This window comes from Populus nigra, chromosome 4 (assembly GCF_951802175.1).
Source record: "Populus nigra chromosome 4, ddPopNigr1.1, whole genome shotgun sequence".
NCBI lineage: Eukaryota > Viridiplantae > Streptophyta > Magnoliopsida > Malpighiales > Salicaceae > Populus > Populus nigra.
In genome coordinates, this window is record NC_084855.1 from 12,225,307 (window position 1) to 12,286,798 (window position 61,492).

Here is a 61,492-nt window from a genome sequence, read left to right on the forward strand (position 1 = left end):
TTTTTTTTTTCGCTCTATGGGTTTCTTGAATGCATTTGTTAGCTCAAGAAGTTCTTACATCAAAGCTATCTCTATTCTCTCTCTGTTTGTTTACTTCCTTTGTCATTTAGTTTGGGCTGCCACAACTTATATACTCATAACATTGTTCTTTTTCTTCAAAAGCTCTCCATTTGTATGGAGAGCTGTTATTTAGTTATGTTGTCAGGACTTCGACCTGCCATCTTAATTAGGTTTCTTTTACACTAGTGGTTAGAAAGACTTGAATTATGTTATTTGTTCACCTCAATATCCTCGTACCAGTTTTATTTTCATGTGAATACTATCTGCTGCTTTATATTTAATATTTTACAATTCTCATTGAAAACGAAATGCATCTTATGCAGGAGTTGCTACTGCTTTTGCTGCCAAAGATGTCCTTGGGAATGTTCTCAGTGGGTTGTCTATGCAATTTTCAAAGCCCTTTTCACTTGGAGATACAATAAAGGTGAGAACATGTCATTTGTCTATAGTTGATTCAAGTTTTTGGCTTTCGATAGTGAAAAGTATTCATAAGGAAATAGTCTATGAGTTATGATCAGATTATGGTTTTCTCCAAAATGTTCTTTGAAGGTTCTTTTCACAATGTACAAAAGCATTGTTTCATTAGACATCCATTGCTTAGTTTATGCTTTTATTTGTTATTACTTTCCTGCTGTTGGTCTTGTGATAAATTACACTACCAAGCACGCCATGAGCATGATAGTTGTTTAGATAGTATCCCATCCAATAATCACTGTCATTATAAAAATGAGTATCCTATCCATTCTAGTTTTATTTGTCAATGCACGTGAAAAATGGAAAAGAAGCTATTCTTCCTGTGCTTTTGTTATGATTTCAACAAGTTTACGCAAGCTTGTGAAACTGAATGTAACGTATATACAATATATGCATTTGCTATTATTTTGTCTTGTCTCATTTTTCTTTAAAGAGACATTGAAATTCTCTGATTGCAGGCTGGGTCTATAGAAGGTCAAGTGGTTGAAATGGGACTTACAACCACTTCCTTACTGAATGTTGAGCAATTCCCTGTCCTCGTTCCAAATTCATTGTTTTCCAGTCAGGTAGGCTGTTTTCTTTGCAAGTCATATTGTGTATTTTTAGGGAACCATGGTCGAAAGTTGTGTTACCATAGATTTCTATCTCTCTTTGTGCAAGGGTTATTGACATCACATGCTTAATTGGTGTTTTATTTTTTATATATGTATTCACTCAAATACCTTACTTTACCCGCAAGAAGCTGCAGAAGCTTACCATCTCTATCTCTGTGCCCACATGTATGTGCCTGTCATATGTGCACTGCACACGCGCGCTTGTGCACACAGACTATAGTTGTGTCTAATAATGAGCTGGCATCTTGGTAATGTATTTCAGTTTGCACCATCTGCTCTCTTGCTTTGCCATGTATCTACTAATGCTGTTGACCGACTAACCTTTGATGCCTGCATGTAAAATTATAGGTAATTGTGAACAAGTCTCGTGCCCAATGGCGTGCAGTTGTCTCCAAAATTCCTGTGATAGTTGATGACGTGGAGAAGATACCCCAGATATCAAATGACATCAAGAGCATGCTAAATTCAAACCCAAACGTTTTCTTGGGAAAGGAGGCTCCTTACTGTTACTTATCTAGAATAGAAAGTTCATTTGCCGAACTGACTCTTGGTTGCAATCTCAAGCAAATGGTAAGATCCAATCTCCCCCCCTCAATTTTTACTTTTGATGCAGGACAGAAAATCAACCATTTTGTTTGCAGATTAGCTGTGTTTTCACTAAATGATTTTCATCTGTACCAAGCATTTATTCTTTGAAATTTAAACATTAAATATCTAGCTTGCTGTTAATTGGAACTGTCTTTTGTGCTTGACTCCAGTTTGGAAATAAAGACAAGACAATACTATATTCTTATAGCTCTCTCTATTTGCTAATAAATGCGACTATAGTCATGCATAATCTACAATGATATCAGTCTAAATAAGAATTATGGCATCAAATTCAGTTAAGCTTTGTAGTCAAGAATTGTATTTCTAAAATGCCAAACAATTTCAAAATCTTGCCAGGAAAATGTAAGGCAATTGCAGAGAACAGTTTTCATCATAGATTTTTTTTTTTTTTCTCATGAAGCTTTGTTTTGAATCTCAATACTGGGATACTTCGTCCTATCATAAAGTCCATTATAAATCAGCACAAAAGGATCAATATAGCCGACCACAACTAGTTTGGGACCAAGGCTTGGTTGCTATTCTCGTTGTTCTTACTAATATTTGTTGTATTGCCATGTGAGTGCAGAGCAAAGATGAATTATACACTACGGAGGAAGACATTCTTCTGCAGTCAGTCAGGATAATAAAGGAGCGTGGTGTTAAATTAAGCAGCACATGGCAGGACAGTACCGGTCAGTGATACAGTGACAATGCTGATAAATGAGGTTCCGTATGATGGAGCTCGGACCCTTCTCTTCATATACTGAACTTCAACATCATACTGCGCATAAATGTGAAGTGAAAATGGGTCTGTCCACAGTATCAGTTTCATCATGATTTTGATTCCTGTGTTGTTTTGGTCCATATGTAAAGAAGAAAAGAAAAGCTATCATTTGTAAAGGTTGACAGGATGCTAACTCAAGTTGACAGAAAAACAGGTTTTTAACTTTCTTGACCAACAGGAGTTAGTTTCGAATCCATTTATGCAGTCGAAAAGGAGCCATTCCCTATTTTTTTTTCCTCATGGAAAAAACCAAAAGGTGAAAACAGGTTTCATGCGAATTATTCTCATTTTGTGTAGCCATGGACTATTACAGCGTTTTTAAAGAGCAGCGACTTCAGATGCAGCTTATTGAACTGAAATAATGCATGATGATAGTGTACCATGCTTATTGAAGACAACATGGAATGCTTAACTAGCACACCTTAAAATAGGACGAGGGTGTTAGATCACGCAATTTGGGAATGTTTACACTGTTTCAACCAGCTCTTGGGTTATCCAAAATATATATATATATAGACTCATGGAAATGATAAATTTAAAATTTTTCAAGAGCTTTAATATTTTATTAGACAAATCTAGAATTGTTTAAATTTTATATAAAAATTACCTGAAAATTAGATGTTTTTTCGCTTTTGAATAATTGCTTTAAGGTTGGGTTGTTGTAAAGTACAAGTTATCTAAATGTTTAACATTTAATGGTAATTCACATGAACCACTAGTGAGAAATATTTTAAATTTTTTTAGGGGAGAGAGATTGTTATGCCTTTAAGTGTTAACTTTTTGTGTGTGTTTTTCAGGTATTTTGTATTGTGTATTACTACGTACTTCATAGAAAATAAAAAGGAAAACCTGAAAACCATATAAATAGTAAAATATCAATTTTTCTCCTTAATAATATCTCATATATTATTTTACGATAATTCTAGAAATTTATTCAATTAAGTCCTAGATTGATTTTTCTAGGTCTAGAATTGTAATTTCCTATATAAATTACTTTCTAGTCCTTAATTTCTAAAACTTATTTACAATTAAGTCACACTTGATTAATCATCTCCTTTTAAATTATAACCAATAGTTATTATGTGTGTGACATATTAGGTTCCCTAATAAGTTGATCCAAATATAAATCATAATCCTAAATAAAATATGATTACATAAATTAAACAAATTAATTTATTATCAATTCAACAATTAAATGATTTATATTTGAAGATCAAATAAATGTATGTTTAGTAACCTTTCATAATCCCTAAAATATTAGAGAAATTATAAGTGGTTTGAATTAACCTTTTAGCGACTAATTTCTCAATGTAATTATTATTCCTTCATCAACAATGTTCTGATTTAGATATCATAGCATGAAGTGTGTCTACTCCATCAAATCATGTTTGATCTCAACACCATAGTCATTGATTATTTGAAACTCTTTTCAAATCTCATTCCAACTTGCGCATGGATTTATAATTAATACTATTTGAGAATAGATGTAATATTTTATCTAATTTATCTAGGGTGATGAATCATCTCTTGATTACTCAAATACTTTCATATAGTTCATGTTATACCCAATATCTATTTATTTGTGACCCTTGACTAGGACAATATGTATTAGGATCAAAACATAACTTTCCTTATATAAGATAACTTAGTGATCTCAAGTTTAAGGATAACTTACACGACCATCATATGATTCTTTCTATATACACACATGGTCTCTCCATATAAAATTCTTATGCAGGTCAGTTCAGTGTATATATCATCTGACAAGCACCTTATATTAATTTTAAGTATCCCTTATACCTTAGTTTATGAGGAAATTTGTTTCCTTTCATAAAGAAAAGAACATAATATGTATTAGTCTCAATTTCTCTAATTAATGTCCAGTCCTAATAGATCATTGATCATGAACATTTAGGAATAGTGTTTCGATGCAATAAAAATCTCATAATTATAATAATTTTATAATTTTCTTTACAAAATATTTTTGTCCTAATAACTTTATCTTTACTCTAGATTCATTAATCAAATATTATATTTTATAATCAAATATTTGATGAATAATAAAGATAAATAAGCCTTTATTAAAAAAATAAATATGTTTACATGAATAAAGTCAATGCTATGTGTAATCAACTGATTGACTACAATTCATATACAATAACACTCCACCCTTCAAATATCTGACAAACCTATCGATTTAATCTCTATGTAACTTTTTATCATCGAATAAGTGAGAGACTTGTTTGTTCAAGCCATTAATTGATTTTATTCCTCTAAAAGCATAGATATTCTTTATATCATCGAATAAGGTGTGAGGGATATATAAAACTAATATGTAGGTGCTTGTCGGATGACATGTATACTGAACTAACCCTTATAAGAATTTCATATGGAGAGATTACTTTTATATATATGAAAAGACTCAAGTGACAGTTGTGTAAGTGATCCTTAAACTTGATATCACTAAGTTATCTTATATAAAGAGTGTTATGCTTTGATCCTAACTATATATTATCGTAATCAGGGTAATAAATAAATAAATATTGGGTATACCATAAATTATATGAAAATATTTGAGTAATCAAAAGAGGATTAAACAACCATAGATCAATTAGAAAAAATGCTCCATCTTTTCTCAAATATTATTAATTGTGAAATTCTTGGCTAAGATGGAATGAGATTTGAAAAGAGTTTCAGATCTTATTCAAAGAAACAAAGATTGTAGTGTTGAGAACAAAAATGATTTAATAAAAAAGACATACTTCATGCTATAATGTCTAAATCAAAACATTCTTAGTGAATGAATAATAATTACAATGAGAAACTGGTCATTGAAAGATTAAGTCAAACCACTTATGAGTTTTCTAATATTTAAAAGATCACATTGTACTTCATCTTCAAATATAAATTAATTAGTTATTGAATTGATAATAAATTAAATTGTTTAATTTATTTAATCTTATTTTATTTAAAATTATGATTTATATTTGGGCTAACTTGTTAGGGAACTTAATGGGTTACACACATAAGAACTATTGGTTAGAAATTAAAATGAGATGATTAATCAAGTATAACTTGATTGTGAATAAGTTTTAAAAATTGAAGACTATAATGTAATTAATACAAGGGATTACAATTATAGACCTATAAAAAAAATCAAATAGGGATTTGATTGAATGAATTTATAAAATTATTATGAAATGATATATGTAATATCATTTAAGGAGTAAATTGATATTTTATTATTTATAAGATTTTCAGGTTTCTCTATAATTAGAATGTTATGCCTCTTATTTTTTTGTATTTTACATAGAAAACTATGTTAGTTATAGAAACACCTGAAACACAAAAGAAAAGAGATAACACTCAAAATTCTAGTAGTCCCTATTTTCTAAAAGAGTTTAGGATATTTTTTATTTATGGTTTGTATGAATTACAGTTAAAGGTTGGATACTTGAATGACTTGTGATAACCCAGTCTTGAAATAATTATTTAAAACCGAAATGAATATATAGTCTTCAGATAATCTTTGTATAAATCTTAAACGATTCTATATTTGATTAAGAGAATCCTTGTAACTCTTAAAAAAATTTAAATTTATTACTTTCATTATGTATATATCTTGTAAACCCAACATGCACCCCGTAAGCTATCTCATAGACGTGATCTTTGTTCAATCTATTCTCACTACCAAACACCACAAATGCCATTGATTTGTGTTCTTGATTGTCAAGCCATTTGAAGATCTTGTTCCATGCCCCATTAGTTATTTCTTTTCTCTTTTTTTTTTTTTTTTGAAGAATAACTATTGGAATCACTTGCTTGCCAAACATTTTCTGTTATATTTTCAAGTGTGAAGCCAGCCACCACCAGCCACCAAGATTGAATTAGAGAATGTGAAACCAGCCACCTAAGGAGTCAACAATGGTGGGAGTCAACAATGGTGGTGAAGCCATCCTTCCTTAGTCATAAATTGTAGGCACCAAACTTGTGCCACTTGCCTTGCCCCTTGTATTTACATGGATGCTTGCCTATAAATAGGCAATGCATCCAAGCATTGTAAACACACCACAAGAGAGAAACAAGAGAGGAAGAGAAGAGTGAGAGAGGGAAAGAAATCCCACAAAATTGTGAGGTATTTGTGAGAGAGTAAGTGAGGTGTTTTCTCCTATTAATAGAGAGATTTCAGTTGTTCTCCTATTAGTAGAGAGAGGTTGTAATTCCCACATTACTTAGTAAAATCCTTCTATACTTGCCCGTGGACGTAGCCAAATTGGGTGAACCACGTAAATTCTTGTGTGTCTGATTTCTCGTTTTATCCTATTCTTTGCCTTTTATCTTGTCGGGTTTGCATGCCAGTATCCTAACAGTGGTATCAGAGCCTTCTGGTTGGTGTTGTTAATACACAAAAGTTATTCGTGTATACGGTACTATTCACGTCTACGACACTATTCACCTATACGGCACTATTCATCCATACGGTACTGTTCACATACGCTATTGTTGGCGTATATAGAAAGTCAGTGCGGTGATTAAATACAGTCTAGGAAGTTCTGTCTAAGGAGATTGGGTTTTAAGCGGGACCGTTTGTGACCCCTCCAATCTTTCCTGGGAACTTACTTAGTGAAGTATTATTCACACGATACTATTTCTATATACGTTACAGATCTGTGAAACGGTGATAGCTGAATAGATCTCGGTGAATACAATGGCAGCAAAGTACGAGATAGAGAGGTTCAAGGGGAGCAATTTCTCACTGTGGAAAATGAGAATCAAGGCAATCTTAAGGAAAGACAATTGCTTGGCAGCAATTGGGGATCGGCCCGCGGAGATCACTGATAATGCAAAATGGAATGAAATGGATGGCAATGCTATTGCTAACATACATTTAGCATTAGCCGATGAAGTGTTATCAAGTGTGGCAGAGAAGAAAACAGCTAAGGAGATATGGGAGACTCTAACAAAGCTATATGAGTCCAAGTCTTTGCACAATAAGATTTTCTTAAAGCGGAGACTTTATACCCTTCGAATGGCAGAAACCACGGCGGTGACTGACCACATCAACACAATAAGAACTCTATTTTCACAACTCACTACCTTGGGTCAACAAATAGAGGAAAGTGAACGAGCAGAGCTTCTACTTCAAAGTCTTCCAGATTCGTATGATCAGCTCATTATCAACTTGACCAATAATATCCTCACAGACTATTTAGTCTTTGATGATGTTGCAGCCGCCATCTTGGAAGAAGAAAATAGGCGCAAAAATAAAGGAGACAGAAATAGTTCAAACCAAGCAGAGGCATTGTTGGTGTCAAGAGGGAGATCAACGGAGCGTGGCTCCAGTGGGAGTCAAAGGCAGGGGAGGTCCAAATCAAGAAGTAAGAAGACTGTGAAATGCTACAACTGTGGCAGAAAAGGGCACTTCAAAAGGGATTGTTGGTTTAAAAAGGGTATAGAGAACACTGCAGAGTCATCAAAACCTCAAGGATGTGTTGCGAGCACCTCAGAAGATGGGGAGGTTTTATATAGTGAAGCAGCGACAATCTCTACAGATAGAGAAGAGCTTACTGAGGTCTGGCTAATGGATTCAGGAGCAACATGGCATATGACTCCTAATCGAGATTGGTTCCAAACATATGAACCCATCTCTGGAGGCAAAGTGTTCATGGGTGATAATCATGCTGTAAAGATTGCTGGCATTGGCACCATTAAATTGAAGATGTATGATGGCTTAATTCGTACTATTTCAGGAGTGCGACATGTGAAAGACTTAAAGAAGAATCTTTTGTCCGTGGGACAATTTGATAGTCTTGGCTGTAAGATCCGAACAGACAATGGAATAATGAAAATTGTCAAGGGAGCGCTGGTGGTTTTAAAGGCGAGAAAGACAGTTGCAAACATGTTTGTATTAATGGGAGAAACACATCATGGGGCAGAAGCGTCAATTGCATCAGCCAGTCCTGCAGAAGAGAAGACGATGATGTGGCATCAAAAACTAGGCCACATGTCAGAGAAAGGTTTGAAAGTTCTCTCTGATCAGAAGTTACTCCCTGGGCTTACAAAGGTTACTTTACCCTTTTGTGAGCATTGTGTTACAAGCAAACAGCACAGGTTGAAGTTTGGCACATCAACAACTAAGAGCAAATGCATCTTAGACCTGATTCACTCTGATGTTTGGCAAGCACCGGTTGTATCCTTGGGAGGAGCAAGATACTTTGTATCATTCATAGATGACTTCTCCAGGAGATGTTGGGTGTATCCAATTAGAAGGAAGGCAGATGTGTTCGCAGTCTTTAAAATTTTCAAAGCGCGGGTGGAACTTGAATCTGAAAAGAAGATCAAGTGTTTGAGGACTGATAATGGAGGAGAATATACCAGTGATGAATTTGATAACTTCTGTCAACATGAAGGTATCAAAAGGCAGTTCACAACGGCATACACTCCACAACAAAATGGAGTGGCAGAGCGGATGAACAGAACCCTATTAGAAAGAACAAGAGCAATGTTGAAGACTGCAGGTCTAGGAAAGTCATTCTGGGCAGAAGCAGTCAATACCGCCTGTTATGTGATAAATCGATCTCCATCAACTGCAATTGAGCTGAAGACACCGATGGAGATGTGGACTGGAAAGCCAACTGATTATTCTCGATTGCATATATTTGGAAGTCCTATGTACGTGATGTACAATACTCAAGAAGTCAGCAAGCTGGATTCAAAATCCAGAAAATGTATATTCTTGGGATATGCTGATGGAGTGAAGGGGTATCGCTTGTGGGATCCCACTGCCCACAAGGTAGTCATCAGCAGAGATGTTATATTTGCAGAAGATAAAATGCAAATGGAAGAAAATAATAGCATTTTAAAGGAGACTACAGAAGTCCAGATGGAAAATACTCAGAATCGTACTTCTTCTGAAGCTGCACCAGAGCATGAAGAGCAAGAACAAATAGAGTCTGAAACTCCTGAAGTTCGACGGTCGACTCGTGAAAGAAGACCACCGGCTTGGCACTCAGAATATGTTACTGAGAGCAATATTGCATACTGTCTTCTAACAGAGGATGGAGAGCCATCAACTTTCCATGAGGCTATCAAAAGCACAGATGTATCTATGTGGATGACAGCAATGCAAGAGGAGATTGAAGCTTTGCACAAGAATAACACTTGGGATCTTGTTCCGCTACCACAAGGAAGAAATGCCATTGGCAACAAATGGGTTTACAAGATAAAGCGTGATGGCAATGATCAAGTGGAGCGGTATCGTGCAAGATTGGTGGTGAAAGGGTATGCTCAGAAAGAAGGGATAGACTTCAATGAGATATTTTCTCCGGTGGTACGACTTACTACAATCAGAGTAGTCTTGGCGATGTGTGCTATATTTGATCTTCACTTAGAGCAGTTAGATGTGAAAACTGCATTTCTTCATGGAGAACTTGAAGAAAAAATTTATATGCTCCAACCAGAGGGTTTTGCTGAAACAGGCAAAGAGAACTTGGTTTGCATGTTGAACAAATCTCTATACGGTCTCAAACAGGCGCCGAGGTGTTGGTACAAGAGATTTGATTCCTTCATAATTAGCCTTGGGTACAACAGACTCAGTTCAGACCATTGTACGTATTACAAGAGGTTTGAAGAAGATGATGTTTTCATCATTTTGTTGTTGTACGTGGATGACATGTTGGTAATAGGCCCCAACAAAGATCGAGTCCAAGAATTGAAGGCACAGTTGGCTAGGGAGTTTGATATGAAGGACTTGGGACCAGCAAACAAGATTCTAGGGATGCAAATTCACCGAGATAGAAGTAAGAGGAAGATTTGGCTTTCTCAGAAGAATTATTTGAAGAAGATCTTGCGACGCTTCAACATGCAAGATTGTAAGCCAATTTCCACCCCACTTCCTGTTAACTTCAAATTATCCTCAAGTATGTCTCCTAGCAATGAAGCAGAGAGGATGGAGATGTCTCGAGTACCGTATGCATCAGCAGTGGGAAGTTTAATGTTTGCCATGATATGTACAAGACCAGACATTGCACAAGCAGTGGGAGCAGTTAGTCGATACATGGCAAATCCTGGTAGAGAGCATTGGAATACTATTAAGAGGATCTTGAGATACATCAAGGGTACCTCAGATGCTGCCTTATGTTATGGAGGATCAGAATTTACTGTCAAGGGTTATGTTGATTCAGATTTTGCTGGCGACCTTGAGAAAAGAAAATCCACGACAGGCTATGTGTTCATAATTGCAGGAGGAGCTGTGAGCTGGGTCTCTAAACTTCAGACTGTTGTAGCGTTATCCACAACAGAAGCTGAGTACATGGCAGCTACACAAGCTTGTAAAGAAGCAATATGGATAAAGAAACTTATGGAGGAGCTCGGGCACAAACAAGAGAACATTCTTTTGTATTGTGATAGTCAGAGTGCCTTGCATATTGCAAGGAATCCAGCGTTTCATTCAAGAACAAAACACATAGATGTTCAGTATCACTTTGTTCGCGAAGTGGTGGAAGATGGAAGTGTAGATTTTCAAAAGGTTCACACAAAGGAAAACCCAGCAGATGCTTTGACCAAACCAGTCAACACTGACAAGTATATATGGTGCAGATCCTCTTATGGCCTAACAGAAACGTAAGCAGCATGAAGATGGCAAGTATAGAAAGGATAGAAGAATCACAGAAGATCATGTGTGAAGACTTGATTAAATCATCAAAGTCTTCAAGTGGGAGAATGTGAAGCCAGCCACCACCAGCCACCAAGATTGAATTAGAGAATGTGAAACCAGCCACCTAAGGAGTCAACAATGGTGGGAGTCAACAATGGTGGTGAAGCCATCCTTCCTTAGTCATAAATTGTAGGCACCAAACTTGTGCCACTTGCCTTGCCCCTTGTATTTACATGGATGCTTGCCTATAAATAGGCAATGCATCCAAGCATTGTAAACACACCACAAGAGAGAAACAAGAGAGGAAGAGAAGAGTGAGAGAGGGAAAGAAATCCCACAAAATTGTGAGGTATTTGTGAGAGAGTAAGTGAGGTGTTTTCTCCTATTAATAGAGAGATTTCAGTTGTTCTCCTATTAGTAGAGAGAGGTTGTAATTCCCACATTACTTAGTAAAATCCTTCTATACTTGCCCGTGGACGTAGCCAAATTGGGTGAACCACGTAAATTCTTGTGTGTCTGATTTCTCGTTTTATCCTATTCTTTGCCTTTTATCTTGTCGGGTTTGCATGCCAGTATCCTAACATCAAGTAGTCACCTTCTAATTCAAAGCAGCTACGGACAACTATAGCTCGACATCCACTGATGATCTTTTGCAAATCGTTTGGCAATCTCTTATGCCAGAAGCATTCTCTCTAAATAAGACATGGAAGACCTCGTGTGTCTCATAGCTTCGAAGAGCTACAGAAGATGGCAGATTTATCCACTCATGGTGAAGTTAGACTTTCAGGGGATGTCCTAGGCCTGTTCTGGACATCATCAACAAGATATATACTTGGGAGGTCCCAAGAACGCTCCCAAGGCTCCAGAGAGAATTGAAAAGTGTATCACTGGGATATCATATTCTTTTGCAATATCAAGCTCATAAAATTTATGTCAAGAAGCTTTAGTTTTTTTTTCCCCCTTGTAATCTTAAAGAGGCACTACTAGTCTCATAAAAAGATAAAGCAATGCTTTTGATGCGTTATTGAGCACAAATGGCCTCCCCAAAGATCACAATGCGACACGTGTGTAATAGATTTAAGTTATGCGACTTTAAAAATATTTGATTTTCATAAAACATATATGACACTTTAATAAAATCTCAACAACAAAAATACACTAATTTATAATTTATCAAAGTGCATTATATATAGAAAAAAATAATCATTAAGTATTGAAAAAATAAATGATGAGAACCATGAAAATAACATGTTAAATACAAGTATAACAATATTTGGTAAAAGTTGTAATAATAAAGATAATTTATTAATATAATGTGTATGATAAAAATTTCATTTTGGGGTTATTTTTATTTCAATCATGGAGCTTTCGATTCATTCCTTTATTTTCAATAAGTAATTATTGTTTTTCTTTCTTTCTTAATGCATCTTATAAAAACTATTTATATAATTTAACTTTAATGCAACAAGTTTTAATATTTTTTTAAAAAATTATTTTTAGATGCAATAATTAATAATATATCAATCTAATATCCATAATTTTTTTAAAAAAATACATTCTGTTCGTTGAATAAAAAAAAGAAAAAACTAAAAAAAAATGAAACAACTTCTTTTAGTACAAATGTTCTCATGAAATGTGCCGAAGAACAATTAAGGATATGCTTTTAACATGTTATCGAAAGTAAATGGCCTAGCCATGAGATCACAATGTGCACGCGTCTAACACGTTTAATTTATGTAATTAAAAAATAATAATTTTTAAAAATCTTTTTATGGCACTTTGAAAAAGTTCTCAATAATAAAGACATCAACAATTTTATTCCAAGTATTTTAATAGTGAGAGGTTTTCTTACTTCAATATTTTTTTTAACTCTAAAAATAAATACTTCTCACAATCAAATTGAAGACTTTATTCCCAAAATAATACACAATTATATATCATAGTTGCCCAAATATTTATCCTCGAGTAAGACGAGGATAAAGACAGTGAGAGATCGGACAATCGGGATACGTTTCGACAGTTTCAAGAAACTCCATCCTTCAGATACTTCACAAACCTATTGATGTAGTCCCGATGCAGCTTCCTATTCTGGAATATGGTAGCGGCATCTTTTGCTCGAGTCTTCAGCTGACTTCCTTCCTCCGAGACCATAGCTAGTCTCAAAGACTTGGCAATATCATGTCTGGTAAATGATCCATCTTCCTTCCTGTCTACCTCAACAGCCAAGCCCTTCTCCACAAGAAGCCTGGCATTCAGCCCTTGATCTGCGATAAATGGCAAAACAATTAAACAATGTCCATACTGCAGAGTTTCTATTACGGAACCCCACCCGGAGTGAAACAATGATCCCCCTATTGATGGATGCGATAGAAGTTCTAGTTGTGGTGCCCATCCTATGGAGACAATCCCTTTCTCGGAAGTCTTGTTAATGAATTCTGGGGGTAGAACATCGAGATCTGTTGCTGCCCAATTGGGTTTCCTAAGTGCCCAGAGAAATGGCAATTTTGATAGCTCAAGCCCATAAGCTATCTCATAAACTTGATCTTTGGTCAATTTACACTCACTGCCAAATCCAACAAATACCACGGATTCGTGTTCTTGATTGTCAAGCCACTCGAAGATCGTGTTCCATGTCCCATCAGTTATTTCTCTTTTCTCTGGTTTTTCTGGAGGGAGCAAACCTATTGGAATTACCTGCTTACTTACAAGTTTCTGGTATACATCCATGTACTCACCTTCAAATTCAATGCAGCTACGGACAGCTATAGCTTGACATCCACTTACAGTCTTTGCTATCCGTTCGGCATCTCTTATGCCTGAGGCATTCTCCCCAAATATCGCAGGATACATGTTTTTTGCCTCATAGCTTCGGAAAGCTACAGACGATGGGAAGGTTATCCACTCCGGTGGTGAAGTCAGAGATTCCGGGGATCCCCAAAACATCTTCTGGCCATCGCCAACAAAATTTCCTGGATGCCCCATAAACGCTCTCGTGGCTCCAGAGAAAATCGACAAGTATATTAGTGGGATACCATGTTCTTTTGCGATGTCAACAGCCCAGTGAGAACAAAAATCAGCAATTATCCAATTCGGGGACTTCTCAGCGACAAACTGCTTGAAGGGGTGTTGTAAGAGATCATAGGCGATCTTCAAGTATTGGATTTTCTCAGCAGGAATGTCTACTGTTGCCTCAGCTCCTTCTGGCAAGCCATACTTAACGTCCAAAGCTGGAAAAGGAAGCTCCACTAAGTTTATTAGCGGTGCTAAGGTTGGTGATATTGCAGGTAGTCGCTGTATATTCCTCGGAGTTGATACAAAGGAGACATGAACTCCAGCTTCGGCTAAAGCTTTGGAGAAATGGAAAAATGGCAATATGTGACCAAAGGCCGACCATGGAAATATTACTATATGCAAATCACTTGCCATAACTATGTCTGAATTCTGAAATGATCTGTAGGGAAGTAATAAAAGGTCTATCCTGATTCCGAGAGTGCCACAAATGTTTAAGAAATTGAAAGGAGGTTGTCCACTAATCGAATCCCAACGTTTTAGAGTTATTATTGTCAATTTTATTTTTGTTCCCATCATCAAAGGTCTTTGCACTCCGTGTCACCTTTTTTGGACAATCCAGTAGTTTAATACAAAAATCAGCCTTTGCTTTCCAAGGTGAGGATAAATTATTTTCAGCTAATTCCAGCTTTTTACTTTATGACCACTTCAACCTGCTTTGCGGGCTGTATGTGTTGGAAAAGTTGGTTTTTATATATAATTTTTTATACTAGGAATTAGTCGAAGCACCCAAAGCTACCAAAATTTTCATAATTTTTACAGTGTAATTGCATTGGGGTAGTTTTTATGTTTATGATTTAAAAAAAGTTGTTTTATAAAAAATATTTTTAGTTGAGATTGGTTTGATAAAATATATATTTGGTTAAAACTATGATTGAAATTGAGATTGAACAAAAAAGTAGTTTGATGTGTTTTGTTAAGAATGTTTTTCAAATTGAGGTTCTAAATAACTAAAAAGGACATATATTAATATTGATGGTTTTTAATTGAAATATTATATATTTACCTACTGTTATTACATTATGAAATAAATAATACTTTATATAAAGTATTTTTTATTGTTCCATTAAACTATCTGCAATTCCATCACGTACGAAATCCATGCGACAAGGATTACAGTTTCCATGGCGTTCTGAGCGTGCAACAACATTAGGTAAAATATCATCAAGAATAAAATTGGGATTGTGATCAAATTCTACAAATGCTATGTCATCATGCGATTTCCTTCTAATGTAATTATGTAGTGTCATTAAATAATGTTAAACACTAGTTTTTCGAATAAAACACAATATCTGAGAAAGTTTTTTGGATTTTTTTATTTTATTGGATTGGACTCGGTCCAATGCATTTAGGTTTGGGCTACACCGGTCCGGCCCATGAACAATGGAGACGCTCTCCACTGTTCACTTTGCAAAAAGTAAAAACAGGGAAATATAGCAGGACAAGAAGAAGGAGAAGGAGAAGGGAAAGAGCAAGCTACCCTACGCGGCGGCGATGTCTGGCTGGCGGTCGCAATGGAAAAAGCCGGTGGTGAACTGAGGGGGTTGCTTGGCCGATGGACGGTGATCCTTCTTATTTTTCCTCTGTTTCTGCTCTTCTTCCTTCTCTCTTTCTCTTCTACTTTCTAGTAAATTTGCATTGTCGGTGAAGAAAAGAGAACACGCCCTCAAAAAGCAAATCCAAATTGCTTTTCAAGAAATTGAGTTTCAGCTTCAGTTTCAAGTGGGATCCATAACAATAAAAGTGTAGTTAATATCTAACCAAACACTTGTAAACGGTATTTTTCAGTAAACACAACCGCAACACCGAACACGCACTTAGTCGTAGGAAAGGCTGGTGTTTGCAAAGTGATTTTTTCGGAAGAGATTTCACTTTCAACTTGTGACTTATCGATCTGGGCATGTCCTTACTAATTTTTTATCTTTTTTTTATCTCTTAGTAATTTCCCTTTAATTGTGGATTTCAATCCTCACCCTCTTTATTAAAATAACTATTAATAGTTATGTTGCCAAACATCAATTAAAATAAATTAGGTTTCATAATTGAAGAAAGAGAGATTAGAGCATTACTATAAGATAATATTAAAGTGTTTGAGAATGTAGTGATAATTGTTTTTTAAGATATTTTTTACTTGGAAATGTATCAAAATAATATTTTATTTATTTTTTAAAAATTATTTTTAAAATCAACACCAATCTAAAAATATAAAAAAATAATTTTAAGTGAAAAAATATCACCAGGGGCTAAATGCATTTATGTGGCTGTCGAACCTCAAGTTTGATTAATAAATAAGGCAGAATGAAATGGCTGCCAACCCCAGTAATTAGTTGATGGAATGCATGTATTTACTTCAAGCAGGACACGACTAGACTTGATTAATTTAGCGAATATCCTTTTCAAATGGTCCTTTGTTCCAATCGAGAATAATTAATTAATTAATTAAGATAACAGTTTCATTAATATATAATAATATTATGATTTTATTTTAATTTTTTTCTCACCTTTACCTAAAGATGGCCCAGCAGCAGTATGGTCAAGATAAAACATTAAAAGGATGTGTCATTGATGAAAGAATTGCTTATACGGAGAGCGTGCTTTTCTCAATATCAAAAGTTTATGCGACAAAAAGTGTTTCCTTTTCATTTTCCTTGTTTTTCTTGCGTACACAGGCTGTGAATATTTAAACAAAGTTTTGGGGTTTTTTTTTTTAGAGTACAGTGCAGCATATAAAAGTATTTAGAACATAGAATATTTTCACTTAATCGATAATGAAAATCATGGTTTTATTAATGAATTGTTAATATGAATAGCAATTATATTAAACAATTATTACTGTCAATAGCGTCATAACTAAACAATAATTATTGTTAATAGCAGTTATTGAAAGTGTAATATTTTAACATCAATTTTATTTATTAATTATAATCTCAAATTAATACATATTATTTTTAAATATTATTTTTATTTATTAATTATAAAAATAATTAAAAATGACAATAACAAAACATAATAATGTGCATTTTTTAACTTGTAAATGAATAATTTAAAATTTTAAACAACATGTTCACTTGTTAATTAACAATTTTAAATCATGTTTATCTAAAATAAGTATAAAAATACATAATATGCAAGGCAACATTAAAATCAATATGATAATTAACTAAAACAATATTACATAAGTAATACTAATAAAAATAACTCTTAACTAAAAAAATAACACAACATAATAATACGTTTAAGTCTATCTATGTTTTTTGAAACGATAAGTAGATGGGCCGACTTCATCAATACCATAACTTTCACTTATTTATGTGGTATCATCCTCTAAAAGAATGTCATTTAGGCTCAATGTCTCTCATCACAAGTCAAGTGTAATACAGCATGTCTCGAACCAAAAAGATACATAATAACAAGCTAGTCCATCATCATCTTCGAGATCACGAAAATCAATCACAACATATCAACTATCATGTAACAATTATTCAACCTAATATGAAGCGAGTAGAAATTATTAATCTAAAAATAAAATACAACGATTTTGTCCAAGCTTGTAAAAAGTAAAAAGTATTTATAGCATTGTGAATTCGACGTACATGTGGCTAATATTTCATCTCCTTACGTGGAGAAACCTGCGCCAAGTTTAGTGTAATAATTCAACATGTTATGCTTAGGTATCAGCTCATACAACTCCATCATGTTCGTTCCATTTTGGACGAACAATTTCATCATATTTCTAAATTCCACATCACATGCAATCAATATCAAAAAATATTAATGTTCCTTAACAAGAGACCTCCAAATGACATTTATTTTAATATCATTATAATTCAGCCTTAGTCTTCCAAGTATAACTTTTTTGATTTCTTCAAATGACATATCTCTAGTAGCATTGAAGAACATAGTACTTCTATCAATATAAGTGAAATTATTATTCGTATCAGGAACAATAATATCACCATAATAAAACAACATAAAGACATATTATATAAAACAAAAATACTTATTTCATCAAAATCAAATTATCTCACAATTCAATGCAAACTTTAATTGATATTATTTTGACCTTAATAATATCAATGAAAACATATATAATTGCACCAATTAAAAATTAAATAATCTCAATTAAACAAAATTCAACACAAACTCTAGTTGTTATGATTTAGACCATAGTTTTATTAATAACGTCAAAAAATCAATCATTTATCTATTTGCATCAATTCAAACAATATTTATCCCAAATCAAACAATTATATTAAATATGCCAAGCAACACAATAATCAATTTAAAATCTAATTTCTCTAATTCAAACCTATTTGATTCAATAAATAACATCAATTATATTAAAAATACATAATTGCAACACTCAAAACCTAAGATTATCTCAACATTAATAAAATATCTAATTATCAAACACAACACAAATAGTCATAAATCAAAACTCAAAATTCATCAATTCAATAATGAAACCTATAAAACTAAGAGACAATGCAGTTGTTATACCTTGATTTTTTTATGTAAAGGTGGTGAGGAGGTTGTCTAGGCCAATGTTTTGCAACAAAAGCTTAGTATAAAAACTTGTGGAGACAAGGAAAAGATGATTTTGGTGTTTTGATGGAGGATCAAAGATTGGTTTGGGCAAAGGTTTTCCAATTCTTTGCAAGAATGGCAGTCATGGAGAATATGTGGAGAATTATATATTTGTCATAACCACAATTCTAAATCACAGTTGTATTATGTAATTATTATTTAGAATCATAGTTATAATGAACATGAAATTTTAAATTGTGGTTTTTATTAAAGTCATGATTCTAAATAGCAGTTCTAATATAAAAACATAATTCTAAATAGCGATTATGTTAAACCTCCTTATTTTCTGAAAAAAAATTCAAATTGTATTATATCTCTAAAACTTTCTTATAATTGTATCAATTTTCAAAAGATAATAACCAATTATTTGCTATAGAACACCACCACATCATCAACAATAATATTAATAATAATTGTGTGGATGAAAAACCGTAGCCTTTTTTTTTGTCGTGGTCATTTGGTCAAAACAATGACTACGGGAAGCACATATTTCAAAATTCATTGAATGTTCGTATGAGGTTTGTGTCTACATCACGTTTGATCCAATAATTCATGATATGCTAAACAAATAAAATATTTTTTTTAATATATAAAAAATATTAAAATAATAGAACTACATTTCAAATATTTGAAGCTATCTCAAAAATAATTCTTGATATCAATTTTAAGGGATGGTTTGTTGGTTAAAAAAATATGTTTTTTTCTTCACTTTGTATATTTAAATCACGAGGTAGTATTTAGATAAGTTTATTAAATTTATTTGAACGCACTAGATTGATATATTTATTAAATTTAATATTTATAAATATTTATGAATGTTTTTTTAATTTTACCTTATGATAAAATTTACATGGATAACAACCCATAAATATTGTTACAGAAAATTATAAATATGACTTCAATACTTGTATTACAGGTGTTAACGTAGTTTTGTTATAATTTGATTATTTTCATTTATATTTAATACTTGTTTCGATACTTATCAATTTAACACTTAAAATGTAATATAATAAATACAATTCTCAATTTTCAAGAATTGGATAATCAACGTTTCTGCAGGCCCATCAGCATAAAAATAATGTTGGCCCAACTAGATTTCCTAAAACCCCAGAGAAATGGGAATGATAGATCAAAGCCCATAAACTATCCCGTCTCTCCCTAAGACTAGCAAGCCCAATACAGCGGAGCTTCTTTTCATAAAGCCTATTCAGTATCTTTCTCCATCACATTTTCAATTCGATTTAATTTTTATTAAAAAAAATAACTAAATTCATTTTAAAAAAATAAAATTAAACCGAAATCAGTTCAAGCTAATCAATTTTGGTTTGGTTTAGTTTTTTAGGATAAAAACTGGTTTGGCTCGGTGTTTTTCATGTTTTTTTCGGTTTTGGTTTGGTTTAATTTTTCGATTTCAGGTTTATAAAACCGAACCGAACCAGTTGATTTTTTCAAAATTTTAATCAGTTTAATCAATTTTTTTCACGGTTCAATTTTTTCAGTTATTATTTTTCTATTTTTCTCAGTTTTTTAATTTTTTACTCATTCCTAATAAATTTCTCTCTTTTTTCATGCTCGTTAGGGAACAGAACATGCCATAAGTAATGGGTTTCGACTCCCTTTCTCATACAAATTTACGTTAATTTCATAGCAACCATGAAATTCTTAAAATAAATTAAATAATGAGAGATGATGATCACATTAAGGATTTGTTTTTGCCGCTTAACCCATGCATTTAAAAAAATATATTTTTTATTTTTAATTATTTTTTTATTGTTTTGAAGTTTTAATATTAAAAATAATTTTTAAAAAATATATTATTTCAATGTATTTTTAAAATAAAAAATATTTTAAAAAATAATATTTAGTAGAATTCTAAACATTGATTAAAACCAAAATGTCATGTGCTTCGAAGGGAAAACAAAATGGCCATAACCAAGGTCACTTTATGCGCGCGCGCGTGTGAAATCAGCATTCAGTCGAAGACTATTCTGAAGAGTCACAGCCTCACACCCACTGTCCGGAAGGGATTAGGTGATCTGATAAACAAAGAGGGAGAGGTCATTTTAGTTTCATTCTGTGGTCGGTAGTAATAGTATTTTTTAGCTAATTTTTATGTATAAAGATTTAATGCTCAAAATTATTATTTTTAACTTTGAAAAATAACATGTTCTATTATTGCAATTTAAGAGAGTAGATATTAAAATTAGTCATGATCGAGCTGTGGCTGTTTCCGTCTTTTTCTCAAATCTCGAAATTCATTAGCATTAACAAAATTGATTTTTTTTATAATACAAACTCAAATAGTAGTCGAAACAGCAACATTCGGACATGAGTTTGTTATACTTTTGTTGATTGAATATGGTCCTCTTGTAGGAATGGATAATGATGATGTAGCAAGGTATTTAGGAACAAGACTCCTGCTGATGATGGGATAAATTAATTGATTTTTGCAATCTGCTTCACTTTCCTTAGCTTGTTTAATGTTAAAAGCCATATACCTGCAAATTAAAAGACTCATCTTTGTTGTGAAGAGAGAACGCAATAATATTTTAGATAAAAATACTTTGAAATATATATATATATATATATATATATATATATATATATATATATTTGAGAATAAAAAAATTATGCTATAAACCTTGTATTTTTTACTGGAGTTGAGAGGCTGAAAAGTAATTTTACCTTTCAAAATTAGTTTTATATCTTAAATCGTGTTCCACTCAGCCAATCCAACACACCACAACCACATATCTATTTTCCACTAAATTTATAAAGTTAAGAGATAAAGATATGGTAGACTACTACATACTTTTGTATAACTAGTGATATATGGGGAGAAGGGTGAGGGACACCAGACACAGAGACTAGGCCCAGTAAGAAAATCATGAAGACTAGGTGTTGGATTTAGGTTATAAATCCAAGCTCAAACAATACTCAAGATTGGGTCTGACATAGTTTCAGGATCATGGAGCTTCAAGCCTGACGAGGTGTCAGGATAATGAAGCCCATGGAACCTCAGGCTTAGCGAGGGGTTGGCATCAAGTATCGCAGGCATGGCAGGGTGCCATACCTAGATAGATAGGCCCAACAGTGTATGAGGTCTAAGGAATTGGATTTGACATAGTGCCAAAACTGTTGGACGTGGTAGTATACCGAAGCTCACGATGGTAAATCCAGAAAAATCCTATTCCATGAGATAAGTTTCCCGGCAATCTAAAGTGCCTTTTTTTCCCAAAAGAAAAAGAAACAACATCCAGAGCTGGTTCAGTCATGGGGAAGTTGTTTCTAGAACTAGATAAAGTGCTTACGAGGAAGAATGGACTCAAGTTAGTACATTTGATGAGAGGGGAGGGGGAAGGTAGGTCCATTAACAAGAATCTTGTGTGGACATTATTTGATTTGAAACGATTAATGTACAATGCTCTCGTGACTAACCAGTGGCTGATTAGCAAACAGAGCTCGGAAATATTTGCCTTTTGATCCTCACTAGAAGTTTTTTTTTTTTCTTTCCGATATAACGCTTACGGGTTAATTTGTCTGTTAAAGTTTCGTGTAGCCATATTAATAGTTGAATATTCGAGGGATGACTGTTAATGATGAGAACAAAGGTGGGCCTCATCATTTATATTTCAAATTTTCACCCGTGAAGTGGGTCGGCAATAGTGGGGTGGTGGTGTGCTGTGAGAGGAGGAGGCTCACGAGATTGAAGACTTCGATGCGAACCCCAAGAAAGCGAAGTCATATGGGACCCACTAACTACTTTCCAACAGAAGAGGCCAAGGAGCAACCACCACACTCCAAATTCCCTCGGTCACATGCTCTCTGCTACAAGCTCGACAAGCTCACAAGCTCAGAAGCTATGGCACTGGTGGTGAGCCTATCCTAGTTTAGCACTATTCGAAAACATCACCCATTTAATCTCCTTCATAAAGTGGGGAAAAAACAAAGTTTCGGTGAAAAGTGATGCTTTAGAAAATGGTTAATGGGAAGGAGTGCAGTGGGAGGGTGGTGATAAGATGAATATAATGGTGAGTGGCATATAAATAATGGGTTCTCAAGGGATGCTAAGATCCTGTCAAGATAATTATGCTTAAAGTGGAACGTCTTTTTGTCAGATTATGATAATATTTTATTCGATGCTTCGAAGTAATGAAGTTTAGAGCATAAGTATATACCAATTAAGGTCGAAGAAAAATGTTTTCACTAAGCACCAGGTTTCCGACCCATCTTCTCAGCTATGTAACTATGTTTCAGGCTCTTTTGTCTACGAGATTTCATCTTTCGATTTAAAAAAAATAAAAAATAACAATAATAATAACATGAAGAGGAGCAAAACTGGACAAATGACTGGTGATTCCTTGTACTACAACACAAAATATTGGTAATTAATTTGTCAAAGTTTTTTGCTTCAAGACAAGTCACAACATTTTTGTCCAATCAGACACTCGGAGATTATCAAGATCTGTAATCAAGTGAATGGTGGAAATTATATTTCTGATGTGTATGATGCCAATACAATCAGCAATTTTAGAATGCAATCACGGAAAGCATTGCTTTACTTCAAAGAACGACAAGCAACCCTACAAGGAGAATCCAACAGCCCTAGCTTTTTCCCTATAAATACCTCATTTTTCATACGAATTCTCACAACAAATTCTGCATTTCCCTCTCCCGTGATAGAATTATTGTCGATAAGCGGCATGGAAACTCGAGTAAATAACTCTATACCCTTTTCCATTCTAGCAAACAAAAGAAACACTGCTTGTGTCGAGTATTTATCTTTTCTTGACAAGTATTAGTGCTAATTAATTAGTTCTCTTTCTTCTTTGCCCCCATTATGAGCTTGCAGGTGACTAGTGTGGTTCTAGCGTTACTTGTGGTTGCCTTCATTAGCTTCAGAGGTGCTGAGAGCAGAAAGGCGAGGATTTTGGACTCCTTTGAGTACAGTGCCATAAACTGCAGGGCTCACAGTGCATCATTAACTGATTTCGGAGGAGTTGGGGATGGAACAACATCCAACACTAAAGCATTTAAGGATGCAATTGATCATTTGAGTCAGTTTTCATCAGATGGTGGCTCTCAGCTCTTTGTTCCTGCTGGAAAATGGCTGACTGGTAGCTTCAGTCTTACCAGCCACTTCACACTCTACCTACACAAGGATGCTGTGCTTCTTGCCTCTCAGGTTTGCATGGTTACACCTACGCATAGACGTAGAAGTGCCAACTTTTTTTTCTTCCTTAAAAAATTTCTCGCGCGTCTTCTGTTTTGTTGATTAACCAAGTCAAGAATGGAATGGTTTAGGACATGCAAGAATGGCCAGTGATGAAACCTCTGCCATCATACGGCAGAGGGAGGGATGCAGCAGCTGGAAGGTACAGCAGTCTCATATTTGGAACGAACCTCACTGACGTTATTATTACAGGTAATGCAATGCAATTTAAGAAGTGATGAGCAAGATTTAAGAGCAATTTTACAAATTATAACAAAATCATGCGCTTTTACCTGCGGTCGATCTTACAAGTGAGTTGGTGACAAATTTGAAATGTCAGGGAACAATGGCACAATTGACGGCCAGGGAGCTTTCTGGTGGCAGAACTTCCACAAGGGCAAGCTAAAATACACCAGGCCTTACTTAATTGAGATCATGTTCTCAGATACTATCCAAATTTCAAATCTGACACTCCTGAATTCCCCGTCTTGGAATGTTCATCCTGTTTACAGCAGGTATTCTATACCCTGCTGTATGTCATCACATATATGATCACATCTCTCACATTACACACACACACACACACACACACACACACATATATATATAAGAGACTTTCATGACTATTTTTGTCCTCTTAATTTTTTTCATTAATCATGGGATTGCAGAGATATTCTTGTGCAAGGCATTACCATCATCGCTCCAATCACATCACCAAATACCGATGGAATTAATCCAGGTTTGTATTTCCCTGATTTCTGATTAGCTTATAATTGTTCAACCATCTTGAAGTTCAAGAACTTGAAAGCCAAATACCTTACATCCAATGTGCCTAATATTTTGCACGAACAACTTGGGCAGCATTTAATTCTGTGGTATGACGTTGCAGATTCCTGTACAAACACTAAAATTGAAGATTGTTACATAGTTTCTGGAGACGATTGTGTGGCAGTTAAAAGCGGTTGGGACGAGTATGGGATTGCATTTGGAATGCCCACAAAGCAACTAGTCATCAGACGGCTCACGTGCATCTCTCCATACAGTGCCACAATTGCTCTAGGGAGTGAAATGTCGGGTGGGATAGAAGATGTTAGAGCAGAGGATATCACAGCCATCCACACAGAATCTGGGGTCAGGATCAAAACTGCTGTAGGGAGAGGAGGGTATGTGAAAGACATATACGTGAAGAGAATGACCATGCATACCATGAAATGGGTCTTTTGGATGACTGGAAATTATGGGTCACATGCTGATAAGAATTATGACCCAAATGCACTGCCATTGATTCAAGGCATTAATTACAGGGACATGGTTGCCGATAATGTGACAATGGCAGCTAGATTGGAGGGCATTGCAGGCGATCCATTCAAGGAAATTTGCATCTCTAATGTTACAATCGGATTGGCACCGAAGGCAAAGAAGGTGCCGTGGACCTGCACCGAAATTGAGGGGATGACAAGCGGGGTAAGTCCACGGCCATGTGATTTGCTACCGGATCAAGGGCCAGAGAAAATCACGTCCTGTGATTTCCCTCCGGAGAAAATACCAATCGACTTGGTGCAGTTCAAGACGTGCTCCTTCGGAATGAGTTACATGTGAACTTTGCTTCTCTACTACCATCAAGCAATGTATAAACACTGCTAGCTCCGAGCAAAAAATATATATAATCTACTAGTTTCTCTCAGTTTTATAACTTACAAGTGATCATATCGCACACATACAGCATGATCAGACAAACATATATTGACAAAATCTGTTCATTGCTTGGGATTGAAATGCTTTAAGCAGGTGCAAGCACAAACATAATCGAAACAAATACGCAACATGAAATTTGTTGTCAACAAATATAAGATTGAACAAGCAGAATTTGACACGAGCCATAAAAGGCCTCGGATCGAAATGCATTAAGCACACAACAAATAACAGTAAAACATAGCGAAATGGAAGTGTTGGGTTTTTTAGAATCGATTTCTCAAGTCGTGATGAAATTATCCGATTCAACTTCAGTGTCCCATAGAATCAACATAACCTTTGCCATGGTTCATGTTCCAGATGATAACACAATCTTTGTTCGTACCAGCAAGGGTCTGGAATTCTCTCTTCAGCTACTGCAGCTGGCTGTTGAAAGATAAAAAGCCTAGATCTCTATAACAACAGTCAAGCCAAACACCAGCACCCATGTCCCAACATCTAAAGTCCAAATCACCATAAAGCATAACCATCTCACAATAACCCGCACAACAGTACCAGAAATAATATCTACAGATTTCTTCTCTTCCAGGTCCACAATGAGAAACACGTTATTACCTAGCAATTCTTCACATTCAAAATCAACATTCAGAAACTGGAAAAAAAAAACAGGGACCATCGGGCGTCCTCAAAACCATGAAGAGTTCACTCCATGACCAATAGAGTTCACTAGAGAACTCCTCATGAAGCTTAAGTGGCCCATGGCACAGCCCAAGGAAGAACCTACACCAACTAAAGATGGAATCTTTATGGAGATTCTGCTCAGCAAACTTTAGAATTACACTGCTTGTCCTCCATCTTACACTTTTTGATGTTGTAAAAAATCTGAAGTATCAGTTCATTGAAACCTACAGAAAATTCTATGCATCCAGTACGTTTCTTATCTCTTCTTCTCTCAGAGAATCTGGTGGATATGTTATATTGTTGTCCATTATAACCATGGGATAGCTTCCCAAATGTATACAACAACAAGTCAATCATATAATTCTCAAGGACCTGGATTGAAGTTTACAGATTCCATCCAGATGAGTTCCTTGATGTTTTCTTCAGTAAAAGATGGTTGCTCAAAATCAAAGAGGAAAGGCCTTGGGCAGACAGGCTCCTCGTTGATGTCATGAAGAGGTGCCAAGTATGGATGGCACAATGCCTCATCAACTGCAAGAGAAAAGGTCAAATGTAATCACTGCCCAAATAAAAGCTTCATTAATCAGAAAACAAACTCAATTTTAATCAATTTGATATAATTTCCAAATGTTAGGACATACCATATTTTACTATACTACTACTAAGATATGCAATTTCACTTTATCAAATAATCGCCATTATCTCAAATATTATTTGGTGAATGCACTTACTTCCCGGTCAAATGCATAGCCAAGCTTGCAGGAAAAGGTCCCATAAAGATAAAGCAACATGACACTATATACGTATTAATTATTATTTTGATGCACTATCAATGCTACATATGACCCTGAATGTTCAACTTTACTCTATGTTTATAGTCATCAATTTAAAAAAAATGTTCCCACAATGTCACAAACTAGTCCTTGAAATCACTATCATGCCTGCCTCATTTTACCTGTAATACGCCTATTTGGATCAAAGACCAGCATTTTCTCCAACAAATCAGCAGCACCAGCAGAAATATTAGGAAATCTAGCAGCAAAATTTTGCCTTGGGTATTGTGGAAGCTGCCTGACATATCTTCGTGCATTCTCACTTCGCAGGAAACCAAGACAGGAGTCATCAGGTGAACCTATGAGCTATTCAAAGATAAATGCACAAAGTGTTAAGCTCATAGTTGTGCCATGCACAACCAGCAAAAAAAAAAAAACAAACAAGAATGTGATGATAAAACAGAATAGAAGTGGAGATGCATCACTATCACATAAATGAAAAGGAAAAAAAGAGAGAGGAGGGAATTTCTGATTCCCAATCACATCTCTTTGTTGCACTGTTGTTCCTAAGATATCATCATTACCAGGGACAAATTAAAAATTTCAACCCACCCCCAAGTTTGAAATTTTTTTTAAAAGGTTCTTCTAAATAGACCCCTCAAAATAATAACTTTACGAACCTGCTCCCCGGATGTGACATACTAGATTAATCCATGATCATTACACAGTTACCAGATTGAGACTTAACAATAATGCAATTCCTGCCATTTGGACACAAGGGAGAGAAAAAAAGGCCAAAGGGTGCATAAATTATAATTATCAATGGCCACTAACAATCACATATAAGTGAATGAAAAGAGTTAGAGCCTCAGTCCTCAAACAATGAGCAAATACTTTGATAGAGAAAACACAGCAAGAATACTCCAGAACACGTTTGATGGACAATTGCAAAATGACATACCTCTGTAACAAGCCTCAGCTGATGAACATAGTCTTTCCCAGGAAATAAAGGTTGCCGAGTCAAGATTTCACCAAGTATACAACCCACTGACCATATATCAATTGCTGCAGTGTACTCAGAACAATTGAGGAGTAATTCTGGTGCCCGGTACCATCGAGTGACCACATACTCGGTCATGAAATCCGTTTCAGATGTTGTCCTTGCAAGTCCAAAGTCGCCAATTTTAAGGTCACAATTAGCATTCAAGAACAAATTGCTGGGTTTTAGATCACGATGCAAGACATTTGCGGAATGTACATATTTAAGCCCTCTTAGCAATTGATAGAGAAAATACTGCAAAGCAACAATTTAGATATCAATTAAAATCAAGCACCTAACACGGTATTTATTAATTTATGCTATTCTTGCTCATGAAACAATGATAATTCCAACTATAGCATTCGTTAGAGAAAGCATTTTATTCATTAGCAGTCTCTTGGGCTGTGGCATGTGGCCATAGCTTGTCTCTCTTCTGTAAATTTGCCCCCTTGTTATAAAAAAGAGAGAGATAAAAAGGGGTGATTAACATGACGGGGTGATCTGTTGGGATTTGAGTAAAAAGGGGGAGAGGTAGAAAGAGCAGTGAAGCCCACTGGTAACTGTGAATTATTAGAGACATGATACCATTAAATTACAAATGACAAGGTAGCCAACTAATAAACCTATTGGCTCAACAAAGACAAACAGATAATGAAAGTCATCATGCTATGCTTGTGATTTAGTTCAAAATCTAGCATTCATTTATAGCTAAATGAGGAAGAATAGCTTATGCTGCTTATCATGACTAGTCAAACCGTTTTGTCACAATTTCAACCAGTAAAGCTTGAAATTTGCAGCATGTTAAAAGCTACAGTCAAAGATCAAAATATTCTAGAGGATGGTAAAAAATAAGAAAAAATCAAATAAGCAACCACAAGAACAATAATGTCTTAGATAACCCTGCTCGCTATGAGTATAGATTACTTATAGTAGAGACCAAACCCAAGAAGAATTAATGGAGCTAACCCGACAATGATCATCTGTCAATTGTTGGTTGGAGCGTATTATTTGATGAAGATCTGTATCCATTAATTCATAAACAATGTAGACATCATTGAAGTTTTCTGTCTGGGGAGGCCGAATGATGTCTTTGATAGCAATAACCTGAGGAGCAGGGAATGAGTAGTAAGATCATAATTATAACAAAACACCATAGAAACAATAACTACACAAGTTCTACAATACAACATCAGCAAGCACTCATGATTTATAGGCTCCGATGCCATGCAATTAGAGTGTGTTGACAAACCAGTCTCAAATGTGGATGATGTAAAGCCAAATAGAACTTAAAAACTGAAGCAACATGATAAACCGGTCAATACTGAGCTGCCAAAGAACATATCTACATGACGCAGTTGATTACAATAGAAAATTGTGAATCAAATGAATCCAAAGTAATATACTGTAGCCAATCAAGCAATTGACTTTTGAATCACCAAGATCGTCACGCTCTATGAAAGCAGAGCTTAAGTTCAATTTAACTAGGAATCACCCAATTGATGATAATAATAAAGTAAACAAAGGTCAGGTTTACAAAAATTCCACCCCTGAAAAGAAAACTATGATTGCAACAAATTTCAGGTTCTTGGTAGAATTATAACTGACCTGAGCAACAACTTGAATTGATCTATGAAATCATGAAACAATAACTTGAGTTGAGCTCGGAAATCATGAGAATAACAAGGGAATTCAAACTTACATTTTCATGATCCATGTGGCGAAGAAGCTTAATCTCTCGTAAAGTCCTCTTAGCATCGATTCTGTTGTCAAATGCATTACCAATCTTCTTAATGGCAACCTCTTCACGTGTCTCGGCATTCACAGCAGCACTGAAGGAAATAAAAAAACCACATCTTCCTTCACATAGATGATTACACACAGAAATTAAGTCACACACAACGAAATCACAAAATACATTCACACTTCACCAGAAATAGCAGTTCTTAGAACTCCAACAACTAATAAAAAAGATTTACTTCTCTTGCAATAAATATTCCATAGCTCAAAAATTAAGAAATTCTTTAGCACCAGCTTTTCACGGTTTACACCAAGTAAATAAAAGCAACCTAGTATCTTCTGGAATCTTGCAAAAGAGCACTCATTTTTAAGAAAGATCAAGATCAAGATTTTATTCTTGAAATTTCACTTTGGAGAAAATCTTAATACAATCCAACACGGCATTAAAACCAGGCTACGAAAAACGAATAATAAAAAATTCATAACTTAACCTAAAACTAAAAGAACTGAAATCGAAAACTATAAAGTAACCAAAACCTACAGTTGAAACTTAACAACAGAGGAAAAGTAGTTTCCAAATGAGAATCAGACGTACCAAACAATACCATAAGCGCCACGGCCAACAGGGCGAATAGGAGGGACGTACTTTATAGAAACTTCAAAGAGGTTACCGTACACGTTATACTGTACATAGCGTCCACCATGAGTAGGTATGCCTTTGATGTTAGGGTCACCACCTGAGCTTGACTCTAAGCTTGACATTTTTCAGTAGCAGCAACTAGTAAGGATCCGATTACAAGCTAGAGAGAGAGGTAATTAAGCAGTCCGTCCAGTACTAAAGTTGTTGATGAAGTAGAAAGCGGAGGGGAGGGGAGGAAGGGATAATATTTGGGGCGGGCGTGTCGGTAGGCAGGTGTAAAGTTTTGTCGTTTTGACATTTCTTTTGATTTGCGCGTGGGAGTTTTTCTTTTTTATTAATTAATTTATTTATTACTACTGTTACCATATATCTAGTATATTATAGGATTCAACCATATTTTTGAAGAAATTTAAATTTTTTATTTTTAAATTAATTTTTTATATTATTTTTTTTATTTTTATATGTTGGTATAAAAAAATAAAAATATATATTATTTTAATATATTTTTTAAAAAATATTTTTTATTATATTTTTAAACAGATCATAAAATTTATTTTTTTTGTTCGCACAATGTTTTTTTAAAATTTGATAAAAATTTTTCTTTATATATATATTTGGATTGCTTTTTATATACTAATATTAAAAATAAATATTTTTAAAAATATATTATTTTAATAAATAAATAAAAAACATTTGAACGTCTTTGAACTGTTTTTTGTTAATTAAAGAATGGTTAGGTTAGGTCGGTGACAAGCCTTTTTGAATAGTAGCAGAAAAAATGTTTAAATTATTTTTTATTTAAAATATATATTAAATATATATTTTTTATTTTTAAAAATTTATTTTTAACATGGACACATTAAAATATCTGAAAAAATAAATAAATAATAAATAAAAGCAAATAAATAAATAAATAAAATTTAATTTTAAAATAAATACTTTTAAAATACACAAAAATAAGCTTGACGTCTTTAACCATGATGATTTAATTATTTTAATATAATATTTTTTATATTTTTAAATAAAAATTATTTTAAAAAATTATTATTATTATAATTTCAAAGATGTGTAGCTGAAAATTGAAGAAATGATGGGGAGCAAATTGATTTCATTTCAAAATCAGTGGTCCTATAGCCAGAGCAAGCGGACCCAATTTTGAAAACAATGTCTTTTATCCCAAGCTTTTCAAGCTGGGAAGGCTGGAAGAGAAGATCCATAAAATCATTCCTTACTTCGACGTACAAGAGAACACCTCAGCAAGATCATGACGATCGGTGTGGTTATGGTTCTCTACTCCCTCCACTTTCATTCAAACGAGCACTAAGCTGTATACTTTAGTCTTTAAATATCGTATTGCTTTTGTGAGAATTTCAAGAATTCAAGTATCCTTCTCCTAAAACACATCAGGTGGCATTTCCATTTATTTTTAATATTAACATGTTAAAACAACTAAAAAATTTTAATTTAAAAAAAAAACTAATTTTTTGAAAAACTCCGGTTCAAACACCCTTTTAAACTAACCTTTAACTTGCTATAAAGTCACAAGACAACAGTAAGATTAAGGTCTCATTTGTCTTTGTGGTGTAAACGTGATTTTTTAAAAAAATATTACTTCAAATTATTTTTTTATTTTTGAATTGTTTTGATATATTAATATTAAAAATAAAATTTTAAAAATAAAAAATATTATATTAATATATTCTCAAACAAAAAATACTTTAAAAACAATTATTAATACAATATCAAACACTAGCAAAGCTCATGTTTAGTATTATGATTCAACCATTATTTTTTAAATTTTTTGTTCTAAATTAATTTTTTTGATATTTTTTTATTGTTTTGATATGGTGTAAAAAACAAATTTTAAAAAATAAAAAATATATATGTTAATTTATTTATATAAAAAAAACATTTCAAAACACAAGTAATGAATTCCTGAAAAGGCACAAAACTCCTCCTCCAAGGAGGACGACACCTTAAGCCTCCAAGTCAAAGTCTACCTTATTTGCCACCAACCGGAAAATCATCATTTTCTCCGTTTCCTTGGACATTTTATTAACGTGTTCGTCTTTATTCGTTTTATTATATTCAACTAAAATATCCTTTTGACTTTTCTTTTCTTTCTCTTTGCTACTTTTTTCCTTTTCCCCTTTCCCTGCACTCTCCATGAACTTCTCATCTCCTTTCCCCTCTTTCTTCATACTCTCTCTCTTCGTGTCTTATATTATGTTTTTATTCGATAACAACGATATATTGTCTGGATTATATGCTCAATCATTATTCATAGGATATATTGTCTGGACTATATGCTCAATCATTATTCATAGGATATATTGTCTGGACTATATGCTCAATGACTATTCATTTATTGGGATAACCCTGTAAATAACAAAGTAAAAAAAATATTAACAAAAAAATATTAAAAAAAAATATTTTAAAAAATAACCAAAGTCAGACTAATTTTTCAGATCTATGACTCAAAAATCTGAAAAAACAAAAAAATAAGATTCTTAACCAAACAAATATTGAGAGATGAAATTGAAAAAAAAATCAATAAAAAAACAATGCAAAGCTAAACAAATAGCATTTAAAAGAATTAGAACTAGATTCAACATAAAAAAAACAATTGAAATTAAATGTTAAGGGAAAATTTAAATGAAATTAAATATTTAGAGATGAAATTGAAAAAAAAATTAATTAAGAAAATAATTAAAAAATAACAATTAAAAGAATTAGACACCAAACTTGACATAAAAATTCCATGAAAAGAAATGCCCAATAATAGAATTGAAGAAAAACAAACAAATCAAGAAAATAATTAAAAAAAATAGAAATTAAAAGAAGAATGACTAGATTTAATAAAAAAAATTGACAAAATCAAACAACTAGGGATGAAATAAAAAATAAAATTCAATTAGAAATAATCAATGTAAATAAAAATATTACAATTAAAAAAAAAATGGATCAAAAAAAAAATTAAAGGGCTGACATAATCTTTTATATAATCATTATACAATTCAAGTAAAAAAAAAAAAAAGAGTCAATTAGCGTAAAACTGAATTTCACTGCCATACGTGCCCCTCTAAAAAAAAAGATATTAAAACACATCAAATAATATTATGAAAGCTTGATTTCAACTATTGTTGTAAATGAAATGTATGCTTGAAAACGACATCGTAGCTGACACATATCAGTTGCTTTTTTTTATGCGTACAAAATTAAAAATGCGCCTATGACTAAAAGATAATAATATTTAAAAAAAACACTTAATAAAAAACTGACGTAATCCTTGGCAAGTGGGGTGGTAGCTCAGTCGATCGAGCGTCATACCCCCCCTCTCTCTGGTCCAATGAAGGCAACGGGGGACCTTTCAACCCTTTCATTCAAGTTGCTAACTAATTACCAAGCTAACTAATTATCTTGGAATCACCGGAGGGGTTTCGTTCAAAGAGCACCACAAGTTCAGAAATCAATTTGGAATGAGTCGTCGTGAATCTTCCCTGACATTGATTTCTTCCTTGAGAGAATGGACATGCCCTTCTTCTGTCCACGTAAAATTATATTAAAAAAACAAACAAACAAAAATATCTCTAAAACTAAATAACAATAACAAAAAAAATTATTAGAAAATAATAATTAAGCCCCTGAAACCAAGACTACTAAATTTAATACTTGATTAATTCAACTATTCATAACGAAATTAAAATTACCTTACAGCTCCCCCAGGCCAAAGGTTTTAATTATTTACTTTTTATAAGTATTACAGTAATTATATTATTATTAAAACAATAAAAAGATAACATTACTCCTAACAAACCAAGAATGATAAATTGAACATGTATAAAGACCTTTTTATCCCTAATTAAAGCTTTAAAAATTAAAGAATAAAGAGTAAAATAATAATTTCATTATACTTCTACATTCAATTTAATATTTTACTTAATTTTATCTTCACTGACACGTAAAGTATACTTTTTTTTAGCTAAAAAACTAAGAAAACAAAACAAATTATATTGACTTCAATCAAATTCTTTTTTGTGTAGACTTCAGAGATATTCTTTGAAATTTCATGAAAAATATATTGACTAGTCATATCTGCAAAACTTTATCGGTGAGTGTTATTGTATTTAATGAATTCAATAAGTTTTATAAATTAATTTAATGCAACTGTGCTGCAGATATTATATTTTAAAGTGTTTTTTTAATATATTATTTTTTAAAAAAAATAATTTATTTTTGACATTAATATATCAAAACAATTTTAAAATATATAAAAAATTAATTTTAAATAAAAAAAAATTAAATCTTGAATAAAGACCGCGCGAAAAAGACAACCTAAAACCAACCACCTTTGTGTGGATTTCTTAAATGATCGAGTTGCTAATTTACCTAAAGGGCCCTGCTCAACTCCCCCCTTTCCATGGATCACCAAGAGCACGTTTTATGACACGTGCCTTTGAATGGGTCACCAAATCTCAACCATTAAACAAATCACAATTTTAAATACAATTTCGATCACTTTAATAAGCCATTCCCTTTTAGGAGAGTAAATAATCCATAAAACCGAATTATTTCACGAGATAAATTTATATATTAATCTTAAATATAAAATAAAAAAATGAAACAAAATTTATTTCCAAAATTTTCATCTTTTTTTTTCCTTCAAGGATCAACATTCTGCCCCTATTGCGTTTTCATTTTAAAATAGTTTTAGCTTTGAAATTCATCTTCCGTTGCTCAAAGATTAAAAAAAAATTTACTATTCAAATAGCCAATTTTTAGTCTCTGTTTTCCTCTTAATAAATTACTTGGAGAGAAAAAACAAAAGTAGTAAATCGAAACACAAAATAGAAAAAGAATAAAAGCCCAGAACAAGATAATGTTTGTTTTTATAGCTCGATTTATTATTATTATTTTTTAAAAAAATATTAAATTAATATTTTTTAAATATTTTTATTTGATTTTGATATGTTAATATAAAAAATTATTTTAATTTATTTTTAATAAAAAAAATTTACTAGGCCGTAACCAAATCTTAACCCATTTTCTCGGGCCAGAAGCAAAAGCAAGCACCGTCACCTAAAATATTTGAAAAGAAAACGCTCTGTTCAGAGCTTATTGTGAGGAGGTGAAACGGTCTCCGGTGAAAGTAGAATACAACTTCAGGATGATACAATGCCCTAATACGGGCTTAAGCTGCTTCCTACAGCCGAGGTGGAGATTTGATTCTGGAGTGTCCAAATTCAAGACTGGCAATTATTTGTAGCTCAAAGCTAGCTGGTCCTTCACCAAGCATTCCTCGGTGGATCTTGGTTTCAGCATACTGATGAGTTGGCTATGTTGTTAACCAATTTCAGTCGAACCAGCCGCCGTTAGGACTTTAGAGACAATTGACTTCCATAACACGCTTTTGTTTGTTTTTGTGGTAATTTTTAAAAGTATTTTTTATTTAAAATTATATTGAAATAATAATTTTTTTATTTTAAAAAAATTTATTTTTGATATTAACATATCAAAACGATCTGAAAACATTAAAAAATATTAATTTAAAATAAAATAAATTATTTTTTTAAAATACTTTTAAAATACAAAAACAAACAAATCGTAAAGAATGTGATGTGGAGGCAAGTGTTGGAATTTGTTTTAATAAAAACATGATTAATAATTATATTTTAAACCAAATTAAAATTGAGAATCATTTACTTTTAGAATTAAAATTTTATAGAAAATTATTCTTCAATAAAAGCTCATGAATATAAAACATTAAGATTAAAATAAATTATAGTTAAATGATAAATTAATCTAAGAAAATTTTTAGTTTACAAATTTGTATGAAATTCAAGACCCTTTATCTCATATAAAAAAGAAATTAGATATTATTGTAGTTTATATGGTGAAAAATTAAAAAAGTATAAATAAACCTTAACAAAATAGTATGAGTTTAACTTGCATGCATTTACTTGACTCAAGTTGCAGTCAATTTGTTTTTTGTTAATTTATTTTAAATTTGAATTTATTGTAAAATAGTTTTTTAGTCCACAAAATACTATTTTTTTACGAGTCTATTTAAGGATGTCCAATCCATAATTAAAGAAACTGAACATTTCATCTTAGTCATCTTCTTGAATGGTTTTCCAAAGGAGAAATGTATGGTTTTAAAGCTAAAAAAGTTTCAGGTTTTAATTCTTTTCTATGGCGGGAAATAAGGCGAAACAGTGGAAGTTAATTCTTCATCAATTTTGCTTACAAAAACCATCATATACAAGGGTTGAAGGGGAGATGTTCTTGACCCCTTTTGAGTTTCCTTCCTCCTTCTGCTACCTTTTTTCCTTTTCTAATCTAGTGCTTAAGTTATAGTCGTTGCAGAGAGTTTGGAATCTTAGGATGCTGATTATATAAGTGTTTTGTTAGCACCATGTGATGGGCAATAAAATTAAAATTAAGGATAGTGATTGTTTGATGGCAATGAAAAAGCTACTTCGAGGACAATCAACAGTAATTGTTGATCAGCAAGGCCAGCCATCGGGGACTAGATTATTTGGACCAGTCCTATGTGAGCTGAGGAAGAAACCGCATGTCAGGATCCTTACTCTTGGGGAGCTTATTGCCTGAGGCATGGATTGATGGCGAAAATGTCGATTTTTTTGTTTCTTAGGGCGACGAGGACCCTCTTTTTTTTCATTAAAGGAATAGGGTTGTAAAGAAGAAGAAAAAATTTAGTACCTTTCTTGGAGAACTTGCTTCGGTAATATGTATCCACTACAGAAACTGGCTAGCTATTTCAGCACAGCTTTTGCCCCTATATGCAGCACACAGGCATATAACCTGTAACTTGTATTAGGATACATGCTGTCTTTGTAGTGCTGGTCCCTGAGCAGCGCAGAGCACAGCGGCGTAATTAAGATGGATTGTGGCTTCCTAGTAGTTTTTTTTACCACTGGGATGCGAAGCGGAACGTGGAAAGTCTTTCACAACCTATTTTTTCAACCCCGAGGACATTCACTGAAATTCACCATCAGTAACATCTATTGAGCGAGGTCATAACTCCTAAACCTTCACTGAAATTTTTAAACCACGAATCTAGCCTCGTACTAAACTCACAATCTAACGAGCAGAATCCAACCTCTAACCATTTTCGCAACTCAGATCAATGGCTCTGTCGTTGGTTGGATATATTTTATTCCACAACACAAATGAAAGTCAGCGTTAGAATTGCATATGCATATCATGAATGATTATTGTGCAAATCCATGGCTTCCATGAGTTCCGCCCCAAGTCTAGAACATCCTGACCCATAAAGAATCTAGTGGCATGTTCCTGGCCGTAAAGAATCCAGTGGCATCACGGCCGCTTGCTTTTAGCTTGCTCTACAGTTTCCAGCTTTCACGGCTGTTTTAAAGTCAACCTCCGTTTGTTCAAACATCAAAAGGCTACAGCGCCTCAAGGTCTACTTTCTCTCTGTTCATGGAGATAAGTGTAACCATATGCTGTGCTCGTTGCTTTAGGGATTCTACAAAAAAGATGAACACTATCAATGGAATCAAGGGAAGCTTCTTTGCTTTGCAAAGCATTCCCAGATTGTCCAGCTGCTTCCGGCAGAAACTTCCTATCTAGCTCCAGCCAGAGCGCTAATTCATTCAACTGCTAAGAAGCATATAATAAAATGTTCACGATAATATATATTCACTTATTCGGTCGGTCAAGCAGCTTCACTTCTCTCCCTCTGGTCGAGTTGCTACGCTACTTAGCAATCAGTCTTCACCTGACTCCATTCATTCTAGTTCAGAAACTTCTATTTTGAATTTGAATTTCTTTCTTTTCACGTTCTGTATAAACTATTCCATGCGATGTCTTTAACAAAGATAAATAGATTTGATAATCGATAGAGCTATTGAATCTTTTCTTCCCTTGTAGGAAAAAGAAAGAAAGAAAAATGAATTTCTAATTTTTTTTAATTCAAATATGGAATTCTAACCATTGCAATGAAATACATTAAATAATACATCTTATCCAAAGTTCATGAAACGATGTTGATTCGTTCCAAACATGTTCCATATTCACGAATTGGCACCCCCGTAGAAATGATGCAAAAGCACACATGAATTCAATATTAGTTGGATCTGGTATGCCAACAGCTCTAGGTCAATTGAACACAAACACATTCAGGAACTTTTGGGCACAAAACCGCTAAAGTGAAGATTTCAAATCTCCAAGCCGGCAAGGAGAGAACCGATTGGGTTGGTGTTCAGTCTACAAGGTGAGATTGAATATCAGGGGGGACGTTAACGAGGAATAACTTCATCCCTGAACAAAAACAGAATTGAGAAGACGACACTCCGTCCCGCATCTCTTTTAAGGAACATAAAATTTTATGTGCAGTGAGAGTAATATATTCATACTTTGGAAAGAAATAACAGACCCAATTGAATTTCACAAACAGTCGTTATGGCAACTACACATTAAACCTCAGCTTCTTCAGCTTTCAAGCACAGCACAGGAAAAACGCCCTGATGATACGCACCCCCCATGAGACCAATTAAGCACCAATGTCCTATCACAAACGACTCGAAGAATATCTGGGAACAAAAAACCTAAGCTTTATAATATCAAAGAAAGCAGAGCATGCTATCAAAGTCTCCCTGGCTACACTGAAAAATGGGACAGGAAGTTGGGGTAAAACATAATAAGTGAAATAGTGCAAAGCATTTTGATGTATTACTGACATTATATCATACAACATCCTTGTACAAACCAGTATGAAAGCACAACATACTTCACACTTGACAATACTACTGAGGGGACATCTCATACCAAAACTATACATTCGAATAGCAAGCTTCACCATAACCATCTATCTTACAAACTGTTCCCCATTGCTCCCTGGGAATGGGTTAGCAACATTATCAGACACTCTCAAGTTACAAAGCAAAGCATCACGCCCACTTAAAACAATTTTGAAAAAGCCATCTACTACCTTAGTAAGAAAATCTAGCCCTTGGGAAAGTTTTTCTGCTCTCCTCCCCAAATCTGAAAAAGAATTACTGAATGCTTCAGCTTCAATAGGCCTCATACCATCTTGGATCATGGGATGTAAATTCTTCACAGCAGTATCAACTTCATCTAATTCTTTCAAGGCAGTAAATTTCCCTTGAGAAAATATATCTCTAATTCCTCCATTTACATTAGTTTGCAAATCAGAAAAAGCTTGCACCCACATTGTTGTGTTGGCAACATCCAAATCTAACAGATTCTTTGAATTACCTGAAAACACAGCAGCTAAGACACTACATACAAACACTGTATGTATCTTAACTCCATACATAGCTTGCATCAACACCTTTCCTTTGGCTGAGTTCTTAACCTTTGGCAGACTCAGTGAATCCACAAGACCATCCAGGATGGATTTACAGTTTTCCAGTCTAGGGTTCTTTGAGCCAATGTGCTGTCTCCAGCTATCTATAGAAGAACGAGCCCGCACAAGCTTCTCTGAAGTGTTGGACTCCAAATTATGCAGGGCACATTGAAGCATGAGATGACCTTGGTTCAGGCGCAAGAGCTCAGAACTAAAAGCAACACAAATATCAAGCAATTTCACACTGATGTCCAAGTACACATCTATCCACTTCTCATCCCAGTCAGTCACAGGGAGATCAAGTTCGGTGGTGAGGGTTTTTATGTCAGTATGAGTCTCACAGAGTGACTCCATTGCCAATTTCATCCATGTCAAGCTAAGAACATCATACTTGTCTTTAGGATTCAGTTTCCGCAACCTTGCTGCCAAAGCATCCTCAAAAGCATTTAATAGAGAAAGAAGCCTTGGGGACAATTGAGAACCCTTTGAAGATAGCATCCTGAAAGGATTTCCGAATGGGAAGAAAGGGCGGTGTGGCTCTTGTGGTCGACTCATTTCAACAATTTACTTCAAGAAGTTTGGAAAAATCAAAATCATTATTCTTATTGCACACAACTACAAAAGAAAATTAATCATCACCAGAATAACAAACTGAAAACACAAATATCAGCCAAAACCACGCCAAACACAAGACATAGATCAATAGAAAGCAATTAGAAACCACACTCAACAAGACAAATGACAAAACTCATCATCACAGGAGCTTCTTAAAAAAATGAAACAACTCAACAAGAGAGCAGGAGGCTGAACCAAATATCTAACAACGGTCTTTCTTTTTACCTCCGGGTCCTTCCTCAGAGAAAATGATGTAAAACTCTAACTAGAGAGTAGAGACCCATAAAAAAAAATTCAAAGCCCATTGACCTAAAAAACCTACATGGCATACAGATCTTAAAAAAAATGGCTAGATAAAATAAAAACTACACAAAAAAAAGTTGTGCATATCCTTGTTGGCCACTCTTCATCTTTTCAAAATCAGTAACATCACATCGACAAAAAAAAAAGGCGCTAAATAAGTGCTTATTCTCTCTTTATCTCATTCAAAAAACATTTTCAGGTTTAAATCAATTAAATTAAAGGGAAAAAAAAAAGAAAGTAAATGTCAGCCAGGAATTTTCATACCAGATAACATCTAAAGCTTCGATCTATGGGTCTCCCATTTCAATTCATGCCTTCTATTCCTAAAATTAGAACACGACAAAACAAGCAGATTATTTTGTAACATCAAGGAGTACAAAATTAATAACTTGACCTTAGCAGCAGATCCTTAGATCAAAGTAACCATCAAGCCAAACTGAAACTCAAAAATCCCTACAAAAACTGAAACCCTAACCCTAATCGTTTTTAACAAAAAATAAAAGTACTGGTATAAGATCTAGAAAAGAGAAATCAAAACAGAGAAGACTGATTGCATGAAATAAAATAGTGAACGGAGAAATTGTACCTGAAGGGGTTCTAGCAAAAGATGGGAAATTTCAGAGAAAAAGCTTCCAAAGGCGCTGCTTCGTCGAAAGTTTCCGGTTAATCAATGGCAGGTAGATGAAGTCTTTGTTTTGCAGCTGAAGGATGGGCAAAAGTGAGGAGGTCAGATGCTGTACGTGGAAGGAAGTGAGTGGAGAAATGTGGTAACGGATAGATATATTCTTTGATTTTTTATTCTTTTGTTGAATTTTATTTTGTGAGGAAATGAAGGGTCAGAGAAAAAGCAAGGAGAGTCAAGCTTGATTTTATTTAATGCATTTGATCCAACGGACAGAATCCTTCCTTCTCAGCACACGGAATTGCCCTATCCGGACCTCATTTGCCGACCAAAATATTATATTATATTTGGAGTTGTCTTTTTCTTATTTTATTTTAATATGGGACAAAGGATGCAAGAAAAATATTTATATGTGGTCCCCAGTGGAAAAGGCTCGGCCCAGGTTCAAATGGCTAATGTCGATATTGAAAAGGTAAATGGACTCAGCCCGCCAAAGAACTCCTCGAGTGTAGGAGTCGGCTAAAAAATACGGGTGCGATGCTCCTCTCCTCTCTTTACAGACCAGGCCTCTTTTACTTTTGACTCTTGAGAAAATTACTAGATTTGTGGCCTGTGGTTAACCGCAGGCCAGAAAAAAAAATACTAAAAACTAATAATTAAGATTTCGAGGAATTGGTTTAATAGGCAATTTAAATAATATAAAGAAAAGGAATACAATGACAATAAAAAAAATTAACAATAGAAAATTTGTAAAAAATCCTGACTTGAGCATATCCAAATTACTAAATAATTCAAAGCTAACTAAAAAAAATAATTTAAAAACAAAACCAGTTAAAAATAACCAATTACATTGCAATTTTTGACAACACAAGGCACGAACTCAATTTTAAGATGGAAGATAATCACAGGCATACCTGCAAGCACCCTCAACACAGATTCAAGCGACAAGATTTTTTTGCGTCCAATTACTTCCACTTCTACTTTGAATTCCCTCTTAGCTTGACCCTTGACAATTTTTAGTACCATAAGCAACTAACCAATTTATGTTGAATTTTAGTAAAATGACAGTAAATACATAAATGGAAGACTATTTTCTGTTTTGAGGACATATCCATTAAGGGCTCCTATAACGATGTATTTGCTGAAGTATTTTTTTGTTTCAATTAACTTAAATTTTCGAACTAGTTTGTGTGTATCTTAATTATTTTTATATATTTTAAAATTAATGATTATATAAATTTTTAATCATCCTCACATTTATAAAACCCAAACTGATAACTTTTAAAAATTAAATTTAAAATTTAACTAATTAAACTATATCTTTAATATTATATTTGCTAAAGTTTTAATTAGGTGGTTTGCATGTACATAGACGGAGGAACTACTTTCAGTGTAGGTAAATTTTGGGAGTGAAGTACTAACGTACTTTTTCATGTTTATGATTTTTAGAAAAAATAAGTTTGAAATTAATAGTTTTTTAATATTTTTTTTATAATTTTAATGTGTTAATATCAAAATTTAAAAATATATAATAAAACTATTATTTTAAAATATTTTAAAGTAAAAAATAATTTGAAAAACAATATTTTGTTTTAAAAAGTGTTTGAGAATATGATAGATATTGTTTTTCAAAATATTTTTTTATTTAGAAATATATTAAAATAATTTATTTTTTTATTTTTTTTATCTTTGAACCTCATCTAAAAGTTTAAGTTTCTGGGTTGAGATGGTTATTTGACATGATATCAGAGCCTTGATGACCAAGCAGTCAAGAGTTTGAATCTCACAATCCCTATTTATTTGATAAAAAATCAAGCACAAGATAATGTGAACCTATGCAAGTTTCAAGTCTAAAGGGCTTTTACTTAAGAGGGGGTGTTAGAGAATAATATAAATCATATCCTGAAACCTCATCTAACAGCTTAAGCTATTAGGTTAAGATGGTTATTTGACACAGACCAGTTTATGCGTATCTTGACTAATTTCACGGACCCTTAAGTTAATGACCATGTAAGTCTCAAGTGATTTTAAAATTTATGAAATTCGAAATAATGACCTTTAAAAAACAAATTTAAAATCTAATCAATTAAGTTACATCCTTCAAAATTATATTTTCTAAAGTTTTAATTAGGTGGTTTGCGTGTACATAGAGAGAGGATCTACTTTCTATATAGGTAAATTTTGGAAGTGCAATATTACCGAATTTTTCATGTTTATAATTTCTAGAAAAAAATAAATTTTAAATTGATAATTTTTTAATATTTTTTTATAATTTTAATATGTTAATATTAAAAATAAAAAAATATATAACAAAAATATTATTTCAAAATATTTTAAGTAAAAAATAATTTGAAAAACAATATTTATTTTAAGTGGTGTTTAAGAATATGATAGATATTGTTTTTTAAAATATTTTTTTACTTGGAAATGTATTAAAATAATATATTTTTTATTTTTTAAATTATTTTTGACATTAATACATGAAACATAAAAATAAAAATTAATTTTAAAAAATATTTATTTTTTTATAAAACATTATTTGAAAAACAATTCAATACTAAACATGCTGTTAGATTACGATGTTAAAGGCAATTACCATGCCAAGACAAAGGGTGACGTGTAGTTTTTTTTTTTTAAAAAAAAAACAAAATAACATATTTTGGAAAATTGTCTCTCTCTCTATCAGTCACATCCCTTCGATTTTTTTTTATCTACAGCTTTATAATGCATTTTTATCCTTGTAATCTGCAATGATTTACTTGATTAGATATCTCACATAATAAATATATTTAAAAAGAGATTATGCGTAGAACTTTATACAAAAAAATATTTTTATTGTTCCATGTATTAAAGAAAATGAATAATAAATCTAGTATTAATAGTACTCCTACTGGGAAATAAAGATTAATATTAAATTTATTATTTATTTTCCTTTACACGTGGGAGAATAAAATTATTTTTTTATAAAGTTGTAGACAAAATCTCTTCTCAAAATTAAACATTTGCTATATGTGATATCTAACAGATTAAATCACTGGAGATTAGCATGTGTTCTTTCCTCAGTTTTTTTTTTTTTTTTTTTTTTGTGTTGTTTCTTCAAATAAATGAGCAAATGACTGCTATTTTGAAAAAAAAAATAAAAAAAAATTGTGTTTTCCTCGACAGTCCTTAGATACGTGTGGCAAAGACTGAGCTTGTGTCTAATTTTCATTCGGCAGCTGTGCAATATTCATCATCTGGCACACCATGCTTCCGTCAATCACTACATGATGCGTTCATGTTAAGCCAGCTGTGGGCCAGTCAAAAACCCAAGGGGAGAATCAAGGAGTTTGATGGTGATCTTTATTTTCTGAACCGAAATCATGGCTTACAATGATGGTGGTTTTTTTTATAAAAAAAATCAGTTTTTTTAATTAACAAAGTAAATTAAAAATTAATGAAATAATATAATTTATAAATTTTATTATTTATAATATATTTTTTTTAGTTTAACGTGGGTATCCCGGTCAAATGGCGTGCACCTTGACTAATCTTACGGGCTCTGAAATTAACAACCATATAAACTTCTATTGGTTATCATATGAACAACTATATTATTTAATATTGATATTTAAGGTTATGACGTCTAAGAATCATGACATTTAATTAAATATCACGATTCTAAAATGTCATAACTTTAAATATCATAAATATCATGATGGTAAATTTTAATAAATCTTGTAGTTTTACATAACTTACTTGGTCAGGCAAAAAAGTTAAACAATTATTTTTAAACCACAAATCATAAAAAATTAAACATTGAAAAAAAAGTAGTTTTATGCCATGTTTAGTTTTTATAAGAAATCAAGCCTAATCTAAATGGTGTTAAGAGTCTTTAATTTCACATTCATAAGAGATTTGATATTGTAGCTACATGGTTTATCATTTGTGTCAGTGGTTAGTGAGGTTTGAGTCTAAGCAGGATTAGTGATAATATAGGGTTTGACGAGTAATTTGGATAGTGTATAGGTTTTAGGGTTTAAGGACAAATTTAGAGGATGTTACTGATTTGGTGGATATCATGGTTCTAATTGCACGCAACGAGCATATATTATTTTACCAAATACTTTTCGCTTTTTGCAGCAGCATCAAAACTTGAAGTTCTGCGTGCCAATAGCCCAAATTTTATGGTTTAGTTCATTCTACAAGTGCATTTTGAATGTTTCAAGTAATTTTTTTTTTATCTTTCTAGTTTCTATTTAAGTCAGGAAACAATAGGTAAAGGTTCTTGATTGATAATAAAACACCAAATGGTGGAAAGCCCTGTAATAATCTAGTAGAATGGGCTATGAAACTTGACAAGAGATTTCATGATTGTTTCGTGCCCAATGACAGATGCGCTTTTCTTAAAACAATACACGACTCATTGCATTAAAAAGAAGAAGTTGCTGGCTCAAAATTAGTAAACATGTCATATCAGACTCAAAACTCATGAATCAACAGGTTCTGTGATCATTTAGCTCATGCAAACATGATGTATAACTAAAATTCCACTGTTTCCTGTTGCTTTTCTCCTGTCCCTTTCCTTCTATTCCCCTCTTCTCTGACCTGAGAAATGTGTTCTGACATGAGAAGGTGTGCTTGAACTATTAAGTGTTAAGCTCCAACAAAACTCATATAAGGTAATATTACAACTGCTGACTGACTATTCCAGCATTCTGTCAGTTGCAATGAAATGAATTAAATCCTGAGGTAGCCATCCACAGATTGCCCTTGTTAGTCAGCCTTCTTATCTGCTTCATCAATTGCTGCCAGTCTTTCAACAAGAGGAGGATGGGAATAGTGATATGCTGAGTACCAAGGATCTGTATTCATAGATGACAAATTTTCTTCCTGAAAAGAATTGACACATTGTTAAGTCTCTGTACATTTCCACCAATTCATTCTATCTATCTATCTATCTGCTAATAATCCCATTAAAAGCCAGGCATTAATAAGGCCTCTTCTCTTGCTAAAAGCATACACTATCATTATGGCTGATATGTGGAAAAACATGTCATTCTAATCATGCAGGCACACAATGAACTAATGAAATATTAACAACCAGGATAAAAGAGGACCCACAGTAACAAAAGCGGATTAAATCCAAATTCTGTATTAGAAAATAACATATTATCAACCAGAACTAAAACTTTCAGTGTAGCTGGCAGACCAACAGTCATCCAAAATGTGCTCTGTATAGTGGAAAAAACGGATTTGAAAAGAATACTCTGGCAATGTAGTACTTAGATCCCACAAACATCTGAATGCAAGAAATATACAAGACTCCACGTCCACTACGGTTAGTCTGTTATAAGGGTACGGGAAAAAGTAAAGTTCAATAGTTAACCTGTAGTTTCACAAGACCAGCCCGAAGAGCAGAGCCATAACCAAGCTTTTTTGCAAAAGCATCAGCCTACATTAAACAATTACATTAAGTGAGATCAAGACTTTGAGATACACACAAATGGAGGAGGGGGAGAGAGTACCTGAAATTCAAAAGCTCGACTCACTAGATTAAGACCAAAGCTTACAAGGTGTTGGAGAGGTATTACTGTATGCTGCAAATACGAAGCAAGCGACATAAACCCAACAGATTGTGACAAAAGCCAAAAATTTATATGGCATACAACTGCACCCCGCCCAGGAAAAAAAAAACACATGCATTTCCATTCCGCCATACAGTAATTGTTTTCATGTCAGCAATACCTGAAATATGATAAGTCCAATGAGCACTGGCTGTGTATCGAACCCAAAACTTCGAAAGAGATCGGTTGAGTTCCTCACAAGAGTGTATCCTCCAAATTGTAAAAAAGTAAGAATCTGCAGAACATAAGAGTATACAACAACAAAAATAAATCATACACCAGTTAAATAAGCTTGCAGATAAAGTCAAAGGACATCTATAGGAGGATGGTTGGAAAATCCTCAAACAACACCAAACTCCAATACCGAATACAAATTGAGATTCAGCAATATGTTTTAGAATTTTAGCATGTCTTAAATTTCTCATGTGCTTCAATCCAAGATTTGTTAGCACTATTTTCTCATCAGGCTTATGAACAAATCCTCTGTGGTTTGAATCTCAAATCAAAGGATTTAGAGTCTCAAAAGTGCAAGAGCATCAATGTCCAATTTTTCACCGAGCCTTTTCTCAATGATAGCTCTCAGACAAATGCCTTTCAGATGGTATATATGGTATTCTAAGAGAATTTTGTGCACAAATAGGAGCAAATTAAAAATCAATAAGCAAGAAAACAATTACTGCATACCTGCACAGCAATAAATGAGTACATTGTATGATTGAGTTTCCAATGCCCCAGTTCATGGGCAATAACAGCTACAATTTCCTCATCATTTTTGCACTGCAAAGAATCAGAGAATCATATAGGTGTAAAGATACTTTCATGGCATAAGGAAAACCAAAGCCACATTTCAACCATAAATTCTAGATGAGGGCACGAACTAAATGGTTCAAGCACGAAGTTGCCCAGACTTCCAGGGAGAGTAGGAGGTTAAGAAACTAGTATATAGATTGCAAAATTAACCTAGTCCTTACATAAATCACAAAGAACATGCTTCTTGTGATGAATGATATGTCCACCAAACAGGTCCTCCCTGGATGGACAGCTACTGTGTACTTGTTAAACGGCACAATAATCTGTTTTTCTAGGACTACATGGATGTTGGTATTAGTTTTTTTAAAACAGGAAAAGAGCCACACCCACACACCTCCTCAGAACTACAGAAAAGTAAAATCCAAGACAAGCACCATGATTTTATCTATTTGAATTTGCCAGGGAGATGTATAAGATCTGAAAAGGCTCTAAATTGAGGCAGGACCACCAAAAATGACCACAGTCAGCAGACCACACCCATTAGGTTCATAATCTGGCTAATTACAAGAAATTTCCAGTATTTCACTTCCCAGAAATAGAAAAATCCAACCTTTCATTCTTAGGTTTTGAGTTGATAATGTTGGAAGAAAAGTATCAGATAAGAGTTAAAAAAATTAGTTTAAGATTTGATCAAATCCAGACCTCAAGATCAGGAATTTAGAACTTCCAAAGATTGGCTTCAGTGGAGAAAGCTCATTAAGAGATTAGATGAAACTGAGATCATGAAAGAAACGTAGCAAATGAGGAAGATAGGAAACCTGAAACCAGACTAAAATTCACCAGATCACTCACTATAAGCTCATAGGCAAAACATGCGAGGAAAGAATGTATGGCATGTAATTTAGCATTGCATCCCAACACATGCAAGAAACTAAGGCTGAATATTTTTGTTCCCTTCCACCAAAAATAAAATGTTACAGGGCCATACATAGCCTATCTGGGAGGATATTTCCTAGAAAAATTATTCATAATTAAGTAACTAAAGGGGGTTCTTTTGAGGAGACACGCATGAGGAAGTCATCTAAGGAGGCAGCTTCCAAGTTGCTAAAAAGTAAAACACGAACAGATATGATATCCTTTTAGGGACCATTTTTCCAATCACCAGGAGGCTACTGATTCAGCAGATTGACCAGAAACCACCAACTGGCATCTTAATGTTCAAACTTCTAGTATGTTGGACAAAGTTACATCAGAACCCTTATCCCTAAAACACAACGCTGTTTCTTCATGCTGTCATGTGAACCCGGCAATTACGTTTACCAAATATCCATTCATTTTCATCATTCTGTATGTTTTTTAACTTCCAAGAAGGCAACCAACAACATGATTGAATTTAACAATTGTACTTGGTGCATAATACAATTAGGATAGTGTTAGCATTTCTAATAAAATGCTATTGTGATAATGAAACACCAGAGATGCCTATATTTCACAGATCTTGCTTCGAACTAAAGAAAGTTAACAAAATAAAATGGACATAGGAAAAATATATATAGTCTTCATGAGAATGAACTCAAGGGCGATAAAAGGTTAATATAGACAGAATCCAGAAAGAAAGGTCTCCTCACCTGCTGAATCAATGTGTCGTAAAGGACAATACGCTTGTTCTTAAAGAATCCATACATATAGGCCTGCACAGTGTTGATAGAATATGAATTTGATCCTCAGCAGACTAGGAAAGCACATTGCCAAACACAATCTTATTATGACAGTACAGATGACTTGACAATAAAGAAAGCACCTGCAACCATGTATGATATCAACACTACAAGAAACAAAAGTCGACTACATACCATGCATCTATCTAATGCATTTTCTCTTCAACCTACAAAAACAATTACTCTTCAAGGTGGACAGGCAAACGCATGTTACCCCCCCCCCCCCCACACACACACACAAACAAAAAAGACAGCAGATAGCCATGAACTTTCAATGCAAGTTCCCCTGCAATTCTGCTCTGAGTGTATACCAATACCATTAGTTTACATTCACCTTAAAGAAAGGTGAACAGTTTGGCCAAGAAAAATCGATCATTCTTTTCATTAGAAAAACATAAATAGGGAGGAGAAGCATTAGTTTACTTCAAGTTGGAGAAACAGCAGGGATAAGAGCAAAAACAAAGCATTGTATACCGGAAGAAAAGGTTGCAGGTAATGCTGAGAAACCCCAACAAATATACTAAAGTAAGAATCCTCACATTGCTATGGCTTGACCTTGTGGATCCATCTACAACAAACAACTTCTTTAAAGGAAACTTGAGAGAGAAAGCAAGTTTCTCGATTTTCTCCTTGAGCTCTCCTTCTGGAAGCTATTTGTCATCGCATGAGCAGGGGTAAAAACAGATTACTAATCAAGCAAGACATAGGCCTGAAAGATTTTCACAGGGTAAGAAATTTCAAATACTCACAGGGGTAAACTTGTTGAAAAGTGGGGCTATTAAAACTGGGTAGAGTGTCATCATCACGAGAGAAAGCACAAACATGAATGCCCATAGATAAATGGCCAGGTAAGGGCCTCCTTTCTGCAACCATGCAAGTGAAAACTCAACATAGTGAGAGAAGACTTGAGCATTCAGGAAAGCAGATAATGGAGGTGTAACTTGCAAGAGCAATTTTAGAATAAAGGCTATCAATTATTCCAAAACAACATGATTATTCAAGAATGAAAATGACCAACTGCTGTAAACAGACAGCAGTTGAATGCTGCAATTAACCGGCCACTTTATCAACATTGGCAGATGAACATACCTGTACTATTAAAATAATTGCTGAAACAATTGGTGGGCCAAGTAGAATGGAAAGGCAAATTCCCTTGAATAGGTCTCTAAAGAACAGCCATGTTGTTTGCTGTTAAGCAGATGGAAAATAAGTCAGAATCCTACAGGAGATGAGATATAAAATGGATAGGAATTCAAACAACTATAAGTTCTATACCAGTGCATGTAGAAGTTAAAAAAATAAAAAAAGATCCACCAACACAGAATTAATACTCTAATAATTCACGAGATGAGTAAAAATAACTGGTTATGAGAGTGAATACAAACCTTATTGAAACCATGGCGGGCCTCAATCACAAAAGTTGAATAGAGAGAGAATGGCAAATCTGTAATCTGCATGAACATATTTCAAAACAATCAATCAAATAATATCAGTTGAGGAACTTTAAAACATGTACTTGTAACATGCATTTGTTTACAAGGGTACTGCAACCACACAGTACTCCAAACAGTTGGAACGAATGTTATAATTACCAGCGAAGATGGAAAAACACTGCATTTTTTGCTTAAGAAAATTAATCATATAATTACTGTTTAATTAATTCTATAAGCAAACCAAATTACAATATCCATGCAAACAAAAGGTGAGGCGATATGCATGATAAATAAGAAACTTATTCTAGACTTTAAAGAACACTCTTTCGAAGAGGTAAAATACTAAAATATTCTAAACCAAATATTGTTTGTATTAGGAAAATCATGTTGTGCCCATATTCTATTACATCAAAATTATTAGCCCTGTCTATGAACAGCATCATCAACCAGGGAGTCAGTATTATAGAGCTTAGAAAGATTCCATCAGCTTACCTCTATCAAGATGTAGATTTGAAAGCGATTGATGTTAATGTGCACACTCTGAGCCCATATACCACAACTATTACATAAAATAACTCAACCTCACCTGTCTATGTTCTTGCTTAATAATCTTAAAAATAGCTGTAAACATTATGTGCTCATTTCACATGTGAAAAGCAACACCTAACTACTTGTGCATGAAAAAAAGAAAATTAAAAGGAAACTGAAATCACAGAGCATCAGTCTAAACTGTTCCACAAAAGACAGGCAGCATAAATATGGTAGTTATTATCAACTACTGTAATTAGAAATCATGTGCATACCTGTGACCATATCATAACACCAGCCAAAAAAGCAAGGGTGTGGAATATTTCATTCTCCTCATCAAGACCAACCAACACCAGAAAGCTTCCAGATTTCTGCAGTTACAGAGAGAATTATATGGTGACAATACAACCACGGAGATGTCTCTACTAACACTGCAACAAAGCACTAACCTTCCAAAACCAAGGCAATATCGCATAGAACAAAATTGCGGAGTCCAAAAGTATAGTAACAAATTCATGAACAAAATTGAAGTAGCTGAAAGTTAAGAGATGCAAAGAAGAAAACATTAGTGAGAATCAAAGAGAACATAAACCAAGAATCAGATGAAGAAAAGCTAAAAGAATCACTGCCAGCTAGTTGTAGGAAACAACAAACCTTTTATCAAGACTATAAGCTCGAGATTTTTCAAACTTCTCTTGACTGATTACTCCTTCCAGAGTTTTTGGGAGAGATGGCAGTTTCAAAGCAGCATGTTGTCGCAAATCCAAATACGTTTCAAAGAAATACATGAGTATCATAAAACCTGGAAAATCAGGACAAACCATGCAGCAGTTAGAATCTCCATAACATAAAACATCCAAATGTCATAGAAGGTTTGAAGAAAGAGTAACAAATAAGCATCGAATTGCAACTAATATGAATGGCATGGGCCTCAATTGCCTCTAACTGTCACATTCTCGGCTGATAAATATCAAAGATACTAACAGCAAAGGCGGATGTGAAAGTTCTTAATCAGTTTTGACAGCAGACCACAGCTTCACATATGGTGCATTCTCAATCATTTAGCCCTAAAATGGGTAGCACTACTTCAAATTTCTTGCTCCTTCTTTACCCTTAATTTGGTATCCCTAAAAAAACTCCGAAAATTCAAATATCGAAAGTCGTCTGTAACTTCAGGTTCCCAGAAATGAAAACCCCCCTAAAAGGTCTCCTTTCTCTTTTTGTTGACCTATGAGGGGGGGAAACACAGAAACTTTCACCCTTTAAACCTAAAATTATTCTGTTTCGCTAATAAAACGGAGACTTTTCTCCATAAATAAACCCCGGTTATCATAAAAACAAATATCCCAAACATCCGCAATAAAACCTTTAATAGGTATCGGCGTCACACATATGTATAACAAACAGATTAAAATAAAATGAAGAAATGAACAAGAATGTAAGGCATGTAAAACCCTAATCCCCTAATCGAAGGCAATCGCAAAATAATTGAAAATTTTGAAGAGAACAAACGAAGCGTTGAAAGAAAAAGAAGCAAGAATGTATTTAAGTTGAGGGGGGGGGGACAAACCAACTACAGCTTCCATGTAAGGAAACGCCATGGTAGAGAGGAATCTGAGAGTAGCAGAGGGTGAGAACCAAAATGGAGAGGTTTTTGCTTTGCTTTCTTCAAGTGATGGTCATGTTTTTATTTTGGTATAAATTATCAAATTAGCTATCCGGTCGACCCGGATGTTTTTGTTTGGACTCCGATTGACCGGAATTTACATTTATATCGGCCCGTAGCTATGGCAAGAGTCAAGGGAGCCCTGTTTTGCTTTGAGTGTCACGTGCTGCGTGAAAGTTTCACGTGGCAAGTTTTTCACAAAAATTATTATTGTTTAGCTACTCTCACGAAACCTGTATTAGAATTCAAAGTCATTTTAGAATTAGTTTTTATACTCATTTCCATCCAGTTTTGATATTTTATTATTTAGGCCTGCGTGAAAAATAATTTTTAAATGTTCTTGTATTTATTTATTATTAAAAAAATTAATTAATAAAAAAAAATTTAGTTAAAAAAATAGTTGAATTGGTTTTTAGAATTTTTATTATTATTATTTTGGATGAAAAAAATTTTCAGAAGTCATGAATAATCTAAATATATCTTATTAGTTATTAATTATACTAAGTCTAATCTTAAGTCTTTTGATTGTTAGATATTCTATTTTGAATTTATTTTTTAAAAATTTCATCGCTTATAATTTAATTTAATTTGGTTTTTATATCAATTTTGATATTTATTTTTGTAATTATTATTTATTTTTATTTTATATTTTTCTTAATTGAAATTTTTTATCTGTAAGATTTGATTTTTATTTTTTTTATTGTTATTTTTTTATTTGAGATAATTTACAAAATTGATTTTTTTCAATTTTTTAACTTTTTATCTATCACATTTAGTCTCCATTTTTTTTTATTTATTTTATTTAAAATAATTTATAAAATTATATTTTTTTATTTTATCTCTTTCTAACTTTTTATTTATCAAACTTGTTTCTTATTTTTTTAATAAAGTTTTATTAGTGAAGTGGTTAGTGAATGTCACTAACTACAAATAGACTTTAATGAAGAAAAAAAGACATTTAATTATACAAAATATGGTTGGGGTTTGCAATGTTAATTAGAAAATATGTCAGAACTTGCATAAAAATTTGTGGTTGCAAGAAAAATCTTTCATTAAAAGTTTAAGTGCAAACTCTAAAACAAGTGAAGAAAATATTGTAGTTTTTTTCATATGTTTTTTTTTTCACTATTTTTTTTCATTCCCTACATGTTTTTTTATTTTTTTTGTTTCTTTTCCAAAATTATCTTTTTCTTTTTTTTCTTGTTCTTTGTTTTTATGTTTTGTTTAAATTATTTTTGTCGATTTTATTTTTTTTATTATTGAACTGATTAAGAATTTATCATTATAGTTTTTTTCTTTGAACATTGTTGATTGCTACAGTTTTTTCCATATTGTTTTTTTGCTACAGTATTTTTTCACATGTTTTTTTTTCTAAAATTATCTCTGTCAAATTTATTTTTTTAATATTGAGATGATTAAGAATTTAGCTTTGTAGTTTTTTTCTTTCAAACATTGTAGATTGTTACAATGTTTCCCCAGATGGTTTTTATGTTTTTTTAATGATTTTTTCAATATTATTTTTATCGATTTTATTTTTTTAATATTGAGCCGATTGAGAATTACAATTGTAACTTTCCTCACAAAACATCGTGGATTACTACAGTGTTTCCCCACATTGATTTTTTTTTATGATTTTTATTTTTTTTATATGATTTATTTTAAAATTATCTTTGTTGCATTTATTTTTTTTAATATTAAGCTGGTTAAGAATTTAACTTTGTAATAATTTTTAAAAAAATGCTGTGGATTGCTATAGTCATTCCGCACATGGTTTTTTTTGTTATGATTTTTTTTAAATTGTCTTTATCAATTTTATTTTTTAAATATTGAGTTGATTAAAAATTACAACTGTATATTTCCTCACAAAACACTATAAATTGCTATAATATTTTTCTACATGATTTTTTTATATTTTTTAAAATTATCTTTATAATTTTTTTCTTAAAAATATTATAAATTGCAATATTCTTCAGTCATATAATTTTTTTTATAAGTTCACGACTACACATAAATATATCATAAGCTCCCAGCAGCGTGCTGGCATGGCACGTAGTTGTAACTCCAAAAAGTGTAGTGCGTGCAAACTGAACACCCGTGGAGTGAAAAGGGAGAGAAGAGGCAGAAGACGTGTAAGAGAGAAAATTTGATCGCTTGGGCCTTGGCTTAAATGGCGTGGCATGGTTAGTGGCCACTAATGGCTTGGAATGGTGGCCCCAAACAGCGTGGAGTGACCAAATTGTTTGGGCTGAGCCCAAACAGCATGAAGGTATTTTTAATGAAAATCCATGTAACATCACTTCTTAAAACTTTTATCCTAATTTACTCATTTGCTGTTATTAATACGCAAAAACCGTTTTAAACGAGATTTTAATGACGTTCTCCGTGTTTTTATTGCTGGATTAAATCCAAAAGGTTTGCCATTCTCGTGAACGTGTGGTGGTGGGCAACTGGAAATGAGCGAAAGAAGTTTGAAAGCACATTTATTTCGCAGAGTTTCAGACCAGAGAACACGATCTTGGCTGAGCCACGGCCAAACTCCGTGCCATGACCGGACACTGAGCATGCCACCGAATTTGATATCGGAAATATCGAACCACTCTTCGATCCCATGTCACCGAATTTGACATCCGAAATACCGAATCACTCTTCGATCCCATGTCACCTTATAGCTTTTCAGAGGCATAGAGAAGCTGAGGCGCCCGTGAACAATTTTGTTGGATATGCCTGTACCTAGAAGGAAGATGAGGTGCAATCCAGAGACACAGAGATGGAGCTTTCAAACCAAGCGAGTGGACAAATAAAACAGGACGACAACATATGAAAACAATGCATAACATAGCTAAAGATTAGTAATTTTGAGACAAACAGAAGCTCTGACCATAACCACTTGATCTTTTCCTTTGATTCTCATTGAGTTGTTATTACATGTAACTTGTAACTATGTACATGGCTGGACTCTAAAAAAAGTACAAGTCATAACAAGCTTTATTTTTCTTGCTAGGATTCTCCATCATGCACAGCGATCCCTGCTCATTCCACCCCCAACAATGCATGATCTGGGACACCATAATTATTAATCCATCTCCTGGAAACCCATATCAGTCACGAGGTCTAGTCATGCATTAATTCTTCAAGCACTTGTTTTTCTACCACCCCAAAAACCTTGGCTGGGCTTCAGAAGCTGCTTTAGCAGTGCCATTTTGGGAACATTCCAATGCTCCACATGCCTGAAAATATTTCGAAAGCTAAACCAATTGGAACAGTGCATTACAAAGTCATGGAGTACCATGTTTCGTTTCTGTTACCAGTTACCTGCATACTCTTCCAGATTGATCGTTGAAGTAGTATTCTGTGTATCCAGTAGCTGCAACATATTACATAGAGAACTAATTAATTAACCTCCAATGAGGTAATCAGCATGGCGATATATACAATCTTGGCACGTAGAGCACAAAACATACCAGAAAGAATGGGCTTCCAAGGAAATGACATGACACAACTGAACCGCCAGTGTCCAATTCCCTTGTCCTGTATCAAATTCAACTAGAATAAGAGTTCTGAAAGAATCCCTATTAAAATAAGATAAAATCATAGAAACACCCATGACATTAGTTGATCTTGAGCAGGCAGTTCCCATTAATCATAATACCCGGACTGACATGTATTATAGAAAGAAATCAGAGCTACTGGATCATATTTGAATGTAGATTCCATGAGATGATTACCTCAAAGTCTTCCCACTTCGTAAGCTTCATATTTGACTTCTCGATAAGCAATCCAAAATTTGTACAGTTCCGTTTGAAACGTTGAAGTCCTTTAAAGGAACCAGCTGGATCGGCAAATTCACAATTCTCTTCATATGCCTCAAGCGTAAGGCTCCCTGATCATTAAAAAGATGGACCATGAAGTTCAACTATCACAAATGGACCGAGCAATATGTCTCATTATCAAGGACTAGACATATGTAGACGGATTAAGCTTAAACACAACACACGTGGAGAATAACTTCGCAAAACTCGTTTATTTGGTCAGTGTGTCCATGACCATGGCAAGATTCTTCTCTCTTCTCTTTGTTCTCTCTCTTTCTCTAAAGCTTGAGCCTCAGTTTTGGTGCTAGAAACCAAGAAGGGAAAGAGCAGGGTGACTTATTGAACATATTCGATGACATTTCAGGACATGGACGGTTACCATTTTCTTTCATACATGCAAATGTTTCAAGTGGTTATGTTTGGGGCTATAACTAGAATTTGAAGTTTGACTGAGCTGACTTTGATCCTACAACAGGGATTCCTAAGCTATTTGTATATACCAGTTAGTCTGAATGTAGCCACAACAGATTTTGAAACCAACAAATCCTCCGTGTAAATCACATGGTAAGCATAGATCCGTTTTCGTTATCTCGAGATGGATGTCGAAGCTTTCTCGTCAGGGAACAACTTGAATAAAAACTAAGCCAAAGGATAGAGAGAGAGAGAGAGATTGAAAAGTAAATTTCAAGAAACCTGTGACAAAATACGATTTTTGGAAGTCCTCTTTGATGGTCTCCACTACAACAGCACGATCAATGACACCCGAAACATCTTTGCCAAGTTTGATATCCTTTTCAGAAGATTCAGTGCTACTATGGGAAGGTGAACGGAAAAATGAAGCGGCAATTCCTAGAAGCTCGGAGCTATACCAAGCTACCTTGAGCAGTGCATTTTCTGGTTCGGATTCTTGTTTAGAGGACGAAGAATTGCTTGTTGGGCGTTCTCCATTGCATCGAATTCTGTTGAGTTTGCCATTGTAATTTGGTGAAAAAATGATGCTGTGGTGGTGGTGGGATTTTAGACGGGGAGTGATGGAAGCAAAGGAGAGGGAGGTTGTCATTTAGAGAGAGACGGGAGGGATACTCGAGAGAAATTGAACTTCCACGGTTCCTTTGAAATATCTAAAGCCTTCGACAAATGGTGGCCACGGGAAAACAGATGAGTGCTTGAAATTTTGTTTGACGACAAACTGTTAAAACGTAAAAGCTATCCGTTTATCTCAGCCAAGCCACTTTAATTCGATTGCACGAGATCATTGACCGGTATTGCGTTACGAATTTGATTTTTTTTTTTTTGTAAAAATATATCCATGTTTTTTAATAAAAAAATTATAATTATAAACAAATCAAAAATAGATTAGGAAGGCTCAATCTAACATTAAATTAAAAAAAAAACCGTTAAAGTTAACATGTGTTAACATGCTAAAATTATTATTCATGTCATGAGATTAATATATCCTCGTATAAAACATGTTGGAATATAAAGTTCAATTTCCAACTAATTCAGTATTGAAAGATAAAATAAAAAAATCAGTTAAAAAAACAACCCAAGATAACTCGAGCTAATATGTTAAACCTGCAATTTGGATCATGAGACATAAATGACTTTATAAAAAACAAATAGAAAAAACTACAAAGCTCCATTTCCAACATATTCAATGTTGAAAATTGAAATTAAAAAAACAAAAAATAAAATCCATAAAACCAGGATAGTTGCACAAAATGCAAATTAAAAAAAATGAAGCTCAATACCAAAATAACCTATTATTGAAATATACAATTAATAAAAAGAAAACTATTGAGTTGTTGGAAAGGTAAAATTAAAATAAAAAAATTAATTGAGTCAATTTACCAAAACTATGACCTGAATCATAATATTAGAGTAACATTATATAAAGCAAATTAAAAAATAATAATTATGAAGTCTAATTAAAAAATATTAAATTAAAAAAACCCAAAAAATAAATAAAGTTAACATGAGTTATGAGATTGAAATAATAATCTCATAAAAAATAAATAAAAAAATTATAAAACTTAATTTTTAATCAATTCAATATTTAAGAATAATATTAAAAGAAAAAATTACGTTGAGGAACCTAAGATTTGGTTGTTTTTTTTTTTACTCTCCAATTAATTTTTTTAATATTAAACTTTCCATCCTTGGTCATAACCGATTTTCAAAAAAAAAAAAAAAACCAAATGACACTAATGCTCCCGTATATATTAAAGCATTCTACTTAACCATAATCACACATCTCATTCTTTCTCCTTGTGTTCAGCTTCTCTCCCTTTTCTCTCTCTATCTCTATTTGAAATACACAATAAAAAAAACTTGAGCACAAATCGATCTTTGAAAACAAAATTAAAGAAAAATTCACTTTCTTTTAACATTCTCTCCTCTCCTATAAACTCTCCTTGTTGTTGGCATCGATTTCTTCAAGAAATTCAATAACAAAAGGTATGTTCAAACTGTTTTTAACAAACAAGATTTTGAAAACTGTCAGTGCATTTTGTTTTTGTTAAATCATTAGAATATAGGTTTTGTTTTCTTGATTTAACAAAAAATTAATATTATCAGTAGTCAAAAATAAAAAAATGAGAATCCTGAAGGTACGACTCCTTGTAAAATTTAGATTTTACTTATTTTTTACGTGCAATTGATAATTTTCATGCTCCTGAATACTTCATAGTGGAAAAGCTACAATATGTACTTATATATATGAAAAAAAAACCCAATTAAAAATCAGGGTTACCGTTCACATAATCCTGATTTTTTAAATTATTGTTTAATTCACGTGTGATTATTGTAGAATTAATGTGTAACCATTCTATAACTTGTACATCCCATGCAAAAAATAAAAGGCCAGATGTATTCGCACGTCATAGGAGTTCATCACAAACACCAGAGCTTTGAATATATATTTTACATGGACATGTTATTCATATGCAAGAAAGTCTTTAATGGAATTGCTCGAATTTTGCATAAGGGATGATAAATGCAATAAAATATATGATGATGATTTGACCTTAAATGTATTAAATATGCATGTAGATGAATAGAAAGGTGCATCTATATGTTGATGCCAATTTAACTGTCAACCATGTAATGACAGAAATATCGATGTATTATTTAGGTGATTTTAAAAATAGCAAACCATCTGGAACCAAAAATTTTGTTACCCATGATCTTGAGATTGAAAAGGTAATATTGTATTTTAATGATTTTAGCCCCGATAAGAATGAAATAGGTTTTGAGACAAGTGTTGATGGTGGCATTGTTAGATGTTTAGTAGTTGTTCTAATATGGTTTTAAAATGGGTATTGATAATGATGTTTATGATGATATTGGAGCTTAAATGGATTATGATGATGGTTATGATGATGATCATATTACAATAGCTCTAGTGGCATTTTATTTTTAATCTTAAGAGGTTTTTTTAATATTTATTACAAATATAATGACACATCTATAAATAGATATATATTTTTTATTGATTTTTTTTATAGCGTCAACTCATGAGGACGTAAAGTTTTATTCACCATCAAAATGCATGATGAAAAATGTAATATTTAAAAAATTGATTGCAAAGTGAAGAAAAAATGATTAAATTTTAGGGTGCTTAGTGTAGTTTTATATATATATAAAAATCAATTACCAAAGTAGCAAATAAAATTACTTTAGTCAACTAAGGATAACCTATTAAACCCGCAATTTGTGTTAAGAGATCAAGATAAATACATAAAAAGAAAATTGAAAAAAAATACAATGCTCCATTTCTAATATATTTAATGTTTAAGGTTGGAATGAGAAAAAAAATATCACGAAACTAATATATAACCCAACAAAAAAATAAAATAAAAATTATGAATCATAATTCTTAAAACAATTTAACATTAAATGATGAAATTAAATAAATACATAAAATTAATTTAATGAATGGTAAAATTAAAAAAACAACTTAAAAAACAAAATAAGGGTGTGGCTATAGTAATCTAGCCACTCCGTTTGGTGTTTTATTAATTATAAACATAAAATACTTAAACATGTGTCATTTCAACCACTGAAAAGAAGAAAAATAAATGAAAAATAAATTAAATTTCAGCTCCGTTTGGCTATAGTTCAACATTATTTTCAAATTGTTTTTCACTTGAAATAAAATAAAATAAATATATTTTAGATGTTTTTTAAATAATTTTAATGTGCTAAAATTAAAAATATAAAAAAATATTTTAAAATATTTTCAATTAAAAATTAGTTTTACAAAAATACATTTTGGGTACTAGCAGGATGAAAGTTGATTTGTATGAAATTTGTAACTTCAATTCACATCAAATCCTTGTTAGACATAACTAGATATTTGACCCATGCTTTACCGCATATCAAATAATTTTTTTAGCAGAAAAAACATGCAAGCATTTCAAATGTGTTTTTTTACAAAAACAATTCTAATTATAAATAAAAAAAACTTATACATATATTTAATT

The 61,492-nt window shown here is 33.1% G+C and overlaps 7 protein-coding genes across 13 annotated transcripts in view; 2 read left to right on the top strand and 5 right to left on the bottom strand.

Annotated features, from left to right (window-relative positions):
- LOC133692014 (mechanosensitive ion channel protein 1, mitochondrial-like) overlaps positions 1-2,746 on the top strand; it is a 4,807-nt gene extending 2,061 nt beyond the window's left edge. For 2 of the 5 annotated variants that reach the window (XM_062112662.1, XM_062112661.1), the window contains 4 exons: positions 384-484; positions 993-1,100; positions 1,497-1,718; positions 2,323-2,746. In XM_062112662.1, the coding sequence (XP_061968646.1) occupies positions 384-484; positions 993-1,100; positions 1,497-1,718; positions 2,323-2,436 (545 nt within the window). In that variant the 3' untranslated portion in view covers positions 2,437-2,746. Of the gene's footprint in view, positions 1-383; positions 485-992; positions 1,101-1,276; positions 1,397-1,496; positions 1,719-2,322 lie in introns of those variants that run through there. The other 3 variants (XM_062112663.1, XM_062112664.1, XM_062112665.1) reach the window with 3 other exon arrangements.
- Positions 2,747-13,061: 10,315 nt separating this feature from the next.
- Positions 13,062-14,691, bottom strand: LOC133690660 (putative UDP-rhamnose:rhamnosyltransferase 1). Its single transcript, XM_062110906.1, has one exon. The coding sequence runs from the start codon at positions 14,600-14,602 to the stop codon at positions 13,199-13,201; it is 1,404 nt and encodes a 467-aa protein (XP_061966890.1). The 5' UTR covers positions 14,603-14,691; the 3' UTR covers positions 13,062-13,198.
- An 8,696-nt stretch (positions 14,692-23,387) lies between these two features.
- LOC133692645 (probable polygalacturonase) lies at positions 23,388-25,728 on the top strand. The gene is made up of 6 exons (XM_062113734.1): positions 23,388-23,547; positions 23,685-24,017; positions 24,137-24,257; positions 24,385-24,559; positions 24,713-24,783; positions 24,934-25,728. Exons 1-6 carry the CDS (start codon positions 23,536-23,538, stop codon positions 25,641-25,643), a joined length of 1,422 nt encoding a protein of 473 aa, XP_061969718.1. The 5' UTR covers positions 23,388-23,535; the 3' UTR covers positions 25,644-25,728.
- A 146-nt stretch (positions 25,729-25,874) lies between these two features.
- Positions 25,875-30,858, bottom strand: LOC133692646 (mitogen-activated protein kinase homolog MMK2). Its single transcript, XM_062113735.1, has 6 exons — positions 30,562-30,858; positions 29,929-30,058; positions 29,196-29,333; positions 28,152-28,484; positions 27,373-27,556; positions 25,875-26,948 (listed from the first exon to the last, which is right to left on the bottom strand). The coding sequence occupies exons 1-6, from the start codon at positions 30,726-30,728 to the stop codon at positions 26,782-26,784; spliced, it is 1,119 nt and encodes a 372-aa protein (XP_061969719.1). The 5' UTR covers positions 30,729-30,858; the 3' UTR covers positions 25,875-26,781.
- An 8,432-nt stretch (positions 30,859-39,290) lies between these two features.
- On the bottom strand, positions 39,291-41,675 carry LOC133692107 (protein BPS1, chloroplastic). 3 transcript variants are annotated; one of them, XM_062112809.1, is made up of 3 exons: positions 41,463-41,674; positions 41,141-41,199; positions 39,291-40,525 (listed from the first exon to the last, which is right to left on the bottom strand). In XM_062112809.1, the coding sequence occupies exon 3, from the start codon at positions 40,511-40,513 to the stop codon at positions 39,458-39,460; it is 1,056 nt and encodes a 351-aa protein (XP_061968793.1). In that variant the 5' UTR covers positions 40,514-40,525; positions 41,141-41,199; positions 41,463-41,674; the 3' UTR covers positions 39,291-39,457. The 3 variants fall into 3 exon arrangements, with proteins under 3 accessions (XP_061968793.1, XP_061968795.1, XP_061968794.1); XM_062112811.1 differs by lacking the exon at positions 41,141-41,199 and having other exon boundaries at positions 39,291-40,573; positions 41,463-41,675; XM_062112810.1 differs by lacking the exon at positions 41,141-41,199.
- Positions 41,676-45,926: 4,251 nt separating this feature from the next.
- Positions 45,927-53,278, bottom strand: LOC133690586 (CAAX prenyl protease 1 homolog). Its single transcript, XM_062110809.1, has 14 exons — positions 53,104-53,278; positions 52,188-52,335; positions 51,983-52,067; positions 51,809-51,904; positions 50,958-51,023; positions 50,662-50,760; positions 50,322-50,435; positions 50,112-50,222; positions 49,483-49,545; positions 47,789-47,881; positions 47,226-47,339; positions 47,006-47,077; positions 46,867-46,932; positions 45,927-46,370 (listed from the first exon to the last, which is right to left on the bottom strand). Exons 1-14 carry the CDS (start codon positions 53,132-53,134, stop codon positions 46,254-46,256), a joined length of 1,275 nt encoding a protein of 424 aa, XP_061966793.1. The 5' UTR covers positions 53,135-53,278; the 3' UTR covers positions 45,927-46,253.
- Positions 53,279-56,073: 2,795 nt separating this feature from the next.
- On the bottom strand, positions 56,074-58,162 carry LOC133691346 (uncharacterized). The gene is made up of 5 exons (XM_062111811.1): positions 57,702-58,162; positions 56,925-57,079; positions 56,661-56,727; positions 56,512-56,563; positions 56,074-56,426 (listed from the first exon to the last, which is right to left on the bottom strand). Exons 1-5 carry the CDS (start codon positions 58,066-58,068, stop codon positions 56,330-56,332), a joined length of 738 nt encoding a protein of 245 aa, XP_061967795.1. The 5' UTR covers positions 58,069-58,162; the 3' UTR covers positions 56,074-56,329.
- Positions 58,163-61,492: the final 3,330 nt, after the last annotated feature.

What these genes read in the sequence shown, in the direction of transcription:
- LOC133691346 (XM_062111811.1), bottom strand. Translation starts at nt 58,068, where the DNA reads ATGACAACCTCCCTCTCCTTTGCTTCCATCACTCCCCGTCTAAAATCC. An exon ending in CGAAGTGGGAAGACTTTGAG is followed by an intron (nt 56,728 to 56,924) that starts GTAATCATCTCA and finishes AATTTGATACAG; the next exon opens with GACAAGGGAATTGGACACTG. An exon ending in TTGGAAGCCCATTCTTTCTG is followed by an intron (nt 56,564 to 56,660) that starts GTATGTTTTGTG and finishes AATATGTTGCAG; the next exon opens with CTACTGGATACACAGAATAC.
- LOC133690660 (XM_062110906.1), bottom strand. Translation starts at nt 14,602, where the DNA reads ATGGCAAGTGATTTGCATATAGTAATATTTCCATGGTCGGCCTTTGGT.
- LOC133690586 (XM_062110809.1), bottom strand. Translation starts at nt 53,134, where the DNA reads ATGGCGTTTCCTTACATGGAAGCTGTAGTTG. An exon ending in TTTTCAACAAGTTTACCCCT is followed by an intron (nt 50,223 to 50,321) that starts GTGAGTATTTGA and finishes GATGACAAATAG; the next exon opens with CTTCCAGAAGGAGAGCTCAA. An exon ending in CAAGGTCAAGCCATAGCAAT is followed by an intron (nt 49,546 to 50,111) that starts GTGAGGATTCTT and finishes AACACTGTGCAG; the next exon opens with GCCTATATGTATGGATTCTT.
- LOC133692645 (XM_062113734.1), top strand. An exon ending in CACTGACGTTATTATTACAG is followed by an intron (nt 24,258 to 24,384) that starts GTAATGCAATGC and finishes TTGAAATGTCAG; the next exon opens with GGAACAATGGCACAATTGAC. An exon ending in TACCGATGGAATTAATCCAG is followed by an intron (nt 24,784 to 24,933) that starts GTTTGTATTTCC and finishes ATGACGTTGCAG; the next exon opens with ATTCCTGTACAAACACTAAA.
- LOC133692646 (XM_062113735.1), bottom strand. Translation starts at nt 30,728, where the DNA reads ATGTCAAGCTTAGAGTCAAGCTCAGGTGGTGACCCTAACATCAAAGGC. An exon ending in AGCTGAGGCTTGTTACAGAG is followed by an intron (nt 27,557 to 28,151) that starts GTATGTCATTTT and finishes ATCTTTGAATAG; the next exon opens with CTCATAGGTTCACCTGATGA. An exon ending in TCCAAATAGGCGTATTACAG is followed by an intron (nt 26,949 to 27,372) that starts GTAAAATGAGGC and finishes TTTCTCTTGCAG; the next exon opens with TTGATGAGGCATTGTGCCAT.
- LOC133692107 (XM_062112811.1), bottom strand. Translation starts at nt 40,513, where the DNA reads ATGAGTCGACCACAAGAGCCACACCGCCCTTTCTTCCCATTCGGAAAT.